This window comes from Lolium rigidum, chromosome 6, assembly GCF_022539505.1.
Source record: "Lolium rigidum isolate FL_2022 chromosome 6, APGP_CSIRO_Lrig_0.1, whole genome shotgun sequence".
Classification (NCBI taxonomy): domain Eukaryota; kingdom Viridiplantae; phylum Streptophyta; class Magnoliopsida; order Poales; family Poaceae; genus Lolium; species Lolium rigidum.
In genome coordinates this window covers 161,634,499-161,706,587 of record NC_061513.1, presented here as the reverse complement: position 1 = coordinate 161,706,587, position 72,089 = coordinate 161,634,499, and the positions used below count along the sequence as shown (strand labels likewise).

The 72,089-nt window shown below is 45.5% G+C and overlaps 1 protein-coding gene across 1 annotated transcript; it reads left to right on the top strand.

Moving 5' to 3' along the window:
• Positions 1-61,682: 61,682 nt before the first annotated feature.
• Positions 61,683-66,570, top strand: LOC124663482. Its single transcript, XM_047201179.1, has 15 exons — positions 61,683-61,894; positions 62,207-62,328; positions 62,408-62,496; positions 62,591-62,626; positions 63,136-63,229; positions 63,421-63,463; positions 63,556-63,647; positions 63,901-63,965; positions 64,047-64,546; positions 64,664-64,742; positions 64,846-65,411; positions 65,512-65,647; positions 65,730-65,798; positions 65,972-66,178; positions 66,275-66,570. Exons 1-15 carry the CDS (start codon positions 61,683-61,685, stop codon positions 66,386-66,388), a joined length of 2,424 nt encoding a protein of 807 aa, XP_047057135.1. The 3' UTR covers positions 66,389-66,570.
• Positions 66,571-72,089: the final 5,519 nt, after the last annotated feature.

Sequence of the window (72,089 nt, the reverse complement as noted above, 5' to 3'; positions counted from 1 at the left end):
TGGCGATGATCTCCTCCAATTCCCCGTCCCAGCAGGGTGCCAGAACGGAGTTTCTGGTCCCGAGATTGAGTTTCGCGACGGCGGTGGAGTTCTGGATGTCTTCTGGCAAAATACGTCAAACCCCCGTGCGTTTTTAGGTCAAGGGCTTTAAGTAGTCCAGAGGGAAGCGTTGGGGGCTGGCCGACGCGGCGTCACCATAGGGCGGCGCGGCCCAGGGGCCCACCGCGCCGCCATATGGTGGGCGCCCCTCGTGGTCCCCCCTCCGTCTCATCTTCTGGCTCCGTAAGTCTTCTGTGAAAATAGGCCCATTGCAATTATTTCCGGGGATTTTCCTGAAAGTTGATTTTCTGCACAAAAACAAGACACCAGGGCAATTCTGTTGAAAACAGCGTTAGTCCATGTTAGTTGTATCCAAAATACACAAATTAGAGGCAAAACAATAGCAAAAGTGTTCGGGAAAGTAGATACGTTTTGGACGTATCACTTAACTTCCGAGTTCCATTCCGTCTCGCATCTAAGTGCTTCGCGCGCATGTATGTGATACTAGTATCATATCAATCCTATTAACATGTTGGTCGATATCACATTTATTTTTTGTTTGAATTTCAAATAATTCTTTTAATAAACAAAAGTAATGATGTAATAATAATCTTGAATAAATAAATAAACATTAACTTTTTAATTTGTATTATTTTTAATTTTTTAATTTTTTTGCCAAAATTTGAAAATCAAAAAATTAGGTAAAAGTAATAGTAATCTTTATGCAGGATGCAATTATTAATTTTAATTTTTAAAAATAAAAAATAAAAAATCCGTAATTTATAGCAAAAACTAAAATCTTCCTGCTTTCGTATTTTTATTTGGAATTTTGAGAATCTAAAATTTGGCTAACCGGGTAAATCCCGGTGAAATCAAATGTAACTTTTTCCCACGATAATTTTGATATATTATACGTTTTTTTCCAATGGCGTATGCAAAAGTTAATGCGATTTTACATTTTCAAACCCTTTTTTGCAAAAAAAAAAAGTGAAAATTCGAATTTCTTAATTTTCCCTAATAGTAGGTTGCGTATCATACAAGAATCTTAAAAGATTTTATTTTTTGAATTTTATATTATTTTCTTTTGTATTTTACGAAGCAAAAAAAGGCGATCCACGGGGGGGGGGGGGGGGGGGGGGGGAAGGGGGCGTGGGGAGTAAAAACCAGAAAAAACCTTTAGTCTCGGTTGGGGAAACCAACCGGGACTAAAGGATACCCTTTAGTCTCGGTTCGTAACACCAACCGGGACTAAAGAGGCATGCGCCGGCCGCAGCCCACCATAACCCTTTAGTCTACCAACCGAGACTAAAGGGTACCCTTTAGTCCCGGGCCGGAGCATTAGTCTCGGTTCACCAGAAGAACCGGGACTAAAGACCCCATTAGTCTCGGGTCAAAATATTTGGGGACTAATGGGTTGGGATGGAAGACCTTTTTTCTACTAGTGACTAAGCCATTCCTCATCCAAGTCGCGCCCCTCCCCTCGCGCCACAACCCTACTGATCCCCCTCACCACTGGAGGCGCCACCTTTTGGGCCGCAACACAACATGATAGTTGAGGATGAGCATGATGAAGACCTCCATGATGACGGGTATAATTTCAGGGCAAGTTGGTTAAGACAGAGCCTGGGGCATCATTGTTTGAGGAGTTCCTCCATATGCATCATGAACTCCATCATCGCTACATTTACAAATGATTTCATACGGACTTGATTGAGCATCAGTGAGCATTGTGAGAGCATTGTGAGACCAAGAGTAGTTATCCATCTCCTTTTATTTATTTTTACTGTGAACTATGTTTTTTATTTGGTGGACTACATTGTATGTAAACCTTGTTGTTTATTTAGACTTACACTATTTAAATAAGTTTGGTTGCAACAATAACATTCATATGTTTGTCAATTATGTTATAACAGAAAAAAGAAAAGAATATGGCTAGGACGGACTACATGCTTAGGGCCGCTAGGGCTGCCCTGACCCATACGGGTAAATGTAGCCAGACGGCCATCTTAATATCCTAGCACAATCTAAATAGACTAAAACGAAGATACTTGGTGTCTGAAATGAATTAGGCTGCTTATAGTGGAGAGTAACTTAGTCTAGTAACATCATATATGTTACTAGACTAAGTTACTATCTCCATAGTGGGTAGTAACTTAGATGTGGTTTCATGCAATATGTCATTAATTATGTTGTAGACTCATATTGTTTTGAGATGTGTGATGTTATGATAACATAGCTAGTTACCATCTCACTCTTTTTTTCTCTTTTATTATCATGACATATTATCAAAATACTTTGAGATATGTGATGTTGCCACCTATGTTGCCCCACTATGAGCAGTCTTAATTCACGGGACTTAACCATCTCTTGGAGGTTTGTGTGTCATGCCCAATCGAGGAACTCGTAATGCGGCTGTTCGTTCCTACAACTGGGTGACGCAGACGCACGCAAATGCCGGTCGGTTTGCGGTCTGCCCATCCGATACCGTATCTGATCGCCGGCGCTTTGGAGCAGTGTTGAGGATTTGGGAAGTGGATAAGCGTGTGATCTGCCTGCCATGCGTGCATGACGTTGGACAGGGTGCGATATATAGGCGCGAGAACGTATTACGTTGGACACGCATGTGCATGTCATTTGTTTGTGTGTTTATAGTGGAAAAGCCAAACACATGTGACCGCACGAAGTTATAAGTAGTAGGATAATAATATATGCTGGTGTTTTATATTACGCAAGATAATGTGTGGTGGTGATGGACTGCCTAGCAAGCTAGCACTATATATATGTGGCGCCAGTAATATACTACTACTCTTAGCGCAGGCGCATGTACATCACGCAAACGTTTTTCATGTACGGGATACCAATAATCCAAGATCAGTTGCGGAATTAACAAATATACTACCTCTCCATTCTTTTTTAATCGACACTCGGTTTGGCTTGTGCATGCATGTATGGAACGTGGTGGCCGCGTTAACTAAATCCGAACGGATGTAGTACATATATACGCATGAGTACTACATATGTGATTTGCTAAGAACTAACTTCATGCTAATCATGAAATGCAATATGATTTGCAACATAGATTTGATTATATCATCTTCTCGATCGATCGAGAAATAGTCACACCCAGTACACGAAAAATGAAGTTGAGCATGTGCGGCTGCCGTAAGGAGACATGATAATTCTAATTACTGTTGGATATGGAAATCGATTGGTCCGCATAATGTGATCTGAGAGGAGTTGAACACAGCTGCGGCCTGCGGCTATGGTGCGCGGCGGCGGTAGCTAGTCATCATCAGGAGATAAACCAAGTTACGGCAGCCAGGCGATGGTCACGTCGCACTATGCCAATGGGACGCACGCACGTTGCTCCCTCATGTGTCGTCTTCCTCGCTCTCGCTCGCGGCTCGCAGTCGCAGAGAGAAGCCCGCAGAGAAGGGATGTGCAATTCTGGCTTAGCTCACAGCACCGTCGGTTTCTTACCATGCATGTTGATCCAGTTATCTGGGCTCTGTGCATGTCCGGCCTTGCCTGACAACCGTGCCGTACGTGTCGAATCAGGGCCGTCGAGTGCAGCTATCACGTCCTTGTGCAGCTACTCCCCGCAAATGTGCATTGATCGATGCAACGTCCGGCCGACCGCCGTGGATGTTCAACCCAAGAGCTGGATAACGAGCTACAGAGACCAAAATTGTTGGCAGCCAGGTTACACTTGTTGGAACAGCTGCCGGGGTCTCTGTCCAATACCAAGCCCGAGTGCGCTAGAGAGGTCCAAATTGGCCACTACGCTCAACCGCCGCGCCGGCGCCGCGATTCGGTGAAGATGGGTTGGGGAAGGTCGCGGCCGTGTCCGGGGATGAGCCTTTTAGCTCAAAGCATGTCGGCTGAGGTGCATGGTGGTCGCTGGGGCAGCTAGTCGCCTAGTCCACTTCATTCCTTTCTTTTCCTCTTTCTTTTGTTGCTTTTGACCTTTTTCGCACGTCTCTAAGATTAAGCAACGGAGAGAGGATCTTTTTGTTGAGGCTGAACGGTGGGAGTATCTGTACAGCTGGTGCTAGAGAAAAGCACCTAAACAAACTAGCTATCTAAACAGAATTCTGAAACCAGGTTTTTAAATTAGAATAAGATTTTCGCATTGCTTTATGAATCAGCAGCGCCACTTTATCCTTGGTGATCCTTCTGCATCTGAAAAGACTGGGAACGTACTAAACCCTTGAAAATGGAGAGCGAATGTAGCACCAGCAAGTTTGAGTGGTCGAACGTTTCTCCGATCAGGGATGTCCAGTCTCGAGATTTCGCCGGGACTTCTACTGCATGTGCTTTTGAGTGCTGCTATACACACGACAATCCATGTACGATACTCGTACGATCAGCCTAACAGAAAGCCAACTTCACGCGTGAAACATGACTATGTGCATTTGCTATTTGACTTCTTCTACTCAGAATTACAGCCAACCAATCTACACCGCCAAGTCCAAGATCAAATGGTATTAGAGAATCTCTAGCTGAGCCCATAAAGGCGCGTACTGAAAAACTCGACTTCAACCTACCGAAAACTTAGTTTTGATCGATTGAGCTGGCGCAGATTAGAACCTGTAAATACGAATTGAAAACTTAAAATCGAAATTTCACGGAAGAATTGAACATACTAGTTCATCGGCATTACGAGTTCAGCGATGCAATTGAGCTACATACATCTATACTTTACAAAATACACAAAATAAACTTAGGAGGAGGCGGATACCTCACCGGTCTTGCAACAACGCAACACCCTAATGACAATGGCAGTACGGATGCACACAGCCAAAAAAGATAAAAGAAAACTAAGAAAGAAAAATCCTCCTATAGTATCCCAGTCCTACCAACAGTAGTACATCCACCCCCTAGACAACACTTGAAATACAGACTCTCCAAAAGCGACGCCTCCAAGAAGGGAACAGTGCACCAGCCCCGTCGTCGCCCAATCAGAGATCTTAGGTTTTCACCCTGAAGATAGTCTCCGCTCTCAAACAATGCCTTCAACAAGATCATTGCCAGACACAACCATAGCTAGGATCCGCGGTCCATCTTCCTCCTCCAACCCGGCCAGTGGAGGTCAACAGCGATCCCGCTGCCGCCCTTTCCCCGCCAAGCTCCGCCACACCACCGCGTCTCCCGCCATGATCTAGGTGAAGTAGCCGAAGGCCACCGCCACTAGACCTGCCGTCCACTGTCACCGCCCCTGGAGGACCCCGCCTCCGCGCGAAGGGGAGTCCATGGGCGCGCCACCACCGCCCCTGCCTTTGGCAGTCGGACGCAGCCGCCACCGCTGACCCCGACGGCGGCAGCGGCTAGGAGGAGAAAGATGGGCCGCCTCTTCTTGGCGCGCGAGACGACCCGAGGCGAAGGTGGGAAGGTAGGAGAGGGGATGGGAGGGGGCGATGGTGAAGGGTGGAGGGGCGGCGGCTAGGTCAGGGAGGGTGGAGGGTGACCTTTACCTTTCGATGCCCGTGCATACAACATGTGTCAGATGAACTCATTGTTTCTGTTTGTGACAGATTTTCTCAACATTGCCACGGAAGTATATATGTATCACTAGTAGAAACAAGCCCTTTTGCACCGGTTTTTAAAGGCCATATGCACCGGATGGCCAACCGGTGCAAGCCATCCGGTGCAAAAGAGCCCCCCCCCCCCCCTTTTGCACCGGTTGTCTTACGAACCGGTGCTAAAGGGATCTCCACGTGGCCGGCTGTGGGGCGCTCGGCGGGGAGCTTTGCACCGGTTCGTAATACGAACCGGTGCAAAGGGTTGTGCCGCGGCAGCATTTTAGTGCCCTTCCCTGCCGCGCAGAGTCTGCCGCGGCAGGGAATTGCACTAAAACGCTGCCGCGGCAGAGACTCTGCCCCATTCGAAACACGGTATAATATTAATGCAGACAATTCAAATATATATATATATATATATATAGCAAACCATTATATTACATATATATATCGATCAAAGTGACACACGAGTTCATGCATATATATATATATGTCTACATCAACGGTGATTTTGCATGTCGGCCACATAGTGTTCTCCGTCTGGAGCTATGACTTGCTCAAGTAAGAGTCCCGCCAGCTCTTCTTGAATTGCTCGTACACGCTCGGTTGCTAGAAGACCGTTCCGCAACCGTTGGATCTAATAATTTAAAGAAGGTACGGTGGTCAATATATATGTGTGTGTGTATGTGAATGAAACAGAAGGTGATAATATAAAGCCATGAATGTTGTTTACTTACATCAAGTTGTTCCAAAATGTCCCTCTTATGGTGGGTATTCGGCGGATGAACTCGCAAACGTAGAACCCGCATAAATTATTCCCGTCCTCCTGCCTCAAGCACTTTACGAGAACAAAGTTCAATCAAAATAATATATATATAATCAAGGATGATAATAATGGTATATTGAAACTAGAATCAAAGAGATGCGCGGCCTAGCCAGTAGTACTTACCGGTACATGTTTTATTCGAAGTTCTTTATTCTTTAAACCCGGAGACTTGTTGGTGAACCGTTTCCAAGCCTTGAGGAGGATATCAGCCATGTCCCCCCACGCCTCAAGGGGTTTACTCTTCGAGTCCATGACTTCTACTATCCCGGTGTCGGGTTCAATGATTAGCAGGATATAGTGAAACCTCGCGGACACACATATATATGCATAACTCATCAATTACACTTAACACATGGAGTAAGTGAAAAAGATTTAATGTGTGAAGACAGGTAACACTCACGCGAAGTTGTAAGGAAATAGTATTGCCCTTTTGTATGAGTTTTTCCTTAAGACATATACCAAGTTATTCTCCGTGTCCTTGGGAGAGTGGTCGACGAGTATACCCATTCACGGTATATGGGTCAACGAACCCAAGATCATAGATTTGCCCCTTGCGGCATTCGCGGATCTTCATTCCGCATAGTACAGGTGAGAGTATGGTTATATGCATGCAATGGACGAGCCGCGGTAGAGACTTAATTACATAAATAATACTTACAGACAGTAGGCACTCAGCAGAGATTTGTCGAGGGCGTCTTGGTTGAATAACTGAAATAATTCATCACGTCATTTCGCCCGTAGTGCTCATCTGTGATTGCCACCATGATCCAGTTCTTACCATCCTTACATGCATCCATGTACCAATTATGCAGTCTTCGCAGTTGTGTTGATAGATTAGGCAACTCCTCAGCTCTGACAAGAGGTTGCCCGTACTTGTACTGGTATGCTATTTGGACATCCTCACCCTTGAACAAGAAATCTCGCCTGATCTTATACCGTAGTGCATTGCATACCGGGCATTTTTCCAAATTTTCGTACTCAGCGCGGTAGAGGATGCAGTCATTAATGCATGCATGTATCTTCAGCACCTCTAATCCTAGAGGGCAGAGAACCTTCTTTGCTTCGTACGTCATTGTCGGGCAATTCGTTATCCTTTGGAAACCTCCTCTTCATTATTTTCGGTAACTTCTCAAATGGCTTGTCACATATACCAGCCTCTGCCTTCCATTGCAGCAACTCCAGTGTGGCACCGAGCTTTGTGTTGCCATCTTCGCAATTTGGGTATAACTTCTTTTTGTGATCATCTAACATGCCCTTTAACTTTCTCTTCTCGTTTTCAGTTGCTGCATCTCTGTGTGCATCAGCGATGGCCCGACGAAGATCATCATCAACGGGCTCATCTGATGCCTCTTCATCTTGATCACCTCCACCTGCCTCCTCATCTTCATCATGCCCTGTTGCAGTATCACCGTAGTTAGGGTACATATCATCATCCTCTTCTTCTTCGTCGTCGTCTTCCATCATAACCCCTCTTTCTCCATGCTTGGTCCAACAATTATAGCTGGGCATGAAACCTTTCCAAAGCAGGTGGGAGTGAATGACTTGCCATTCAGGGTATTGCTTTAAGTTCCGGCAATCAACACATGGACAACACATATAACCATCCGCCTGTGGGTTTTCCTCAGCCACACGGAAAAATTCTTTCAGGCCCGAAGTGAACTCGGGCAGACGTCGGTCAACGTACATCCATTGTCGCCGGTTCATCTACATCAAATATTAAGTTTATCAAAAAACCATTACAAAACATCATAATATATATAGTGGATATTAGCACCGTACAAATGAAAGGGTAAAGTTGTTTAACCTTGATCGAGGAGGGAAAGAAAGAGAAGAAAGCTTAAGTGTCGCTCCGGCACCTCATCTCATTTTTATTTTGTGTAAAATCAAGTGAAATCATTCTCTCAGACATTTCATCGAGCACCTTGTGTGCATGCCAAAGAAATACAAGGTAGCACTCAACACACACACCTTCTCCTAGCAAAAATGAAGTGAGTGGGCTGTTTGGCCGGGTAGCTGAGCTGAAATAGGGCTGGGAACCTTTAGCACCGGTTCGTGTTACGAACCGGTGCAAATAGTCAATCTTTTGCACCGGTTCGTAACACGAACCGGTGCTAAAGGTTCCTCGGCTGACACGTGCCTGGCGATGAACCTTTTGCACCGGTTTGTGTTACGAACCGGTGCAAAAGATACCTCATTTGCACCGGTTCGTAACACGAACCGGTGCAAAAGGTCTCTCGGCCGGCTGCGCACCACAAACCGGTGCTAATGTCCCCTTTTAGCACCGGTTCGTGCCAAATCCGGTGCAAAAGCCATTTGGGCAAAAAACCAAAGCCCTTATTTCTACTAGTGTATGCAAAGCTTGTTCATTTGTTCCATGGGAATTACGGTAGCTCGTTAATCTGTAATCCATCATACCAAGGTATTCAGCTCTATTAGACTTGTCAGGCTGAATACAACGACGCTGAAGAAGCCAAGACATATAGAACTGCGGGTGTTGTTTTGTTTTGGACTCGGGCTTGGCATAGGGCGCTGGTGCTGACGTTGATTAGCGTGGTGTGCTCAGAGAAAAATTAGCATCGTACATGGATCGTACGTGATTCGTCGTGTGTGTAGCAATTCCGTGTGCTTTTTTCTCTCTATTTAATAGGGCAACACAAAGAAAACAAAACAAGTAGCGAAGTGTTTTCCGTCCTTAGGAACTATTTTCCAAAGTGTTCAACCGAACAAAAAAAAAACAAAGTTTGTACACATCAGCCGGGGAAGTACCTGTCCTACAGCCTTGGTTTCTATAGACTTTCATCGTATAGCTATTTGGTTTTATAAATATGGTTACTCCCCAATCTTTTTTAATTAATTTAAATTTAGTATAAAGTTATACTAAATCTGGATCAATTAAAGGGGATCGGTGGGAGTACTATAAACCTGATCAAAATTTGATATTTGGTTCTTCAAAAAAGTTGGAAGTACACTATCTTAAGAGCTCCATTGTCCCAATCCGTCGAGCCAACATTGACCTTGATGTCGTTCTCCCTAGCTTAGTTCTCGTGATCAGATCCGTCGTCCTAATACCACTATTTGAGGTTGCCTCTTTGTCTTTGGGTCCAACACCTTAAGCGAGAAGACTTGTAGTTATTAGAGGACAAAATGGCTGCAAAAATGCCCAGTCGAACCGGTAAGCATCTCACAATGGCCACCGGTGCACCATTGTGCGTACTCCCTCCGTCTACGAAAACTTTGTTTCCAACTTTCCTGAAGATTCAATCTTTTCTAAATTTAATGGTGTTTAAACAAAAGAGTACCAACATTTATGCCACCAGTTTGATAGCAGTAGATTCTTTATGAAGTATCTACATCCATTTGAGATATACCTAGTCATAGGCAGCCGAACTTGGTTCGGCCCAAAAATCCCGAGTCTAGGTTAGCCAGAGCATGCCCCCAGACAGGGGATTTTTTGTCAAAAAGGACCACCTGCCCCAATGAAATGGCAAAAAGGACCACCTGTGAGTGAAAATGGCAAAAGTGCCATGGCAGCACGCTCGCCAGCCGACACGTGGCAGGTGCCGCCGCCGGCTGTGGCGGCAGGCCCTGCCGCCGTGGGCTGTGGCGGCACGTCCGCTCGCTCATGGTCGCCGTCCATCCGCCGTTACAGCCGTCGACCGTGGTGGGCCCTGCCGCCACGGACAAGGGCGGCACGCTGACGTGGCCTCCTGCCTCCACCGGCTGTGGCGGCAAGTCACCTGCCGGCCCGACAAACGCAGCAGGCCTGCTGCACTGATACCCACGCACTCATTTACACGCTACGCTTTTGATGATTGCTTCGCTTTTTTGCTGATTGCAGTAATTTTCCGCCTAATTCTCCCGCTCGATCTGTTCAGTTCTCTATAAAAGCAGCGATCGATGTTATTTGGTACACAGGTCACAAGTCATTATACCTTAGCCAGCATGAGTGTGCCTTGCTCGGACCAGGATTTCAGGCCGATGAAGGGGAAGAATGCAAGCTTGCCACCGGGGGTTACAGCAGAGAGGTGTTGGTGCGGCCACCTTGCGAAGGTGAAGGAGGTGGTGGATTTTTCTGATAAGTTCGGCATGAAATATTTCATGTGCGCTTATTACGATCATGATCCACCCGCACATACAAGTTCATCGCCCTCGAGGCCTGCGTTAATGTTCTAAAAGTATGATTAAAAATCCTCGAGGCATGCGGTATGTTTCATTAATTTTTGTTTATTAACCGTATTATTTTTGTTGCAGTCTCCCCCGCCCCTTTGCAACTGGTTTCACTGGATCGACCAGGAGCAGCCGGATTGGGCGCGCCGTGAGGTGGAGGAAAAATAGAGGCGTGCATGGGCAAGGTTCCATGAGGAGGAGAGTTTCGAAAAGGCTATTGCTAATGATAAAGCACAAAGAGAGAGACAAATACAAAAATTAAGGGCAGAGCAAGCTCGAAATCGCGAGGTAAATCAGAAGCGCATGGATGATGAGGCTGCACGTAGGTATGCAGAGGAAGAGGTGCGCAGGGAGGCCAATGAAGCGGAAAGAAAGAGACTAAGAGAAAGGGCTGCTGAGGCGCAGGCAGCAGAAGAACGCGGCGACAAGACTGGAAAATGGCCACGCTGGACGCAGGGCAAATAGAGTGATATGTTGTAGTAACTACGTATTTTAAATTTTGTTTTACTTTCACGTTGTATCTTAAATTCCGTTGTAGTGATTAGCCGTATTTTAATTTAAGTTTTATTTCCAACTTTATTTCGGCAGATGTATTAATAATAAATGTTGATTTCCCGGAAAAAGTTCGCGCGTAAATTTTCCCGCCTAAAGTTCCCGCCTTATTTTTTCCCGCCAAAATTTCGCGCCAAGATTTCCCGCCTTTTCTCTGAGCCGCGTGCTATAAAACCCCTCCCCAGGCATTCATTTGTTGTACACAATCGAAGTCGCCAGAAGATGGCTCCTCGGGGAGATCGTAGTTTTACTGCACGTATGGTTGCTCCTCTTATCTCCTCTGCTACTTCAGTTATGAGTGCCAATAACATAGACAATGTCGAAGATCTGGTCACGAATGTGACCCTCCTCGTTGAGGTAGGCAAGCTTTTTTCTAAGCACGCAGGTATGCCTGGCCGAACTCCGGTGGAATTACGACAAGAGCTTCTTAGGTTGCAAGCAAGGTTTGAGAAGAAGAAACCGAAGGATGAGAAGGAACAAGAAGAATTTCTAAGGTATCCATATACATGGGCTTCCTCGACGGAGGATGACGAAGAAGTCTTCACGCCGAGGAGCCTGGCTAAGAGCAATGAATATTTCAAGGGAAAAAACGTTGCATCCGCTTGCGTTGACTCGGACGATGATTTTATGCCACCGAGTAAGAAGGGAAAGGCTAGTTCATCATCCAAGAGCAAGAAAAAGGGAAAAAAGTTAAGCTTATAATGTTACTCGTAGCGTTTATTTTAAGTTGTGGTGTTGGCATTGCCGATGTATGTTCATTTTGGTAGTAACTTAATTTTATGTTGAATTTTTGGCATGTTGATGTATCTTATTTTGAAGTACCTGTTGAATTATTATGCGAAATCATTGAAATATGTCTCATACTTAGGTCATACATAGATAGAAATAATAATAGTATGTAACAGTTCTGAACATATCAAGCTTGTCGACGACGGCGTGGTGGTCTCTGCTTAGCACCAGAAAGCGACAAACGACGTGGTGAACGATGTTGGCGCAAACCTCGGCCGTACTCTTCATCCTCATCATCGGTGCTGGCATCATTGTTCTGTGGTGGAGTTTGTAGTACGTGCTGAGTTTGTGTCGCTGGAGGAATTAAACTTTCTTGTCCGCTCATAATGTCAGCAGCAAAGAATTGATTAAATATCCCTTGATTGTCATGTTGACTATAAGATCCAACATAATAATCTTGTTGCATATGCTCACGACCCTGTGGTGGGGCCATATTGTGGCCAAAACCAGCTATCATGTTGGGCCAAGCAGGATCAAAAGATTGCTGCGTAAAAATATGAGTTGTCAATAATAGGCATCAATATTTTTTTGTGGGAGAAATATATATATTAAAATTGAAGGAACCTGTGGAGGAGGTATATTATAGCCGAGTCCAGCTTCCATCTCTGACCAGTTAGGTGCAACATGTTGCTGCGTACGAAAAGGTTCGTAAATAATAGCCGTATTTTTATGTTGTGTAAGTGAATATTTGTAAAATATGAACATACGCGAGTGGTGTTGTCGATGTTTGAAGTCTCCCCTTGGGTGTATGAAAATCTTTCCCCGAACGGATTAGTAGAGAAAATATTCTCCTCCTATTTGTAGTGCATAGAAGATGATATATTTGTAAATCTTGTACAAGAACATATGACCATTCATAATTTTAGATGTATCTGATAATACCTGTGTGCCACCATGTGGTGGAGAAATGTGAGCTGATTGTGAGCGATCAAGTAGAGATGAGTCGACGCGTGCATATGATGGATTCCGCGTACGCGCCATGCTGCTCGTACGCGTCATGCTGCTCGTACGCGTCATACTGCTCGTACGCGCCATACTGGGTCTGGACGACGGTGCCTCCGGCATGTCATAAGCTCGTGTAACAACATCATCATCTCGAGCGCAACCAAATCTTTTAAGCCCGCTCATGGCTGTATCAAATATACGCCTAATCAGGGATTTTCCTTCAGGGTCATTCACGTTTCGCAGCCGCAAAGCATCCGATGCAGACCGGGCGATCTCCCTATATTCGCGTATCTGAAAATAATAACAAAAAGTTGTGAATATTTATTTTAATTGCAATAAACTAATATTGGTAAACAAATGTAAGTACCGAGGTTTTGCGATGGTATGCTGCTGTCCGTTCAGGCTCAAGAACCAGTTGCTCGTTCTGTGTGTAATCTGTCATCCTCTCAGGTGGACGGCCGGTGAGCAAAGTCCTTGTGCTACTACGATACCACTGATTGTAGTGGTCATATGAGGCATCATTATATGGTCTACAAATGTAAGAAATAATTATTGTTGGCACATCTATGAAAATAATCGAAGCAATTTAATACACAACGTACCTATATTCCTGCACAATATCGGATGCCGCATTATTAATCCACAACTGTATCCACTGTCTATTACGACTGCTCCAGTCGACACAATTCAAGCCTTTACTATCTTGCCTGAAATGAAATAAAATAGTTAATAGCAAATATGTGAGTCAAAAAAAATGCAATACATTTTATATCAGGTTGAGCGCACCTACGTATGAACTACATCATCAAGTCGCCTCGGTACTGGTGGTGGAACTTGCTGATAGAGACCAAATTGTCGCATAGCACGCTCTGGGTTATATGTCTCAACCATCCAAAGAAATAGGAGGTTGCAGCGTGTTAACCATAGGTTGGAGCCTGTATACATATCATGTGTAGGTGGCTGAGCACCCCATACGGCGACATTATCCGTCCATGGGTTCCATCTGATCATGTGATCCTCTAGCCCCTCAAATTCCTGGTGGTATTGCGGGTAACAACCGTGTACCACATTTGTTGACCACCTTTTTTTAGCATGTACCCAACGAGCTCCAAATGTCAGAGGGGCATGTATAGCCTGGCCAAAATCGTATGGGTGTATTATGTTGGAAAGGTGGGGACGTCCAACAGGAAGGTATTCCCATGACCATAGCTGAAGAAACTCATAGCTGACGGCAAGTATGTGGCCCTTAGATTTTTTCTGGGTGGCGTGACATAACCCCCTGTATGTATGAGCAAGCATGGCTGAACCAAAGCTGTATACGGGCCCGGGAGGTAATGGGTCTTCTACTATCTCTTGGGCAATTTTAATTAAACTAGGAAGAACAACGTCATCATGTGACGAAGGGAACATTATACCTAAGAGATACAACACATATGCAAATAGATGCCGTGACAACGTGACATTATCTGCATGGGCAGGTAAGTTTGCAAAATGGCTGACTAGCCAGCTCAGAGGCACACCCCTAGGACGTTGTCCACTGCGGGTGTTAGCAGGAAATGGAACACCAAGCCGTGCTTCAACCTGGTCCGGCCAATTACTAGAATATGCTTGGGGGATCACTGGATTACCAATGATAGGAAGAGCAGTAATCATGGACACATCTTTTAGGGTAGGTGTCAATTCCCCACAACGTAACTGAAAAGTGTGGGTCTCAGGTCTCCATCGATCAACAAGGGCTGACATAAGAGACGGGTCCAACATAAACTTCTCTGTGCTTGATGTAAGCTTGGAATATGAAAGAAGTCCGTGAGCACGCAAGTGATCCATATAACGATCATGAACATTCAACCTATGTTTGATGCCGCGTAACCTGAAGGTGTGAGGGGGGTTGAAGTGGGCGTTCGGGTCCAACCATTGGTGACAACGGTGATCGGCATCATACGACACCTCTAAAAGGTCTGGTAATTGCGACGTCATCACCTGCGATAGATATGGTTAGCAAGTACTACAACATATCATAAGCACAAAAATTATAAATTTATTACAACAACTCATGAGTACAAATAATTATAAATATGTTACTCCCTCCGTCCCAGTTCACAGGACTTGCGTGTATCCCTAGGTTGCATATTTGACCAACATAATATCAATTGTATAGTACAAAAATTATATCATTAGAAAGTAGATCATATAAGCTTTGTAATGGTATATATTTTATAATATATATTTTGTATTATGTTGATAAAATTTACGATCTAGAAATACGTGCAAGCCCTATGAACCGGGACGGAGGTAGTACAACAAATCATGAGTACAAATTATTATAAATTTATTACAACACATTAACAAATTACATCAAGCCGGGTTGTTGTTGCTACGGTAAGTGCATTCCCTTCACGCATGACCGGGACATCTGCAAACGCGACAACGGCGCGGTTCTCCCGTCTTACTATGGTCCATGTCATTTCTATGACGGCGAGATTGGCGTCGACCCTTCGCGGTCCTCTTCAACATCGGGTCCGGAACCCATATGGTGGATTTATCCGGCCATACATCCCTATAGTGCTGCCCAATGCCCCATGTCCAGAACTCACCGTTCCATGTGTGCAGTAGGTTGTATGTGTTGAAGTACGGAGATATGTAGGTCTCCACGCTGATGTTCTGTGCTGAAGCAGCCTTGAGGACATGACTACAGGGGTATCCCAAAAGTTTTGGCTCGTTACAACTGCACTCACATGAGCTAGATCCGAGGGTGACAGCATGCTTTCTTGAGCCTCTGTGGTGACCTCTGACAAACTTGGCGCGTACATGTATTTCCCACTTATTCCTAAGTGCATCAATTTGACGGAAACCATGGCTTTGTGCTTTTTTTGCTTTCTCGTCGAGATGTCACTGCATCTTTTCAGACCATGGCTTGTTCATTGCGTCCCGAGCGTTGGCAACCTGGACTCTGTCTGCAAAGTACGACAAAGTCCGGTTCCAAGTTTCATTAATCAGCGCCGTGATAGGGAGGGTGCGCACACCTTTCAGCACGCCATTGTACACCTCTGACATGTTGGTGGTCATTATGCCGTACCGAGCCCCAGAGTCGTAAGCAAGCGCCCACTTGCTAAAATCGGGGCAACTCTCGGCAATCCACGTAGACAAATTAATTGTCCTGGTACGACCCCTCCGATCTGTTCTCTGTGGCAACGCAGCTTTCTCAATTTCTGCATTGATTCCACTCCAAATTGCATTCATCTTCTGCGTTGTCTTCTGCATGCACATTCTCTTGAACAGCTTGAACCAATCCTTGTTCTTGAATTTTGAGTAAAAATTGGCTGCCAAATGCCGCTTGTCTCTAGATCGGGCCACCCCCATTCAGGATCTTGTGCCACCTTCAAAAATTCTAGCACGCTCAATAGCCCCGTGTTGCGATCAGAGATGATGCAAACATCGGGGCGATTTCCGACAACTGAAATCTTCAAGCAGCACAGGAACCAGAACCAGCTATCTTTATTCTCGCTCTCCACCAATGCATATGCAATAGGAAGGAGCTGATTGTTTGCATCTGGTGCGATCGCCAACAGGAGTGTGCCCTTGTACTTTCCAGTGAGGAAGGTACCATCTATAGATATCACCGAACGACAGTGTTGGAATGCCTGTATAGCCTGGGGTAATGCCCATAATAAACGGTCAAGTATTTCTTCATTTGGCTCCCTAGGGTGTTGACGTTGTCTCCTGAATACTTGAGTCCCGGGGTTACTTGACGATATATGATGGAGCATTCTGGGGGCTAGGTCATATGCTTGCTCATATGTGCCATACAGCCTCTGGAAGATCTCCTCCTTCGCACGCCTTGCCTTTCCGGAGCTGACATGGAAGCCAAATCTTCTGCAGTCTCTTGCAGCGTCTTCACACTGACATTGATGTCTTTTTCCACCAACACTTGCATGATATGTGACACATATTTTGCGGTGACGTTCCGGTGGTTATCCAGAGCCCCAACCTGCTCGCGGGTATGTGGTTCTATTTTTGAGATATGCCAGGGCTGATATACCCCAGAGCTCTTTCGAGCGATCACTCTCCCCCTACACCCCTCATTCAATTTGACACATATCACTTTTAGCTGACTTCGATCAGACTGCTTCACTCTGTGCTGTCGAGATATGCCCAATGCATACCTCTTTATTGCCTGGTCAGCGGAGTCCTTGTCAGGGAAACTTTGCCCAACTAGCAGACTGTCTTCTCCTAGTTTTGGAACAGAGTGAAATTCATTGCTTATGGTCATGGTCTGTAAGAAGTCTGTAAGAAGTCAGGGTCCATTGGACCTGCAACCGCCCTCTGGGAAGGACCGGCGCCTTCTTCGTCCGATGAGGATTCGGACGAAGATGAACGAGCATCATCATCTAGCGCCTCAGGCAATCCCTCCACGTGTTCGCTGATGTCGACGATCGCGGACCAATATCCTGGGCCAGCATTATGGTGGCTAGGCATCTGCTCCGATGGGCCCATGCTAGGAGCAGCGGTGATGGCAAGCTGCTCCGACGGGCCGGTACTAGGGCCTGCGGTGATGGACAATTGCTCCTCTGCAGCGCACCTACTACTTCCGACATCATCACTAGCTGAAATAAATTTCACATACACCATCGGTGATCCGTACATAGCAGCACCAGGTGTGCTTGCAAACCTCATGTACTACGCCAATTTGTATCATTTTTTACCTCCCGCAAACCCCAACGGGGAGGTCCTGTCTTATCATTCCATTCTACCCAGATAAGAGCCTCAACTGTCATCCTCATGCCACGCATCCCCTGACCAAATGGGACTCGAATGCATTTTCTTACATCCGCAAATGCTGTGTTAACCATATCTATCACTGTAACTTCCATCGAGTCACAGTTCGAGAAATCCACCCCTCCAAATTCATCACGTACGACATCCCCAAAGAACGCTACCAAATTTTCCATCGTACCTACCGCACAACCAGATTTTTAAAATAATATTAGTAACATCCTACCTTAAATCATATTCATGTTTTAATAATTTCGTTACATCAGGTATTTTAACATGACATTATGACTTTTTCAAAATTACTACTCATTTATTGTTAAAAAGGATTATTTTACCTATAAGAATTCGTCAAACAATAAATTACGCCTCACGATATTTTCAACTAATATCATCCAGCTAACGTGCGTACTCACTTCTTCAATAAATTAGTTCTTTTCCTCATATGTTATAATTTCACTCATACATACAATAATACTACACTAGCAGATATATGCTCCAATCCACCTAAATTTATCCATTTGTTCATATGTTAAAATTTCACTCATACATACAATAATACTTCACTAGACTACGCAAATTCAATGTTACATGTCTAATTACTAAAGTAAGATACACTGCAGTAAACAACAAATGGTAACAAAATTTGTGCATGTACGAATATAATCAAATATCTCACATAACTCACCTTGATGTATTAGTCCTTCTACTGCCCCTTCATGCACTTAATCACTCACCTTGATGTATTAGTCCTTCTACTGCCCCTTCCTGCACTTAATCACTAGCTATGCTAATTTTCTGTCTGTTCGTACGAGAGAAGCGAGAGAAGCAAGAGAAGGAGTAGTTGCGCGTGAGTGAGAACTTGCTCTGTGAGGAGTGAGCAGCTGCTGCTTTTAAAGCATGCGGAGTCAGACTGCTGAAGCACTTTCGGTGGTCTATTTCCTGTATCAGTCGAGTCATGTCTGCACCAAATGCATGCGAATCAGGCGAGTTACACCCATACAGCATCGAAATCAGCTACAGTCCCTCCATTCACGCGCCACAGCCAAAACCATGGCAAAAAAGCAAAGCAATCAACTGAAAAGCAATGCGTGGGAATCAGTGCTAGTGGGAATCAGTGCGCACGCCTGCTGCCGGTGTCTCCCAGGCAGGTGACTTGCTGCCACAGCCGGTGGAGGCAGGGGGCCACGTCAGCGTGCCGCCCTTGTCCGTGGTGGTAGGGCCCACCACGGTCGACGGCTGTAACAGCGGATGGACGGCGACCATGAGCGAGCGGACGTGCCGCCACAGCCCACGGCGGCAGGGTCTGCCGCCACAGCCGGCGGCGACACCTGCCACGTGTCGGCTGGGCAAGCGTGCCGCCATGGCAGTTTTGCCATTTTCACTCACAGGTGGTCCTTTTTGCCATTTCATTGGGGCAGGTGGTCCTTTTTGCCAAAAATTCTGCGTTTTAGGCCCAAACGTCGGGCCGGGCTAGGCCAAGGCATCAAATATGTGTGATGTACTGATGTACTGGAGAGGAATGGCCCGATGACTGGCGGCTTTCCCACTGACTGACTCGGCTTGGGCCCGAAATCTAGGCCCAGCGATCTGGTTGCGGCTAAGCTTAAGTTTTCTTCTATGGGCTTTGTTGTATTGTGATCTAAATTCATTCTATAGGAATGCTAACTTCAGACTCCGCTACGCTTCGGCCCAAGCCGGTACGGATCGTTGCCACCGCCTATATATACCTCTTGTAAGCTGCCATCTAGGGTTTATCCGGTGTTTGTAAAACACTCTCTGATATAGTGAAGTTTTTCTGGCTGGCGCCCGTGATTTTTTTCTCATCTGTGTTGCAAGGGTTTTCCACGTTAAATCTTGTGTCTCCGTTGCGTTTTCCTTTATCGTCGTTATTTATTTGTCGGTTTTATAACAGGCTTTTCCTTGGCCCGGCATAGTTCTGCCAGGTACATTTTTGGGCGACACAGCACGATGTTCATCAATTCACACAAAAAAAAGCTCGATGTTCAGCAATTCACAAATAAGAATGCAGCTAAGCAGAGCTTTCGAGTTTCCAGTGTCCTCCACTTTGTAGATAGAAATCACCTCACACCGCTCGTGTTTTTTACCGTCACCACACGGACAATCTGATACGGCCGGGGCATAATAAAAAAAAATGAAACCGTGTTTAGGAGGAACTAGACACTTTTTGATATAGTAGAAACGGAACTTGACGTGACAATTCCAAAATTCGTCCCTGACAGGAATCAAACTCCGGTCGTTAGGATGCGCCACTGCGATCCCAACCACTGGGCTAAGCCCATATCGTCGGCCGGGGCGGGGGCGTAATAATACGAACCACTTTCGCTTCACGGAACGACAACACGTAATGTAGTTTCGACACGAGCTTCCATAGCGCGCATCGTTCTCGTGACCAAACATGGCAGTAACTTTTGCTCCAGGGAAGAGGCAAAGACGCCCTAGTTTAATCCAAGGTATGAACAGGTCAATTACTTAGCACTAGCAGCCTTGTTTACATATCACTAGACGTGCTTCGCTCCTCTCTTTTGAGATGTTTTCTATCCACTTTCTTCTACTTGTCTGTATGGTAATGGGACGCGTCGGCGAGCAAGTAGCCTCCTTCCGTCAGTGGAGAACGTGGGGCCGGCAACTTGACCTAGAACAATCTAAATCAGATAGCCGGTACGGAATACAGGATGTTGTTGCAGTCCACATCATCCCGGCCGGCGAGCAAATGTTCTTCTCTTCTGTCGTTGTCGTTACTTTTGTTTCCGGATCCTGAAGATTCTAGAGGGGCAGGCGGCCAGAGGCTTCGATTTCTCTGTGTTGACGGATAGGATCGTGCAAATATGTCATTCGGGATTTGGGGTTTAGGGCATCTCCAACCCTACGACTCAAACGGACACGTTGGATCATCCGTTTTGGGTCGGTTGGGTGGCCGCGCGGATACTCGGATCGGTCCGCGTCCGTGTATCCGTTAGGGTCGCACGCTGCGTCCAACGCGCGGACGCAGCGCAAATGTGAAAAAAAAAATTAAAAACTCAAATTTAAACGAAATTTCATTAAGCATATGCCTTATTTTGAGCAAATTTGTACATCAATAAACTAACAAAAGAAGCCCTCTATATGGGCTTTAAAATTTAAAACAAACTAAAAACCCTCTACTAGGGTTTGGTCGAGGACGCGGCGGCCGCCGGTGCGCCGCCTAGTCCCTGTGGGCGTCGTCGGTGTCGATGACGTCCCCGGGCGGCGAGGCACTGTTGTGGCTCGACCGCGCCGGGGACTCCGGCCACGGAGACCACATCGCCTCCTCCCAGACGGAGTGCGGATCCGGAGCCGCCCGCCGCTGCTCCGCCGCAGCAGCCCGGAGCTGCGCCTCCTCACTGAGGCGCTGCTCCCTCTCCTGCCAGGCAAGGCGCCTGGCCTGCTTCCGCCTGGCCTCCTCCGCGCGGTGACTGGCCTCTTGGCGCTGCTGCTCCTCGCGGCGGAGCCTGGCCTCCTCCTGCCGCCGCGCCGTGCAGGCCTGGTCGTACAAGGCCCAGGCCTCGGCGCCCTCGACCGCCTGCCGGGCCTCCTCCTCCATTGCGGAGGTGCGAATGTGTGACGCCCCGGAACCGGTATCCTGAGGATTCCAGCGATCCCGCCAAAATCCGCACGATATCGATTCTGAGACGCCCTCCGACACGACGTGCGCGAAGAATCACACACGTGATGCCAGAGGAATTAACACGAGCGGTAACATTACAACAGGATTACAATAGAGCCCACAAGATACATATATACAACAACGACTCCAACGAGTCAAGATACAAATATACAATACAAAGATCCAAATCATACAGAAGATTGAATATGTCCGAGTACGGACAAGATACAAATTGGACTAAGAGTCCTGAAGATAAAAGGGTAACCTTGCTAACGTCGTCATCTCGTACCTGTCAAAGCCGGGCCATCAGTTGCCGATAAAAGGGAGGAAGCAAAAGAGAAAGAGGAAAGGCGAGAGTAAGTACCAAGGAACGAACTCCGGCACGAACTTAGCGAGACTAGAAATGGCTATGCTCGCCGAGCGAGTATATATATATATCGCCTGGGGCTATATGGTAGTTTAGCGGCAGCAAAACTATAACCAATAGAGACACGCTACAACATCCATCTACTCAGAGAAGATAAGAGAGCGCATAAGGTAACAGATAAATACTACACAAACATAACCCAGCCGATTACACATATCCCCTTCAACAATTGCGAAGAGGCAATGTAAAAGGCACTCAACGGTGGACAAGTTTTATTAGATATCGGTTGTAGTAATGCTATATTACTACGCAAGTTATTAGCAGATTATTAGCAACAAGATAACGGTGTAAGTTGTTCTATGATCAAGCTATACAATTCCAAGTCGTCCATAACCGCGGACACGGCTTATCGATAAGATGTACACCCTGCAGGGGTTGCCCAAATGTAACCATACGCATGCTCGACCCACTTACGACAGGTGGATGTCTCACAACAAGACCGTTCCCAGTTCAACAAGAAAGTCTAGGGGGGCCACCCGACTAAGCTACCCGTGACGAAGTCCGGCCGTACTCCGAGACGGACTCAGGGTTTGCATCGGCGGCTAGGCGTGCGAACCACACGCTTCGCTAAACGTCCCGCGGGGTACAGTACAGAATATAAACACCCGAAGGCAACAGGAGTAAACACCCGAAGGCAACAAGTAAGTAAAGCATGGCATACATGGCATCGGCAAATAAAACCAAGGTTGTGGCCCCCTTTTCAACCGACTTGAGAAAAGGTAATGGGTGAGGGGGGTCCCAATAATCGTCCCCACGCATGGGTAGAGCGCTCAATCTCGGAACAGATAACAAGAACTCGGGTCCTAGGGGACATTAGCGAGTCAAAGTTCCGATGCTTTCGCAAAGGGGCTCACAGATGCCTCTGCTTACAATTTTAGTTGTTAACAATTAAGTAAAGCATGAATATCTCCAACAACTGATATAGCATGTGATAACCTCCCAACAACCCAACATATCCCGATAACAGATCGAGATAAACAACAGAGCCTAAACACGCCTACGACTCGCAAGGCTCAAACATCAAACAACGGCTATGGGTAAGGAATGATACATATAGGATTATTAGGGTAAACAAGTGGAATAGGACACGTGACTCGATAAAGAATCGCAACATAAGGATAGCAATGCGAGGGAGAGAGTAAAATAGGTGAAGAGAGAGGGCTCGCCTGTGAAAAGATGCAGAAGAACTTGTCGGAGAACTCGTCGTATCTCACAACACCACTTCGTGATCCTATCCGGGAAGAAGCAAATGCTGGACAAACAACGGATGCAAATCTTACAACTACGGAGAAGAATTCGGCATGCTCAAGATGATATGCATGGCATGGCAAATATGGTGCAATGCAATTATCCAAATTAATCGGAGTCGAAACCCCGGACAAGCAAATTAGAGTTGGAGTTGAATTTTCTACCGACAAATTTAAGGGTGGATTAGCATAGCAAACATTGCAGGGGTGAGCTACATCATAGTTAAATGGAACCGGGACAACATTTATATAATATCCCACATATTCCATATGTTCCATATTAGGTGTTAATGCAAACTAGCACGAAATTATATGATGCATGATGCAACAGCAAGTATGGATGGCATATTCATGTTCAACACATTTTTCTGATAAATTTTCATATATAACACTTTTTATTTCGAGTTACAGATTAAAAGATATTGATTTTCCAAGTTTTAGCAAATTCCTGCAATTTTCAGAAAATAGAAAAAGGCCTGGGACGTTTCTCACCGAAGGGGATGACAGCTGTGTCACCGACGTGCGGGCCGAGAGACCGATCGGGTCGTCGACGAGGCAGGAGGGACTCCGGTGTTTTTGGAGGACTGCAGGGGGTTTTCCATAAAACGGTCGAAGCAGGGACGGCGGGGTGATAGAGAAAATGTTACAGGGGGTTGGTTGCAAAACGGGTCAGATCCGGATCCGGGGAGGGATTACTCACCGCGGGGGTCTAGCCCGTGGAGGCTGGCAGGTGGGGCCCGGGGCCACGCGGCTGCCAGCGTGGCAAAGCTTGCACAACGCGAGGTGCCGCTCGCGTTCCGAGGCGCGGCGGTGACCACGCACGGCGAGGGCAAGCGCGGCGGTCTCGGGCTTCCCGAGAAGCGCGCGTGGATGCGAGGAGGGGCGCCGTCGTCGGGGGTCACCAGAGAGGTCGCCGGCGGCGGGAACCTGCGGCGACGGCTACGGCATGAGCGGCGGCAGAGCGATACAGAGAGAAAGGAGGAGCGGGAAGAGGCCAGATAGGTGTGCGCACTCACCAGCAGGCTCGAGGAGCGGTCGAGGGCGCCGGAGGATGGCCGGAGCCGCCGAATTTCGGCGGATTTTGCCGCCGGTGTTGGTGAGGAAACGGCGAACGTGGCGGCGATTGGAGGCGAGCGAGGTCGATTGCTTGCAGGGGGTGGTAGAGGTCGACGAGGCGCTTCGTTTGGCGGCGGTGGCGCAGCGAGGGGGTGACGGAGATGGCGGCGCCATGAGGAAGAGGACGGCGGCAGGGGGGTTTGTGCTCCTTCTCATTTTTTTTGCTTGCAGGTGAAGAAAGAAAAGGGCGAGAGAGACGTGAGAGAGGAGGGTGGGTGGTTGCGGTGGTCCAGGCGATCATCATCGAGAAGATAAGGGAGGAGGGCAGGTGAGGGGAAGGACCACGGCAGCGCCATGTGCGTGCTCGCTCGGGTTCCTTTCCAGCGAGGACGAACGGAAAAAGAAGAGAGGGGCCGAAGGGGTACGACAGAGGTGGGCTGGACTTGGGCTGAAAGGGAGTGGCCGTCTCGGGCCGAAGGAGGAAGAGGCCTAAGAGAGAAGAGAGGAAGAGAGGGAGAGAGGTGGGCTGCGGCAGCGGGATGGGCTGCCGGTTGGGCCTTGCCGAGCCCGGCCGGTTGGGAGGCTTCTCTTTTTTTTAAAAAAAAATGTTTTCTTTTCTCTCTTATTTTCAAAACTGATTTGGTATTTGAAAACAAAACCAAACACAGCCAAACCATTTTTAAATCTGTAAAACATTTGAAATAGTTTTGTTTATTTATATAGTTTTGATTGTTAGGGATTTGTGTATAGAAAGGATAAAGGGAGGGTTTAATATAAACCCATATGAGAGGGAAACCGAAATAGTTTTTATTTAGAAATAAAATTTATTTGATAAAATCTTGTGCATGATATGATGCATATGCCATGATGATGCATAAAAGGAAAGCACAAACAAATCTAATATGGGATACTACCCGGGGCCGTTACAATCGACACCACTAACAAGGAACCTCGCCCCGAGGTTCCACGCCATGGTACGGGGGAGAGAGGTGAACTATCGGCTGGCAATGTGTCGAACTCCTCGACACCACTAACAAGAATCTTGCTCCAGCTTGGGCGGGCGACACCACCAACAAGAAGTCGTTGTTGCTCACGTCAACGATGACAACTCCGGAGAAAGAGAGGAAGGAGTAACAGTCACATGGATCCTCCAATTTCAATGTAGCAAAGCAATGATAAGAGTAGTCGGTATGGTAGCTACTCCATCCCGCACCCAGAGCATTACTCGGTACACTAATAGGAGAATCATGCAATCCACTCCCGAAATTCAGATTGGCGATCTTGATAAGCGTTGTCAGCGAAGAGTCCACGGGACCAAGGCACAGAGAATTGTAGGGATATCACAGAAGCAAAGAGGATGTCTACGGAGAAGAAAAGGGTTAGCCGTCGTTGATGTTCTTCTGGGGGAAGGTATTCAAAGATCGGTCCTATTAGGTTAAGGCAGAGATCGTCCAACCCGCGTTGAAACCTAAGACTCAGAGAAGCAGATAAGAGAAGATTCAAAACTCGCAAGGATAAGAGGAGAAAGAATAGAGATAAGGAGAAAATCAGAGCTAATCAGATCTATCCAACGAATTTTAGAAAATAGTTTTGACACTAGACACAACAACGTCCGTTGGCAAGGTTATCCTAAAGGCTGGACTAGTGGGGTACCGTCAACCTGAGGCTCTGATACCAACTTGTGACGCCCCGGAACCGGTATCCTGAGGATTCCAGCGATCCCGCCAAAATCCGCACGATATCGATTCTGAGACGCCCTCCGACACGACGTGCGCGAAGAATCACACACGTGATGCCAGAGGAATTAACACGAGCGGTAACATTACAACAGGATTACAATAGAGCCCACAAGATACATATATACAACAACGACTCCAACGAGTCAAGATACAAATATACAATACAAAGATCCAAATCATACAGAAGATCGAATATGTCCAAGTACGGACAAGATACAAATTGGACTAAGAGTCCTGAAGATAACCAAGTGGCGTCCATAACCCTGCCCGGGCCAAGCCGGAAGGGTAACCTTGCTAACGTCGTCATCTCGTACTGTCAAAGTCGGGCCATCGGTTGCCGACAAAAGGGAGGAAGCAAAAGAGAAAGAGGAAAGGCGAGAGTAAGTACCAAGGAACGAACTCCGGCACGTACTTAGCGAGACTAGAAATGACTATGCTCGCCGAGCGAGTATATATATATATCGCCTGGGGCTATATGGTAGTTTAGCGGCAGCAAAACTATAACCAATAGAGACACGCTACAACATCCGTCTACTCAGAGAAGATAAGAGAGCGCATAAGGTAACAGATAAATACTACACAAACATAACCCAACCGATTACACATATCCCCTTCAACAATTGCGAAGAGGCAATGTAAAAGGCACTCAACGGTGGACAAGTTTTATTAGGTATCGGTTGTAGTAATGCTATATTACTACGCAAGTTATTAGCAGATTATTAGCAAAAAGATAACGGTGTAAGTTGTTCTATGATCAAGCTATACAATTCCAAGTCGTCCATAACCGCGGACACGGCTTATCGATAAGATGTACACCCTGCAGGGGTTGCCCAAATGTAACCATACGCATGCTCGACCCACTTACGACAGGTGGATGTCTCACAACAAGACCGTTCCCGGTGCAACAAGAAAGTCTAGGGGGCCACCCGACTAAGCTACCCGTGACGAAGTCCGGCCGTACTCCGAGACGGACTCGTGGTTTGCGTCGGCGGCTAGGCGTGCGAACCACACGCTTCGCTAAACGTCCCGCGGGGTACAAGCATGAATATAAACACCCGAAGGCAACAGGAAGTAAACACCCGAAGGCAACAAGTAAGTAAAGCATGGCATACATGGCATCGGCAAATAAAACCAAGGTTGTGGCCCCCTTTTCAACTGACTTGAGAAAAGGTAATGGGTGAGGGGGGTCCCAATAATCGTCCCCACGCATGGGTAGAGCGCCCAATCTCGGAACAGATAACAAGAACTCGGGTCCTAGGGGACATTAGCGAGTCAAAGTTCCGATGCTTTCGCAAAGGGGCTCACAGTATGCCTCTGCTTACAATTTTAGTTGTTAACAATTAAGTAAAGCATGAATATCTCCAACAACTGATATAGCATGTGATAACCTCCCAACAACCCAACATATCCCAATAACAGATCGAGATAAACAACAGAGCCTAAACACGCCTACGACTCGCAAGGCTCAAACATCAAACAACGGCTATGGGTAAGGAATGATACATATAGGATTATTAGGGTAAACAAGTGGAATAGGACATGTGACTCGATAAAGAATCGCAACATAAGGATAGCAATGCGAGGGAGAGAGTAAAATAGGTGAAGAGAGAGGGCTCGCCTGTGAAAAGATGCAGAAGAACTTGTCGGAGAACTCGTCGTATCTCACAACACCACTTCGTGATCCTATCCGGGAAGAAGCAAATGCTGGGCAAACAACGGATGCAAATCTTACAACTACGGAGAAGAATTCGGCATGCTCAAGATGATATGAATGGCATGGCAAATATGGTGCAATGCAATTATCCAAATTAATCGGAGTCGAAACCCCGGACAAGCAAATTAGAGTTGGACTTGAATTTTCTACCGACAAATTTAAGGGTGGATTTGCATAGCAAACATTGCAGGGGTGAGCTACATCATAGTTAAATGGAACCGGGACAACATTTATATAATATCCCACATATTCCATATATTCCATATTAGGTGTTAATGCAAACTAGCACGGAATTATATGATGCATGATGCAACAGCAAGTATGGATGGCATATTCATGTTCAACACATTTTTCTGATAAATTTTCATATATAACACTTTTTATTTCGAGTTACAGATTAAAAGATATTGATTTTCCAAGTTTTAGCAAATTCCTGCAATTTTCAGAAAATAGAAAAAGGCCTGGGACGTTTCTCACCGAAGGGGATGACAGCCTGTGTCACTGACGTGCGGGCCAGAGAGACTGACTGGGTCGCTGACGAGGCAGGAGGGACTCCGAGTGTTTTTGGAGGACTGCAGGGGGTTTTCCATAAAACGGTCAGAAGCAAGGACGGCGGGGTGATAGAGAAAATGTTACAGGGGGTTGGTTGCAAAACGGGTCAGATCTGGATCCAGGAGGGATTACTCACCGCGCGGGGGTCTAGCCCGTGAGGCTGGCAGGTGGGCCCGGGGCCACGCGGTTGCCAGCGTGGCAAAGCTTGCACAACGCGGGGTGCCGCTCGCGTTCCAGGGTGCGGCGGTGACCACGCACGGCGAGGGCAAGCGCGGGCGGTCTCGGGCTTCCCAGGAAGCGCGCGTGGATGCAGGAGGGGCGCCGTCGTCGGGGGTCACCAGAGCGGTCGCCGGCGGCGGGAACCTGTGGCGACGGCTACGGCATGAGCGGCGGCAGAGCGATACAGAGAGAAAGGAGGAGCGGGAAGAGGCCAGATAGGTGTGCGCGCTCACCAGCAGGCTCGAGGAGCGGTCGAGGGCGCCGGAGGATGGCCGGAGCCGCCGAATTTCGGCGGATTTTGTCGCCGGTGTTGGTGAGGAAACGGCGAACGTGGCGGCGATTGGAGGCGAGCGAGGTCGATTGCTTGCAGGGGTGGTAGAGGTCGACGAGGCGCTTCGTTTGGCGGCGGTGGCGCAGCGAGGGGGTGACGGAGATGGCGGTGCCATGAGGAAGAGGACGGCGGCAGGGGGGTTTGTGCTCCTTCTCATTTTTTTTTTGCTTGCAGGTGAAGAAAGAAAAGGGCGAGAGAGACGTGAGAGAGGAGGGTGGGTGGTTGCGGTGGTCCAGGCGATCATCATCGAGAAGATAAGGGAGGAGGGCAGGTGAGGGGAAGGACCACGGCAGCGCCATGTGCGTGCTCGCTCGGGTTCCTTTCCAGCGAGGACGAACGGAAAAAGAAGAGAGGGGCCAAAGGGGTACGACAGAGGTGGGCTGGACTTGGGCTGAAAGGGAGTGGCCGTCTCGGGCCAGAGGAGGAAGAGGCCTAAGAGAGAAGAGAGGAAGAGAGGGAGAGAGGTGGGCTGCGGCTGCGGGATGGGCTGCCGGCTGGGCCTTGCCAGGCCTGGCCGGTTGGGAGGCTTCTCCCTTTTTTTTAAAAAAAAATGTTTTCTTTTCTCTCTTATTTTCAAAACTGATTTGGTATTTGAAAACAAAACCAAACAAAGCCAAACCATTTTTAAATCTGTAAAAGATTTGAAATAGTTTTGTTTATTTATATAGTTTTGATTGTTAGGGATTTGTGTATAGAAAGGATAAAGGGAGGGTTTAATATAAACCCATATGAGAGGGAAACCGAAATAGTTTTTATTTAGAAATAAATTTTATTTGATAAAATCTTGTGCATGATATGATGCATATGCCATGATGATGCATAAAAGGAAAGCACAAACAAATCTAATATGGGATACTACCCGGGGCCATTACAATGACCGCTTAGAGTTGCGGCCACTTCGCTTCCTCCTCCGCCGCCGATATTATCAGCGCGGCGCGAAGGTCGGGGTCATCTTCCGAGGACTCCGGCTTGGGTTGCAGCAACGGTGGCGCCGGTTGCGGCAATGCCGCGCCGCCGCGGGTGGCCTCTTTGATGTGGAGACCGTCGCGGTTCCCTCCGGCCCGCAGCGCCTGCGGAGGGCGGCGGCTGCTGCTGGCCTCCGCGTCGTTGGCTCCGGGAGCGAACCGTCGCTTGGGGGCCATGGCGGCGGTTCGCGTCTCGGAGAGTGGGGAGTGGAGTGGGGTCCCTCCAGTCCACATTTAATAACCTGCCGCGGTCACCGACTGTTGGGCCCAAGGGGGACGAGCAGGCGAGGATCCGGACGCGGCCGGACGCCGCGTGCCATCCGCAGCGACGCAAACCTGGCCCAGATTTGGGCTGGGTTTGCGTCGTTCCGGATGCCGCGGCCATCCACATTTGTGGTGCGTGGCCGCGTTGGGCCGCGTTTTTGTCCGGTTCGACCCATCCGGACGCGCGGGCGCGGGATGGGTCGCCGCGTTGGAGATGCCCTTAGAGCAGATCCCCATTTGATCCCCATCCGCAGATTTTCAGTTCGGAGGCGAAAAAAGGGACGGTTCAGATCCCGCATCGGACCCTCATTTCCAACAAAATTTTTTAGGCCGTCTCCATTCGCGTCGCGCAAACTCCAAATACCTAGTTCCCTGAGGCCTTTCGAGAGCGAACCCTATCCCGATTTTCACGTTGGCGCGAAGGAAACTTCAGCCCGTACAACCTCCGAAGACTACCAAAATTGGCCGGAGTCGGGCTAAAATTCGCCAGAATTTGGAGTGGGCGGGCGCGGGCGGCCGCGGGGCGTGGCGACGAATAGCCGGCGGGCGCGGGCGGCCGAACAGCCGGCGGGCACGGGCGGGCGAGGCCGAAGCGGGGCGCGGGCGGTCGTGGCCGGGGGCGGGCGGGGCCGAAGCAAAGGTGAGGAAGAAGGAGAAAAAAACTGACAGTGGGGACATGACGGAATACGCTGGTTTAGGGGCTTATTTTACGGTGTCTGGACTGCGCGGTTGTTCTTCTACCCCAAAACGCGTTTGGAGTACCTGGGTACACTGATTTGAGGTTTGGGGTTATGCTAGAGATGCTCTTATTGCAGGAAGCTGAGGATGCGCATGCTTCATTATGCTATCATGTTTTTCATGGTTTTGGACAAAGATCATATATTGATATAACGAAAAACAAATTACATCTAGCCTCTACAACAACATATTGTTCTAGTGCAAGCTGAAATCAAGCAACTGCTGCGCTATGACACTGAGAGTTTCGAGGAGAAATATCTTGGACTTCCTGTTCCAGAGGGCCAGATGCGGAAAGGGAAATTCAAATCTCTGAAAGAGCGTTTCCAAAAAAGGTTGAGTGATTGGGTGGAGAAGTATTTATCAAGCGGCGGCAAGGAAGTACTCATCAAAGCAATTCTGCAAGCTCTGCCAGTCTATGCGATGAGCGTTTTCGGTTCCCCGCCGGTCTAATTGAGGAGTTGAACCAGATGATCCGGGATTTTCATTGGGGAGATGAACATGAAAGGAGGCGTATGCACTGGCTATCGTGGGATAAACTAACGCAGCCCAAGCTAAATGGTGGCATGGGTTTTCGAGATTTTCGAGTTTATAACCAGTGCTCTCCTAGCCCGGCAGCCTTGGCGGTTGCTACAATTCCCCGACAGATCCTTGCGCTCGACTTCTAAAGGCGAAATACTATCCTTCGGTGCCACCTTCTTGACACTCGCTTTCATCCAGGATGTGTCAGCTACTTGGAAGGGCGTGGTGCATGGGCTGGAACTCTTGAAGCGGGGTGCTATCCGGCGTATTGGCTCAGGTACTATGGTGAAAATCTGGAGAGACAATTGGTTGCCCCGGGCAGATAACATGAAGCTGTCAGGAATGAGACGAAGGTGCCGACTGAAATGGGTCTCCCAGCTGATCGATCCGGTGACGCAGACATGGGATGAAGATGTTATTCGGCGATACTGCTTCCAAGGCGATGCTGATGCTATTCTGCAGATCAAGTTACCACGACGGAGGACGGAGGATTTTGTGGCCTGGCTCCCTGAACCCACTGGTGTGTTCTCTGTCCGCAGCGCGTACCGCTTAGGCATGCACCCAAAATCGCTTGCGTTGAGCAGGGGTCGAGCAGCTCGGAACCAAATGGGGAGCGTGGGATTTGGAACCTGGTTTGGAAGACGCCCGTGCCACGTGAAAATTCGCATCTTTGCGTGGCGACTGGCGACTGACTCCCTGGCAGTAACCTCGAGTCTGCATCGGCGCATACCCCGTGTCCTACCAATGTGTGCTGTATGTGGTGTTGAAGACGAAGACGCGCATCATTGCATGGTCCGCTGCACGCTTGCCCGCGCGCTTCGTGACGGCATGCGGACGGTTTGGTCACTACCGCCCGAGACTGAATTCAGATATACGGGCAGCAATTGGTTCCTTCTTATGCTGGATGGTGCCTCGAAGGATATGCGGGTTAAAATCCTCTTCCTGTTCTGGCGAATTTGGCACCATCGGAACAATGTCATCCACGGTGATGGTAAGGCCTCTATAGCTGCCTCAATCCCGTATCTCCAGAGCTACGTTTCATCTTTGCATGCAGATGCTTCAGAGCCGGATAGGAAAGGGAAGGCCGCGATGTTTCCTTCACACATCCCAGGCCCCACAATGGCGACTGAAGAACCTTCTTATTGGGCAGCACCCGAGACGGGCTGGATTAAAGTTAACACGGACGCCGGGTGGTCGGCCTCCGATGCTACCGGAGGTATGGGGATCGTGGTGCGTGATGAGAAGGGCGATGTTCTATACTCGGCATGGAAGACCTTGGCATGCTGCGCTAGTGCGGAGGAGGCTGAAGTGCTGGCCTGCCTCGAGGGTATCCGCTACTTGGCAGCTCATCCACAGCAGCGGGGAGTTCTCGAAACCGACTGTGCTAGGGTCGTGGCCGTCCTCTCCTCGACGGATGAAGATCGATCGGCGCATTGGAGCCTCTTCCAGGAGGCCAGGGGTTTGCTGAATATGCTTCTAGAGTTCCGAGTGGACAAGGTAGCTAGGGTGAGTAATAGAGTGGCTCATGAGTTAGCACAATTAGGCAAGCGTGAGTGTGGTGTGTTGCATGGGGCTGTCCCTCCCTGCGTGTTGGGTACGCTCCTGCGTGATTGTAATAACAATGTTGCCTAATTAATAAAGCTCACCCAGTTTCAAAAAAAAAAAAATATTGTTCTAGTGGCATTAGGGATGCACACATGCCAAAGAGAGAAGAAGAATTCTAATAAAAAAGCCAATGATCTATTACTTTAAGAGATGTACTAACACCACTAAGACAACACCAAAAATCTAGCTTCTCCAAAAGCAATGTCTCCAAGAAAGGAACAGTGCATAAGCGTTATCGTCGTCTGACATAGATCTTAGGTTTTCACCCTAGAGAACATCCTCCTCACAAAACAATGTTTTTAACAAGGTTATTGTCGGGCACAACCAATTAAGGTCAGACCTTAGATTTTCACCCTGAATGGTAAGACTTTGAACTTCTCCTGTGTTGTCATCTCTCTTATGATACTGCTACTACAAGTCACTAATCACCAAACCAATTCCTCATCGAACAAAGACTCGAATTACCATTGCTAGTCCTCAGATCTCAACTTCCATGATATTCTCCGCTAGATGACGTCGCCATGGAACGAGAAAGCGTGTCCCATGATGGTAACAACCAGCAGAGCTTCGCAACGCTCTCTCTGAAACCAACCGGTTAGAAAAAAACATAGATACGCATGACCAAATCTCACCCGGTCCGACAATCTCCAACATGAATCGCTCAGTAGAGTTCATTGGCGGTGCCTTCCGGAACACGACACTCCATCTAGGTCGTGGGGACAGGCATCCGATAGATCATCATCTTGGCGCAAGTTAGAACCCTACGACCGATACCTTTATTAAAGCCGAGCTAGTAGCCTCCGTGCCACCCGCGGGCACCCTGTTGGATCTGCCGCTCCGAACCTCACCGGCCTTGCCAGTCGAGGAAGAAGACAACGGAACAAGGGCGATCTTTCGCCAGATCCGGCCAAACTGCGCAGCGAGGAGGAGCCCCCTGCCGCCGGTCAACGTGTCGCCATGAAAGACCTCCGCCGCCACATGTGTTGCACATGTGCCGCCCCGTTGACGGCCCTCCTTGCACGTAGGAGACCGTTGGAGCTCGCCTGCCCTCATCCCCATCTTTGACAGGCTAGGCATTGCCTCCACCGCCGACGAAGATGGCGGCAACGGTCATGGGAGTAGATCAAGGGGAGGCTCGCTAAGGCGGGGGAGGGGCCTCCAGAGTCGCCCCGCCTGAGGCGACCCGGGAGGGAGAGGAAGGGAGCGAAGGAGGAAGACGACCAACAATGGCTGGAGACGGCGGCGCTAGGTCACATGGGGTCATGCGTGGGAGAAGTGTGTTCATGTCATCATGTGTCGCGTGTAACCGTGTGCAATCTCAATACTCCCTCCGGCACCCAATAATTGTAGTACTCTCGTCATCCTATAAAATTTGTCTGAAATTTATTTAAATTTAAATGTATCTCGACACTAAATAGTTTCTAGGTACATCTAAATTTTATTAAAACTCGGATATGGTTAATGGGACGGAGAAAATAGTAGGTTCTGGCAATTTAACCTATAATCTGTCTGTGTTCTGCGACAAATATTCAAGGCTGGTGGGAGTATTATAAATCCATTGACTTATATTGTTTTCACCGATTTGTCTCTCGGTATTATGACTTTGCAGCTGCAAAACATGACCCTATGAGAGGAACTCGCACATACATGTACTAGACCGAGACTAATATTCATTGACTAGGCAAACTAAGCTTGGTGGTTACGTTCATTGTGGTGGAACCAACCCATTCAGTTTTAAGTTTTAGATTTGCCATAGGTGTTTGCATTTTCCTGGATTAACTTTAGGATTTAACCGACGCTAGGGTAGGCGACGTGCCTGTCAACAGCGAGACGCTAAGATATACCGGTTCGGTTCCTCGAAGTTAGTCATAGAAATAGGGTGTGCGTGTGTGTTTATAGAGGTGAGTATAGATGCATATTTGTGAGGGTCTGCGTTGTACTGGTTCTACAAAATAAAATTTCTTGACTAGTTTCAAAACGGAAAAGGTTCATACGCCTTGTGGCGTATTTTTTTTTTCTGCAATTTCGGGCGTTTCTGCGCTGCATCAAAGCCCAGTCAGGTTGCATATCGGAAAGGAGAAACATAGAAAGCCCAGTCGTGCTACACAGACTGGGCTGGAGCTTTGCTGCACAGCCTCTTGTGGATCTTACCCCAGCGGCCCAGCCTGAGTGCAAGCTAAAAAAGAAATAGAGCCCAGCAGGAGTACACTGCGCCTGGGCCATCTTTGCGCAACACCTGCTCCGCCAAGCACCAGCCCGACGAAACCAGATTTCCTATACACCGACCAGGTCGGCGCGTACCGCGCGCCGCACACCACCCACGCGGTACGGGCCGGCCCAGTTCGGGTGTTGGGCCAGTTGGCCGCTTTTTTTTCTGAGTCATTTTTCTGTTCTATTTTTTTATTTCTGTTTCTTTTTCATTTCTGTTTTTTTCGTTTTTAAGATTTAATTTTTTTAAAATTTACATATATTTTTGAATGAAAAATGTTTTAACTAAAAAAATTCGAGAAAATTTCAAATTCGAAAATTGTTCAAGTATAAAATTGTTCAAATGCGAAAATTGTTCAAGTATAAAAAATTGTTCAAATTCGAAAATTGTTCAAGTATAAAAATTGTTCAATTTCGAAAATTGTTCATATATAAAAAATAATATTTTTTTTGAAAAATATTTGTTCCAATTTAAATTTTGTTCTAATTTAAAATTTGTTCCAATTTAAATTTGTTCCAATTTGAAAATTGTTCCAATCTGAAAAATGTTCAAATTTTGAAAATATTTAAATTTCTGAAAAAAAATAAAATAACTTAAAAAAATCGAGTCTAAAAAGTATCAGCTTTTAAAAAACGTAAAAAGAAAAATTAAACAGAAAAAACAAAAAAGAAAAAAAAAGAAAAAAACAAGAGTGGGAATGTGTTGGGCCAGCAACCCGCCTGGAGGGTGTGCGGCGCCTGGTCCGCATCGACCAGGTCGGCATACAGCACCCTCCGACGAAACTAGTTCCTACGACGGGATGGACGGACCACGGGTGGCACTAAATGAAGACCGACCTCCACGAAGGTCTCTGTCCACGCACGCAAGAGCCCAGCAAGCTGACGCGTGTCAGCGTCTCGCACTTACCGACTTCCGCGTGTGGTCCCATCAAGCGAGCTAGCTTTTGCTCACGAAAACTAGAGTACGCTAGAATCTTGATTTAAACGTACCACGCTTCATTGCTTTACTAGGTACGAGTACAAAATAGATACGTGCATAGCATAATACAGTGAATGACGAGTAGAGTTGTGTAGAAAGCATGAAAGTCACATACACCAGTGAACACAGTTACGTATTACACATGAGTACAGTTGCGTACAATAGAGGATTACAGCTGCGCATAACACACGAATACAGTTCAACACACAGACGAGTACAAGTACAGTCACGCACACGAGCAGGTACAGTCGTGCACATGAGCAGGTACAGTCACGCACAACACACGAGTATAGTTGAACACACAGGCGAGTACAAGTACAGTCACACACACGAGCAGCTACAGTCGTGCACACGAGCAAGTACAGTCACGCACAACACACGAGTACAGTTGAACACACATGTGAGTACAAGTACAGTCACACACACGAGCAGGTACAGTCGTGCACACGAGCAGGTAAGGTCACGCACAACACACGAGTACAGTTGAACACACGAGCGAGTACAAGCACGCATCACGCAGACGAGCAGGTACAGTCGTGAACACGAGCAGGTACAGTCGTGAACACGAGCAAGTACATGTACAGAAGTACAGTGGCGCACACGAGCAGGTACAGTCGCGCGTAAAAAAGTACGAAAAAAAAGTGAAAACGGTTCGCAACATGGGATCTAGTTTTGAAGATCTCGACGCGCGGATCTCAAAAGTGAAAACGGTTCGCAATTTGGACTTACGGTTCTCAAGATAATTCATTTTGAAAAAACGAATCTAGAAAAAAAGGGAAAAACTGACACAACTCAGTCTTCTCTCTCCTCCCCCATCCCCACTTTGCTTCCCCTTGCGACACGTGGCGAGCAGGGAAACCACTTCCCAGGGATTTTCTGGCACCACAGCGCGCCACTTGTCGCGTGCGGAGCGAGTTGCCATCCCTTCACGAAGGTCGGCCTTTTTTAAGGATTTCGACGGACCACCGCACACCCAACACGGAAATGTTGAGCCGGCCCAATTGGTTTTTTCTTTTTTCCTTTTTTCTTTCTTCTTTTTTATTTTCATTTTTCTTTGTTATTTTTAAAATTCAAATAATTTTGAATTTAAACAATTTATGAATCTGAACGATTTTTTAATTTGAATATTTCCAAATTTAAACAATTTTTTGTTTTGCATAATTTCTAAATTTAACATGGGATGGAAAGGCCGCAACTATTTTTATAATAAATAGTGCATTGCCTAGGTCTTAAACTTTAGACCTCAAGGCTTTGATACCATATTAAATCGATGCACTAACCAACTTTTCAAGAGTCTGGACTAATGAAAAAGGTTAGGCTATATATTCTAACAATGAGTAATTGGAAGAATCAAGTTTTATCATGCTAGATGTGTCCATGCCTTCTTCTAAAGCCATTGCGATCAGTAACCTCTAAGTAATCTTGAGCTCCGATGCAAATCTATTGGGAAAACGAATAGGGAACAACTAACCCTCAAGTGGAGATTAATACATCAATGTATTAATCTGAAAATACGCATCAAATCAATGTATTACTTTAGCACCACTGTCTACTAACTCGTGCATCATTGCTCGTTGCTCGTGTGAGAAGAAAATATATTCATCAAACATATTTGAGGAAACATGACACTTCATTGCTCTTCCTAACCATAGACCTTGTCTGCCCTTAGGAGAGAAGCTATATGCTAACCCTAGACATTGTCTATGGTAGATAGACAGCTTCTCAAAACAGCAGTAGCACTAGCAAATTAACACACGGTGACACAAATCTTTTTTTACGTGGAAACCCTCTCAACTTGAGAGGAAAATCCACTGGCCAAAGCCAACTAAATCTTCTTCCACTATTATGAGATGGGGATACAACGTATTCGTATCTAGAGAGAACTGGGGGATCTCTTACATCAAGATACACACAAATCTTGGATGTGAATAACAGGATTTAGGGCACATGAGCTAGGGATTGAAGCAATATCACCAAGATGGTGGAACCACGGCTTGAAGAAGACAAGATAGTGGATATGGACTTCATAACCTAGCTTGTGGGGTTGTGCCCGGTGTTTAATTTTAGCTTCTTCCGTCAACTTCCCCTCTTTCCCTTATGTCCTGGTTTTCTTCTCCTTTCTTCAATACATGATAACCTGGGATTTTTATTACTCAACCTATTGGTTGATGGAGAGGAGATTAACATCCCACTTCCTCATTTCTGAAGTTCAAAATGTTGATCCGTGATACGTCTCAAACGTATCTATAATTTCTTATGTTCCATGCTAGTTTTATGACAATACTCACATGTTTTACATACACTTTATATCATTTTGATGCATTTTTCGGCACTAACCTATTAACAAGATGCCGAAGCACCAGTTCCTGTTTTCTGCTGTTTTTGGTTTCAGAAATCTTACACAGGAAATATTCTCGGAATTGGACGAAACAAAAGCCCACGGTCTTATTTTGCACGGAGCCTTCTAGAAGTCCGAAGAGGAGACGAAGAGGGGCCGCGAGGCGGCCACACCATAGGGCGGCGCGGTGGGCCCCTGGCCGCGCCGTCCTATGGAGTGGGCCCCTCGGCCGCCTCCCGACTCTGCCCCTTCGCCTATTTATTCACTCCGTCGCGAAAACCCTAGTACCGAGAGCCACGATACGAGAAAAGTTCTAGAGTCGCCGCCAATCCCATCTCGGGGATTCGAGAGATCACCTCCGGCACCTCGCCGGAGAGGGGAATCATCACCGGAGGACTCTACATCATCATGCCCGCCTCCGGATTGATGTGTGAGTAGTTCATCCTTGGACTATGGGTCCATAGCAGTAGCTAGATGGTTGTCTTCTCCTCTTGTGCTATCATGTTTAGATCTTGTGAGCTGCCTATCATGATCAAGATCATCTATTTGTAATGCTATATGTTGTGTTTGTTGGGATCCGATGAATATGGAATACTATGTCAAGTTGATTATTGATCTATCATATATGTGTTGTTTATGATATTGCATGCTCTCCGTTGCTAGTAGAGGCTCTGGCCAAGTTGATACTTGTGACTCCAAGAGGGAGTATTTATGCTCGATAGTGGGTTCATGCCTCCATTGAATCTGGGACGATGATGTAAAAGTTCTAAGGTTGTGGATGTGTCGTTGCCACTAGGGATAAAACATCGATGCTTTGTCTAAGGATATTTGTGTTGATTACATTACGCACCATACTTAATGCAATTGTCTCGTTGTTTGCAACTTAATACCTGGAGGGGTGCGGATGCTAACCCAAAGGTGGACTTTTTAGGCATAGATGCATGTTGGATAGCGGTCTATGTACTTTGTCGTAATGCCCTAAGTAAATCTCATAGTAGTCATCATGATATGTATGTGCATTGTTATGCCCTCTCTACTTGTCAATTGCCCAACTGTAATTTGTTCACCCAACATGCTATTTATCTTATTGGAGAGACACCACTAGTGAACTGTGGACCCCGGTCCATTCTTTTACATCCGAAATACAATCAACTGCAATCTCTGTTCTCTGTTTTTCTTTACAAGCAAACATCATTCTCCACACCATACGTTTAATCTTTTGTTTACAGCAAGCCGGTGAGATTGACAACCTCATTGTTAAGTTGGGGCAAAGAATTTTGGTTGTGTTGTGCAGGTTCCACGTTGGCGCCGGAATCCCTGGTGTTGCGCCGCACTACACTCCTTTACCAACAACCTTCACGTGGCCTTCATCTCCTACTGGTTCGATAACCTTGGTTTCTTATCGAGGGAAAACTTGTCGCTGTACGCATCACACCTTCCTCTTGGGGTTCCCAACGGACGTGTGCTTCACGCATTATCAAGCTCTTTTTCTCGGCGCCGTTGCCGGGGAGATCAAGACACGCCTGCAAGGGGAGTCTCTCACATCCAATCTCTTTACTTTGTTTATTATCTTGCTTTACTTTATTTTATTTTCTGTCTTGTTTGCTTTCTTTATATCAAAAACACAAAAAAATTAGTTACTTGCTTTACTTTATTTTGTTTGTCTCGTTTGCTTTCTTTATATCAAAAACACAAAAAAAATTAGTTACTAGTTTTACTTTATTTAATTCTGCTCGCTTAGTTTATTTTTTTATTATTGCTAAAATGAGTAATCCTGAAGTTGAAGTTCGTTCGTTTAAGCAACAAGGGGGAGAGAGTTTTAAAGATGCTTGGTATAGAATTAGCGATGCTCATCATAGGTGCACTAAGAAACACTCCACTATTATTCCCCTTACGAACTTTTATGGTTGTATCTCTAGCTGGAATAGATATGTTCTTGATACTCTTGCGGGAGGTAATTTCCTAGGCACTCCTGCTTTAGAAGCTAGTTGCATTATTGAGAGTCTAGTTGGAATACCACCTGTTAATGAAGTTAAAACTGAAATCTCTCTTGAGGATGTTATGAAAAAGCTGGAGGCCATAGAGAAAAATCTTCCAAGTGTTGAAACTAAATTGGGAATATTACTGGATAATACTGATAAACTTGATAAATCTATAGGAGGAATTGATGAAAGAATTACTGTCTTAGAAACTTGTGCTATCCATGATAATCAAACCCATAGGATTGCTGAACTTGAAAAATCCATGGGAACCTTGGGTTCAACTTTTTCTTCTCTTAAGTTTAAGGAGAAAGCTTATGTGGGTAAGGAGCAAAAATTCATGTATGTCTCTAAGGTGCCTAAGCCAAAGAATTATTATAAGCCTAAAATTGATAAAGCTCTTAGCACCACTATAGGAAATATAGATAATGGAGCATCTAAGATACCTATTGATGTTGATGCTTCGTCTCTTCATAATACTTGAGTTACACTTTCTGCGCCTAGCTGAAAGGCGTTAAAGAAAAGCGTTTATGGGAGACAATCCATCATTTTATTTCTGCAATTTTTTTTATATTTGTGTCTTGAAAGTTGTTACTAGTGTAGCAACCTCTCCTTATCTTTACTTTATTGCATTGTTGTGCCAAGTAAAGTCTTTGATAGTAAGGTTGATACTAGATTTGGATTTCTGCGCAGAAACAGATTTCTTGCTGTCACGAATTTGAGTAGATCTCTCTGTAGGAAACTCAGAAAAATCTGCGAAAAATCATGAGTGATCCTCAGATATGTACGCAACTTTCATTAAATATGAGCTTCTTCATCTGAGCACGTTAAGTGCCTCTAAAAAATTCATCTTTACGGATTGTTCTGTTTTGACAGATTCTGCCTTTTATTTCACATTGCCTCTTTTGCTGTGTTGAATGGATTTCTTTGTTCCATTAACTTTCAGTAGCTTTGGGTGATGTCCAGAAGTGTTAGGAATGATTGTGTCCTCTCTGAACATGTGAATTTTTTATTATGCACTAACCCTCTAATGAGTTTGTTTTGAGTTTGGTGTGGAGGAAGTTTTCAAGGGTCAAGAGAGGAGGATGATACAATATGATCAAGAAGAGTGAAAAGTCTAAGCTTGGGGATGCCCTCGTGGTTCATCCCCGCATATTTCAAGAAGACTCAAGCATCTAAGCTTGGGGATGCCCAAGGCATCCCCTTCTTCATCGAAAACTTATCAGGTTACCTCTAGTGAAACTATATTTTTATTCCGTCACATCTTATGTGCTTTACTTGGAGCGTCTGTATGCTTTTGTTTTTGTTTTTGTTTGAATAAACTCGGATCCTAGCATTCTTTGTGTGGGAGAAAGACACGCTCCGCTGTTTCATATGAACACTGGTGTTCTTAGCTTTACTTTTAATGTTCATGGCGAAGGTTGAAAACTCGCTTCGTTCATTGCTATTTGGTTGGAAACGAGAAAATGCTCCATGTGGTAATTGGTATATTGTCTTGAATAATTTGATACTTGGCAATTGTTTTGAGCTCTCAAATAGATCATGTTTAAGCTCTTGCATCATGTAGTGTTGAACCTAGTAGTGGAGAACTACCATAGAGCTTGTTGAAATTTGGTTTGCATGATTGGTCTCTCTAAAAGTCTAGATATTTTCTCGGTTAAGGTGTTTGAACAACAAGGAGACAAGTGTGGAGTCTTATAATGCTTGCAATATGTTCTTATGTAAGTTTTGGCTGTACCGGTTCATACTTGAGTTTGCTTCAAACAACCTTGCTAGCCAAAAGCCTTGTACGGAGAGGGAATGCTTCTCGTGCATCCAAAACCTTGAGCCAAAACCTATGCCATTTGTGTCCACCATAACTACCTACTACATGGTATTTCTCTGCCATTCCAAGTAAATTTCTTGAGTGCTACCTTTAAAATTTCATTCCTTGTCTTTGCAATACATAGCTCATGGGAAAATAGCTTTAAAAACTATTGTGGTATTGAATATGTTGCTTATGTATCTTATTTCTTATAAGTTGCTTGTTGAGCGGTAACCATGTTTCTGGGGATGCCATCAACTATTTCACCTTTGTTGAATATCATGTGCGTTGCTATGCATGTTCGTCTTGTCTGAAGTAAGGGTGATTTGTCATGATTAAATGGTTGAGTATGCATATTGTTAGAGAAGAACATTGGGCCGCCAACTAAAGCCATGTATCATGGTGGAAGTTTCAGTTTGGACATTAATCCTTAAATCTCTTATGAGAATATTATCTGTTGTTGAATGCTTAAGCATTAAAGAGGAGTCCATTATTTGTTGTCTATGTTTTCCGGGTACGGATGTCCTTAAGTTGAGATCTATCAAAAACGAGAAATCAAATGCGATCTATCTCCTTGGACCTTTGTACAGGTGACATAGAGGTACCCCTTTGTGACACTTGGTTGAAACATATGTAATGCAATGATAATCCATGGAAATCCAAGCTAATTAGGACAAGGTGCGAGCACTATTGGTATTCGATGCATGAGGCTTGCAACTTATAGGATGTCTTATGCATAACACATATGAATTATTACTACCGTTGACAAAATTGTTTCTATGTTTCCAAAATAAAAAGCTCTAGCACAAGAGTAATCTCTGCTTTCCTCTGCGAAGGGGCCTTTCTTTTACTTTATGTTGAGTCAGTTTACCTACTTCTTTCTATCTTAGAAGCAAACACTTGAGACAATTGTGTGCATTGATTCTTACATACTTGCTTATTTGCATTCATAATATTACTTTGTGTTGACAATTATTCATGAGATATATCCATGAGATAAACATGTTGAAGTTGAAAGCAACTGCTGAAACTTATATCTTCCTTTGTGTTGCTTCAAAACTTTCTACTAAGAATTTATTGCTTTATGAGTTAACTCTTATGCAAGACTTATTGATGCTTGTCTTGAAAGTACTATTCATGAAAAGTCTTTGCTATATGATCAGTTGTTTAGTCATTATCTTTACCATTGCTTTGAATCACTTCATTCATCTCATATGCTTTACAATATTATTGATCAAGATTATGATAGCAGCATGTCACTTCAGAAAATTATCCTTGTTATTGTTTACCTACTCGAGGGCGAGTAGGAACTAAGCTTGGGGATGCTTGATACGTCTCAAACGTATCTATAATTTCTTATGTTCCATGCTAGTTTTATGACAATACTCACATGTTTTACATACACTTTATATCATTTTGATGCATTTTCCGGCACTAACCTATTAACAAGATGCCGAAGCGCCAGTTCCTGTTTTCTGCTGTTTTTGGTTTCAGAAATCTTACACAGGAAGTATTCTCGGAATTGGACGAAACAAAAGCCCACGGTCTTATTTTGCACGGAGCCTTCCAGAAGTCCGAAGAGGAGACAAAGAGGGGCCGCGAGGCGGCCACAACATAGGGCGGCGCGGTGGGGCCCCTGGCCGCGCCGGCCTGTGGGGTGGGCCCCTCGGCCGCCTCCCGACTCTGCCCCTTCGCCTATTTATTCACTCCGTCGCGAAAACCCTAGTACCGAGATCCACGATACGAGAAAAGTTCCAGAGACACCGTCGCCGCCAATCCCATCTTGGGGGATTCAGGAGATCACCTCCGGCACCCTGCCGGAGAGGGGAATCATCACCGGAGGACTCTACATCATCATGCCCGCCTCCGGATTGATGCGTGAGTAGTTCATCCTTGGACTATGGGTCCATAGCAGTAGCTAGATGGTTGTCTTCTCCTCTTGTGCTATCATGTTTAGATCTTGTGAGCTGCCTATCATGATCAAGATCGTCTATTTGTAATGCTACATGTTGTGTTTGTTGGGATCCGATGAATATGGAATACTATGTCAAGTTGATTATTGATCTATCATATATGTGTTGTTTATGATCTTGCATGCTCTCCGTTGCTAGTAGAGGCTCTGGCCAAGTTGATACTTGTGACTCCAAGAGGGAGTATTTATGCTCGATAGTGGGTTCATGCCTCCATTGAATCCGGGACAAGTGACGTAAAGTTCTAAGGTTGTGGATGTACTGTTGCCACTAGGGATAAAACATCGATGCTTTGTCTAAGGATATTTGTGTTGATTACATTACGCACCATACTTAATGCAATTGTCTGTTGTTTGCAACTTAATACTGGAGGGGGTGCGGATGCTAACCCAAAGGTGGACTTTTTAGGCATAGATGCATGCTGGATTGCGGTCTATGTACTTTGTCGTAATGCCCAAAGTAAATCTCATAGTAGTCATCATGATATGTATGTGCATTGTTATGCCCTCTCTATTTGTCAATTGCCCAACTGTAATTTGTTCACCCAACATGCTATTTATCTTATTGGAGAGACACCACTAGTGAACTGTGGACCCCGGTCCATTCTTTTACATCCGAAATACAATCAACTGCAATCTCTGTTCTCTGTTGTTCTTTACAAGCAAACATCACTCTCCACACCATACGTTTAATCCTTTGTTTACAGCAAGCCGGTGAGATTGACAACCTCACTGTTAAGTTGGGGCAAAGTATTTTGGTTGTGTTGTGCAGGTTCCATGTTGGCGCCGGAATTCCTGGTGTTGCGCCGCACTACACTCCTTCACCAACAACCTTCACGTGGCCTTCATCTCCTACTGGTTCGATAACCTTGGTTTCTTACTGAGGGAAAACTTGCTGTTGTACGCATCACACCTTCCTCTTGGGGTTCCCAACGGACGTGTGCTTCACGCGTTATCAATGAGTCATGACATAATGGGTAGTGGGCTTGACGAGGGTGCTCCTCGGCAATGCCCACCTTTTGGGGCTTAGGGTTGACGAAATCATGCAGACTGACATGAGACATCGGATACCAAACCTTGTCTGATCTTGATTATTGAAATTATCGGGTTTACAATGGGGTATCCGAAGGCTATGACTAAGATCTCATCGAGAGGCTAAGATTTCTAATGACCTAGCTCTAGACTTGCGGTGAATCTGGCTGTGGTGATTGTATGTCCCTCGGCAGACCCTCTCCTGGCCCTTATATTACAGGAAAGGTCTCGAGAGTCTTGTCCGGGTTCGACTAGTTTACAAACAGTCCTCTGTCTAAACTTCCCTTTTCCTTCGTCTTCTTACCTTGTTCATCAAGAATCCTTCTTCGAAACCGACGTATCGGCCCACCTTGGTTGGTAGATGATCTTCATGGGCCCCTGGTTGGGCTGTAGGAGGTAGCATAACTTTGGTTATCCTAAGGGTAATGCCCACATCAGTAGCCCCCGAGTGACTGGCCGAAGTAAAGCTTCGGGCAGGGACTAAAATTGTCGGAAGGTCTTGATATCTTACCACCATTTCGAAACCAAGAGCTCATTTTTATCGGATGCGCGTCCAGCACCCCCGATGGGATTAGCCCCCAAGGCTTGGCATGGATGCTTGCAACCGTGTGTAGACTCAAGTTGTAGTACTCGAATGTTTTTGGATGTCGATGTTTTCGCAAGCTGTCGTAATCATCCGATATCTTTTTTATATCGGGTCCTCCATAACTTCGAGTAAAGTCATGCCAATTGATAGTACGTAAGGGATTGGAGTAACTTGCCCAGTTTTACTCGTTAAATCGATGTTGGTTAACTGCCGACGGTAAAACAACATTACTCTACTCAGAATCAAGTCCCAGGGCATGATCCTGGGCCTCCTGGAATCTTCGGTTCCATATTCCTTCGTCTTCAATAATTTGTATCGGATGCACTTCCAACGCTCCCGATGGGAGTAGCCCCCGAGTCTAGGGACGGATGCTTGCAACCGTGCGTAGACTCAAGTTGAGCAACCTAATGTTACAGTTTTCTTCGAATGCTTCATGAGGAGTCGATACTTTTGTTGACGTCATCAATGATGTGGCCTCTACGGCGATTCGACTGACAAGACGTGACCTGACGGGCCCACCCTACTCCTGCACGGTCAGTTAGGAAATGACTAGTCTTTGCGCGTTGACCGAGGTACCTTCTCGATTTCCGCATGTAGTGGGTGTAATGGGCCGCCGGTTTCTCTCCCTTCTTGACACGTGTATGACTGGATCTTTTCCCATCTCCCCACGATGCAAAAATAACGGCCACGGTCCTCAACCAATTATTGTTATAAATAGAGGGACTCTTACGTTTTAACTTCTTCCTCTACCTCCTCCTCACCATTTCCTCTGCCTCTGCGAGCTCTCTAGCAACCATGGGCAAGAAGAAGGGTACTGCCAGCTCCGGTGCTACCACAGGCGCACCCAAAGCTAGCCTCGATTGGACCGCGTCCACCATTTCCAAGCGTGAGGAGAACAAGATGAGGTCGCTAGGGCTTATTTCTTTTGCCGAATCTGACTTCGCTCATCCAGGTTCTGTTTCTCGCCCAAAGCCTCCAAAGGGCTTTACTATCATGTTTGTTACCTTTCTGTAGCTTGGGCTTTCCCTTCAATCCCACGAATTTCTTCGTTGCCTCCTTTTTTCCTACGGGATCCAGCTCTGGCAGCTGACCCCGAATTCCATTCTCCACCTCTCCATATTATCTATGTGTGCGAAGCCTACCTCGGCATTGATCCCCACTGGGGTCTGTGGAGGAAGATTTTTTATGTCAGACGCCACAGTGGAAATGATGGCCCTCACGTGGTCGGCGGTGTCGGCTTCATCGTCAGGAAGCAAGTCAACTACTTCAACTTTCCGATGAGAGAGTCTGTCCAAGGCTGGCGGTAGAAGCGGTTTTATCTTAGAGACATCCCGACATTAGGCCATCGATCTAATCTGCCATCATTCGAAGATGTTCTTGCTGCTGTGCCGAAGAAGTCCTGACAAAACACCTTGACTGCTGAGGAAAGTGAGGTAGCCGACCAATTGTACGAAAAGATCTTAGATCTAAAGAGTGCAGGAGGTCAGATGATGTGCGACACTGAAGTAGTCGTAGTGTTCCTAAAGCGTCGAGTGCAGCCAGTAATGTCGAGAGTCCACCAACTCTGGTTGTACACTAGTGCCAATGATAAATTGAGGGTCAGCCCGAATGATTTTTTTGAAGAAGATCTTCGAGACGAGATGAGGCGTCTGACTTGCTTCAGCCAGAAGGATACCATAGCTATGAGTTCGGCTCGCCCTCCTTTTAATTTTAAGCACCTTCCTTCTGAGGTAATTATTTTAATTGCCTTTGTATCCGATGTAATTTTTTCTCTTGAACCTAAGATTTGTTCTTTTGCTTTCGATAGGCTTCTACCATCGCTCAATGCTATCCACTGACGCCCGAAAGTGGAGAAGCTCCAGAAGATGACGACGCTTCCGAAGAAACTGAAGATGACCGGAATGTTCTCGAGGATAGTGATTCTTCGGGTGATGAAGCTCTTGAAAGTGATGCACTTATCAAGTCCAAGCGTCGCAGGAAAATTAATGAAAATCTGATGACAACAGCGGAGTCGAGTCCTAGCGGACGGGATGACGATGATGCTGATGCAATCCCTTCTCCTGCACCTTCCCGAGAGACTTCGGCTCCTCAGGTCACAAAAAGACCATCAAAAATCTTCGCACAAGAGGATGACTTGGAGTCAATTTCGTAAGTTCCCTTTTTTCCTTTTGTTTCTTTTTTTACTTCCACTTGGCTTCTTTCAGCTTACTAGAATTCATTTCTGTTTTGACTAGTTCCGAGGAGGATGACGACGTTCCTCTTTCAAAGAGGGCAAAAATAATTTCTCATAACGCAGAGTCTGCAAAGGAATCGATGCCTTTAACTGCCAAAAGTGATCATACCGCCACTCCTCCGCCAAGAACGGCTGTGGCAAAGATTAAAGCTTCTACAGTTAATCCTTCGGCAAGCGCCTCCGCTCCTCCGTATTCGAGTGATCATGTAATTATTCCTTTTTTAGTAAGTAGTATCCATCGTAGTAGCCATCAACCCCTGAGTCGATGATTGTTCTTCGAGTAAAGCCAAGAATCGGTTAAGATATTCCTATTGTATAACTTGCGCAATCCCTTGATTCTCTTGTTGCAGCCAATTCATGCCGCAGTTGATATTGTGGTAGATTTTGCTGGTCAGTTCGTTCGAGTAGAAGCAGAAAACGTCCAACTTCGCAAGGCTGCTAAAACTTCGGCTGATCAAGTGCTAGAGACTAACAGGCTAGCAGCCGAGGCACAGAGCGAAAACGCAGGCCTAAAGGACGAACTGAAGAAGCTGAAAAAGAAGATGAAGGAGGAGCAGGAGGCGAGGCACAAGGCTTTTGTTGAAGCAGACAAGAAAGAAGGCGCTCTCCGTGAGTCCATTGAAAGTTTGCTAAGTAAGATTTCTTCATGCTTGTATGCTTCTTATTTTCCTCAAAATATTATATTATTGTAATAAACTGTTTCTCCATGATATTCTAGATACTGTCGACATGCCTTTTTACCATACAAGCAAGCTTCGAGTGGACTCTATGTCGGATGCCCTTTCATTTGCAGCTGAATCCAGCAACCAGATCCAAGATCTCTTGAAGAAGACCAAAGGAACTATGTCGAGGTTATTCTCGATGATGTTCTCAAAGCTGGATCAGAACAAGACTCTTGGAGAGATGACAGATACTTTTTTTGTCAACTCCTCTGATGCTATTGAGGTATTGAAGCGACGTTCTCGTCTTTACGGAGTAGTCCTCACTTTTCAACTTTTAATGGGGCATGGATTTCGTTCTGACCTGGAGAAACTATCCAAAGCACTACCAGTGGATGCAAATGGTTGCCTTGTCGACCTTGATCCTTTCAAGCAACCATCACTATCGTGCGCCAATCGGCTCCTTAAATTAGTTGTTGAAGACAAGAAGAAAACTGCATCCGAAGGTGCACCAAGTTCATCGGCACAGACTTGATCAAGCTGGGCCTACTAACTTGTTTAGTGGTAACTTGAATACATTCGACCCTTGCTCTGTAATGAATTAAGCTGACTCTCTTATCGGCACTTAACTTTTATCATAACCTTTTGAATGAAATGCTTTGCTGGCTCCCGATGGGAGTTTTCTGTATTCGATAATTTCCTTTTGATGTTTTTCTAAGGATGTATATAAAATATTTTGTTGTGGACTCTGTCAACACCCGGAATTTTAAGTCCAGATGCCTATTATGCCATTCCTCGCAATCCCAGGAATATTGTTTTTGCGAGACATAATAGATTGATATCACAACACATCATTCATTACAACCCATAATCGTCTTACAAATAAAGGATCACATGATCCAGTCTCATTACAATAATAGAAGTTCTATTTATTCATTACATAACACATAGCGGAAGCGAAATGGCGTAGTAGTAGTCCATCTATTCCACAGGCAACTGTTGACGTCAGGAATGATCCTAGTTGTCGTAGACGTCCTGTTGTCCTTCTTCCGGGTTCTGGTACTCTTCTTCATAGTCTGGCCATTTGAATAGCCAGGGACACAGCCGTGAGTACTTCAAAGTACTCGCAAACTAATACTCAGGTAAATACTATCAACTATAATAAGGGGGTTCTAAGCTCTAGTTTCATTTGCATAAAGCCAGTTTTATTTCATAAACACTTTAATAATCAAAGCCTCTTCATTTGCTTAAATAATTCAAGTGGGAACATTAGTGTCATTTCCACAACTCAGTTGTGATTCAAAGTCAAAGTCACCTTTCAATTCAAATCACAAGTCACCATTCATATTTTTGGAAAAATCCTCATGACGGAACAGTATGGCCTTTCCAACTGTCCATAACCGCGGACGCGGCTATTCGAATAGGTTTAACTCTGCAGAGGTTGTACACTTGTGCCACAACAATTGCAATAGTTCGTCAGGGTAATCGGCCCTGATTTATCGTACGCAGTACGCGAACTACCAATCTTAACCTTTCATTTACATATTCTAGTATAGGCACCTCTCCCCATGAGCTTGGCCTCCCAGTGAAGACAGCCAGTCAGCCTGGGAACTGCACAGGGCTTGGGCCGGACATTCACCTCATTTCACGTCATTTCACATCATTCCTTTTGTAGAGGCAGCCTCCAGCATAACCCCGATGACGCTTGTTCAGAGGGAACCCATACTAAAATACATAAGTTTCCAGCTAAGCCTTACCCAGATTCAGGTATTGTGGGGGTACTTATAAAATTGGAATGGTATCGCATCCGAACCCAACCATCAGATTTTGGTAAAATTCACCAAGTCATTCACAAGTCATATTCACCTTCAAAATCTTTCAATAGAATGACTCATCATTCCAAGGTTTTCAAAGTTATTTTATTTCACAAGTTCCCAACTAGAGTAGTCACTTTTAATATTGAGCACTAGCCACTAGTTATGAGGGGTGCTAAGTATCTTGGAGCTTTATAGGCTAAGTGTGATGCTCTTGTACTAATCCAATACTAACCAAGTGAATCATGAATCAAAAAGTACTTTGATAAAACAAAAGTAAATGAAGCTTGTAAAGTAAAACTGGGAAATAGGATCATAAGCATAAAGTAAATGGGGTAATGCCTTGCTCATGGTGAGCTTTGCACTTTGCAAGAGTATTATCTTGCCTTGGTTGAGGTGGTGGTCAAAGTTCTCTTCTCCTTCCTCTTGGTAGAAGACCTCCTCCTCCCGATAGTCTCCGGTACTAGCGTCTAAAATACGAATACGGGGTACACAATCATCATACCAAACTTATTTACTAAACTAAGCACAAACATGATTCACACAACTTAAACTAGCATCACACATTACTATTAAGTTGGTGGGTGTGTTTTTCTTATTTAAGAAAAATAATTTCCTCTCATACTAACTTAGGTGTTACTTTTAATTACTTAGAGAAATAATTTCCTCTCATTATCTTATTAAGATTTAATTTCTCTTATGAATAATATATGACCTAGGTTGACCAAAGTCAACCTCTTCATACTTATCATTTGAGAAAATGATTTAAGTGAGGTTCCATACCTCATGCAATTTAATACTAACATGGTAGTGATTTAATGTTACCAAATAACTCAATATGAGATTATATAGACCATGGTCACTACCTCATGTTGAATTACTTGAGAACAAGATTTAAATGAGAGGAAAAACCTCTCATATGATTTAACACATAGTTGTAACTAATTTAAAATCTACTATTGAGGTGATTTAATATTCTCAAATAACCAGGGATGATCCCATGTTGACCAAGGTCAACAGTTCACACTTAGTATTTGAGAAAAGTGATTTAAATGAGATTCATCATTTCATGTGATGTATTTAACCCTTGCAATTTAAATACTATGTTGATTTAAAATCTACAAGTGAGCAAGTATGAGCCTAAGCATTTAAAGTTTAACACATTACTTCATATCACTTGTGAGAATGATTTAAATGAGGTGCTACACCTCATAGATTTAAATTCCTAAAATTTGATATGGTTTAAATGGACTAGTATTGACTACATAGCCAATATTTTGATTCTAGCCCATGATCATATACAGAACCCATATCATATTTTTACATAGTAAATTAGAGTTTGTTAAATGTGAATTATTGCAATTGGATTCACTTCAAAATTCAAAGTGGTTGATTTTTAAGATTTATTTGAATACTGAAAAGTCTCTGTTTTGTTAATTTTGCTATTCCAACTCTACACAAGATATGAGGTTGAATCCAGTGAGGTTAGTTAGAGAATTTCGTGGGCTTTCCAAAACATTTTGAATCATAAATTTTGGATGGGTATATTTGAAACTACTCACATTATAGCAAAGGTCCAGTATTGAATTTCAACAGAATCGAATTAATTTGACAAAGGCTAGATGGGCTTAGGCGGGAAAAGAATTGGGCCCAATTGGTTTGAAACAGGGAAACCACAGCCCAGTAACGGTTCGGGCCAGCTGACAAGCGGTCCCACGCGTCAACGACTTAAACTAGCCGAAGCGGTATCAACTAACCTGAGCCGCGCGATTAGAAGTGGATCCGACGGTCGAGGGTCGTCGTCACCGTCGGGGGAGGAGGCTTGCTGCGCCGGCGAGGTAGGGGGTCGGCGGCGCGACGGAGGTTCCCGCGGGGCTCTGCTGGGTGCTGGGCGTCGTTGTCGAGGGCGAGGAAACTCCTGGTACCGTCGGCGAGGCGTGGGGTGGCGCGGATCGATGGCGATGATCTGCGGACTCCGGCGGCTCCGAGCTTCAAATTGGGGCGGCTCCGGCGAGGTGGGGTTCAATTGCGTGGTCGAGGAGAGGCAGTGCTGAGAGGGGAAGAGATTGGTGTGAAGGGAGTGTGCTCGGTGCCTCTATTTATAGAAGGGTGAGGAGGCCGGCGGGTGCTGAGAAGGGGCAGGCATGGCGCGGCGTCTCCAGCGATCGAAGGGGCATGCTAGGGGGCGCGCGAGGTAGGCGATGACTAGGAGGTGCTAGAGCGCTTGATGGTTTATCTAGGGAAGGACAGGAGCGTGCTGGCGACGATCAAGTGCTCGCAGTACCGTGGCGGCAGAGTTGCGATCATGGCGACGGCGACGTAGCTTCCGCGGGCTAGCGAGGTTGTCTAGCGGGTAGCGGGCGCAGAGGGCCGTGCGCGTGCGAGAGGAGAGAGCTAGGGAAGGACGGGGCTAAACGGGCGACGAGGTGTACTGGCGGGTCCAGGGCGGTGTCTGGGCGCGCTCACCGCGTGCGCTGGCACGCCATGGCGAGGTACTGGGCGCGCGCGTTCTGGCCACTAGCGTGCGACGGTGAGCTCGGGCCGGGTACTGGCAGGGTCCTGGTGCTCCGGGGAGGCTCGTAGACATGGTGTAGGGAGGAGGAAGGGCTCAGCTCGATCGAGTGCATGTGTGGCCGGCATGGTGCACGGTATGGTGCTTTGGCAGCCATCTCTCCACTTTAATCGCCCAAAGCAGGTACTAGGCTTGATGCAGGGGTTGCAGAGGGTGGTGATCATCACGAGTTGAAAGGGGTTTAGGCCAAAATCCTCTGGATAATAGCATGTAACATGAACCAAAGATGCTGCCTGCCAGGTGTTTGATTAAATGGCCGCAAGAACATTTTTGTTGAATTTTGGAATTATTTTTGGTGAGTCTTAATCATATAATTAATGTGAAAGATTGGTGGTGGTGGTGTCCATTTTGGTGAAAGTTTGCAACATTTCCAAAATGGGGTTATCTACACTTTGTTTCAAAGTCCTATTTTGTCAAATCTATACTGGTCAACCTGGTCAATATTAGCACTAATGGTCAACATGAAAGTTGTTCACCATCACTTGGTCTTGGATGACATGGCTTTGGTTGACTAAGTTTAGTTGGAGAAAAGTCAAAGCCAGAGGGGTAAAGAGGGGATCATGTTAAAAATCACCCAAATGACCATCATCACATGTGAGATGGTTTTGAGATTTCATTTGATTTGATTCTTGTTTCTTTGATGCAATTGGGTTTGTTTATCATATATAAGTATTCTACAAGCAATAGATCAAGCATTGGTGGCCTTGGTTGAAGATTTGCAATTTTGGCTAAGTGTATGTGAGTGAATTTTGGGGATTTTCTCCCTATTTGATTTCTCCCCATTTGAGTTGACTTTTGTTGACTCTAATGTGGTTCTTATTAGTTTAGAAACATTTTCCAACCATTGAAACCAATTCAAATGGTCTTGTTCAAAGATTTGCAAATTTGGCCTTAATACATAAGAGATGAGGTGTCAAATTTTACTAAACTTGTAAATGGTTGATCTTGCTTTACTTGGACATGGGTTAGGGTCAATTTAGGGTTATATTAGGTTGAGAGATGGTTTCACATCATTTGGTCAAGGTTTGGAGTCATAGGGTAAAATTTGGTGAAAAGGGCTATGTGTCACCTATGCCTCTATGCATATGTTGTATTTGAATTTTAATTTGACTTGGCTTGACCCAAATGAGGTTGTGGAGTGTTGAAATGGTATATAGGGGTGATCCAACCATTCACAACAAGTCCTAGGGTCAATCTTCTCAAATTCACAAATTTGCATTTTACTCACATATGCCTCTATGACATTTTTAGTTTCTTTTTATTTCCTTTGGAGACAACTTGGATTTGGTTTGATAAGTACTAGGTAAGGTGTGTGAAGGTTTTCCAAACCTCTAAACAAAGTGGTAAGTTCTAGGGTAAAGATTTATAATTATAGCCATAGGCACATATACCTTTTTCTTATTTAACTTCCTTTTATTTTATTTTAACTAGGATGATGAAAAGAGGGGTGGGGTTTAGGGTTTAAGGTTATTTCAAATACTAATAACAAGCAATCATAGCAATAGCACAAGAATTAAGCAGGATCACTATGTATCCCACTCTATTTAATAAAAGTTTTTGTTGGTTCCAAAATTTGGAACTAGGGAAATTCATTTGTTTTGTTTTGAATTTTTGGGATGTTACAGACTCCTTCGAATTCTTCCCGAGTCGAGAGTTCTTTGAATTCTTCTGTTATTGATGAATCGGAACTTGTGCGTCCTCTGCGCGATCAAATTTCTCGACTGAACAAAGATATAGAGCTGGCCTTCATACTATGGCAGCATTGGTGAAGAAGAAGAAGAAGAGCGAAATTGCTGCTGCTGTCGAACAACATGCTTTAGATCGCCTTCATGTGGCTAATGAGAGCCTAAGTTGTAAGCAGTCAATCACCCTTTTATTTTGTTGATACTTCTATCGTGTACACGATTTTCCGCTGACTTGCTCTTAGTCTTCAAAAGTCGTTGCTTCCAATGAGTCAGAAGAAAATAAGCGGATCCATGAGAAGATTGCAGCGATGTCCGATATATCTCACCCGAAGTGTGAATTATGGTCAAATAGGTCAAAGGCCATAATCGTGGCGAAGTTCGGAGTATCGAGCTGAGAAAGTTCATTATTACTTTGATAAGTACCATGCTCATCTAACCATGGTATGGAAAACTCTGTTTCCTTTGGATCCAGCACCCGAGACTCTGTCGGCTTTGTTCAATCGATTCAAGACTCCTGTCAGAAATCGATCTTTGGTGCGCAAAGAACTTCTTGCTGGAGCCGAGTTAGCACTTGCTTCTGTTTTGGCTTACCATCCGACCATTGATTTAGAATCCATAGTCAATGCTCATGTAAGACTTGATCAGTACTACCCCATAGCTAGGCATCCTGCTCATATTAATATTTCTAGGATGGAGGTAGGTACTGAAAGAGATTTGAAGAACCAAGAAGATCAAGGGACCTCATCATGATAGAATTCTTAAATGTCCTTGCACATAGTGTGCTTTTGTAATTGGAAGAAATCACTCTCTCTTCTTTTTTAAGAGGATCTTCCGTTGCAAGAATTCGATGCTTTTAAAACATTATGTGTAATTGATATTCTTTTTTAACACCATTACAAATCAATGGACCGTAAACCCAGCCGAAGTATTTTTCTATGTTGTCGAAGGCAACTGAGTGATCAGGTCAGTTTGCTCACTCGACGACCCTGTAGTAATCGCAATTTTTGCAGAGTCGCATGTATTTTTGTAAGAACGACACCCTTCGAGTAAACGAGGGAATTATGCGCTTTTTATTCGGCTTCGTAACATGGTGCACCGGTATGAACCTTTCGTATGTTGTATTTGTTTTCCACCAATTTCAGCGCTCGCATGTTTGTTTGAGGGTTTAATGAAAATATTTTTTGATAAGAGCCACTGCTTCCGAGTATTGCCGAAAAAGTCGTGGTACGTCGATAACCAGAGCTCCCGGTAGGAGTAGTAGTCAATGACGACATTGTAATAAGCCGTGCAGCCCCCGAGTATTGCCGGGTAAACCATGACACGTTATTAACCGGAGCTCCCGATGGGAGTAGTAGTAGCCGATAAAAATGATCTCAAACATTTGTTTGGGTCAGAAGATAATCATATAAGCTAAACTAGAAGTTTTATTCATAGTACGCAACTGGCTAAGAAGCCTTATTGTAAAAATAGAAATAAAAGATGCAGTAAAAAGGGGTCGAGTCCTACACATAAAATCATCGCAATTGTGCAACGTTCCATGGGTTCTTGACATTTTTTCCTGTTGTAGTATTCTTCATTCGATAAGCCCCTCCTGGGCTTACTTCAGTGACACTTTATGGTCCTTCCCATGGAGATTCAAGCTTCAGGTGTCCTTTCTGCTTTAATCAATACTAGATCACCGACATCGAAACTTCGAGTGTGTACCCTTCGACTGTGGTAATTCCGTATGGCATGCTGATATACTGCTGTCCTTATCAAAGCAATATCTCGAGCCTCATCAAAAAGATCCACAACGTCCTGCAATGCCTGGAGAGAGGTTTTTTCTTTGTATGCAGCCACCCGAGGTGCTTCAAAGCGAACATCAGCAGGTAGAACAGCTTCGGCTCCATATACAAGGAAGAAGGGAGTATATTGCGTTGACCTATTTGGTGTAGTCCGCAAACTCTAAAGTACTGATGGTAACTCCTCGACCCAAGCTCCGGCTGCACCTGTGAGGCGCTTTTTAATGCCACCACATATTATGCCATTGAGCCTTTCCACTTGTCCATTGGTCTGAGGATGTGCAACCGAGGCGAATTTGAGCTTGATGCCATGGCTGTTGCAGAATTCATGGAATTCCTGCGAATCAAAGTTGGTTCCGTTGTCTATAATGATGCTGTGAGGTACACCAAAGCGACAAGTTATTCCTTTGAAGAACTTGACAACGGTTTTGGCTGTCTGATTGGTGACTGGTATGGCCTCAATCCATTTGGTGAATTTATCGACTGCTACCAATAGGTGAGTATGACCGCCAGGAGATGACTTCGGCAGTGGACCAACTTGGTCAAGTCCCCATTGCGCAAAGGGCCAAGCCAAAGGTATTGTCATTAGATCTGTGGCAGGTGCGTGTGGTTTTGGTGCAAAACGTTGGCAAGGGTCGCACTTCCGAACTAAGTCTCTTGCATCGGCTGCTGCTGTTGGCCAATAAAACCCAGCTGAAAGCTTTGGCGACAAGTGCTCTGCTGCTTGCATGATGGTCACATGTCCCTTCATGTATTTCTCGCAACAGGGCCTTTCCATCGTTGATGGCGATGCACCGTTGGAAGATGCCAGAGATACTTCGTTTATAAAGGTCACCATCTACTATGATAAATGCTTTAGATCGTCGTACAATGCGCTAGCTTCCGTTGGATCGTCTGGCAACCGTTGCTTCATTAAATATGCCAGAAAAGGTTCAGTCCATAAAGGCTCGAGAAGAAGAAATTGCTGCTTAGATCCACCAGTAATATTTTCGATAGCTTCCTGAGGTGAATCCCCCGAGTCAGCAGCCGATTTTTCGAGAGGTGCCGAAGTTTTTACTTTAATATATAGACCTTCGAGTAATTACTTCATAGAAGACTCCATCTGGAATAGGAGAGCATGTAGAACCGATATTAGCCAAAGCATCGGCTTCCTCATTGCTAGCTCTGCCGATATGTTTTAACTCGCAGCCTTCGAACTTGGCTTCCATTGATTGATAATCTGGCGATAAGCAATCTTATTATCGCTAATAGCGTCGCATAAATTCATCGATTGCTGGACCATAAGTTTGAATCTCCATAAATATCCAAACGAGTAGCTCCACATGCCTTAGCCATACGCATACCATGTAATAATGCTTTGTATTCTGCTTCATTATTTGTCGGTAATGAGAAATTCATCCTTAGCACATATCTCATTGTGTCTCATTGTGGTGAAATTAACACTACTCCAGCTCATCATGCGCTTGTGCTTCGCTTAGATCCGTCGAAGTACATTGTCCATGAACCCGACATATCAGGTGCCGCCGGGATTTGCGATAGAATCCAATCGACCAAGAAAGCAGAAAGGACCTGAGACTTGATAGTTGTTTGATTAACATAAGAAATTTCATGTGGTGCTAACTCAATAGCCCATTGAAATACTCTGTCTGTGGCATCTGGATTTGTGAGTATATTTTTCAATGGAGCTTCAGTGACAACGATAATCAGATGTCCGTGAAGTAATGCCGTAGCTTTCGTGTTGTCCTCCACACGGCATATGACAACTTCTGGTGGTGAGGGTACCATTGTTTTGCTGGTGTGAGTTAACTGAGGTAGTAGACGGAGCGTTGTATGCCATGGACTTTTCCTTCTTTTGCGCGTTCGACAACGAGCACAGTGCTGACGACTTGAATAGTTGCGGCGATGTAGAGCAACATTGGCTCCCTGTCTTGTGGAGTCACGAGGACTGGAGAAGTCGACAGAACCTTCTTTAAGTTGTCGAAAGCATCTTGTGCCTCTGTTGTCCACTCAAACTTTTCGGATTTTTTCATCAGTTGATAGAATGGCAAGGCCTTTTCATCACTTGAACTTTTCGGATTTTTTCATCAGTTGATAGAATGGCAGATGCCATGGAAGCGAGTGTCAGATTCTTTTAACATATCGACTGACAAACCCATTGCTTTCATTGTACTTGCAAACAGAAGGTTTAAACCACTTCCTCCATCCATGAACACTTTGCTCATATTCTATCCTCCGATCTGCGCTTCAAGGACTAGGGCAGCGTGATCGGGTCTTGGGATGGCTATCGGATGATCCGCTCTGCTGAATAGAATGTTTTGATCCGACTAATCGATATAATCGGGTACTGCCACCATAGCCACTTCTGCAAACTTTATCTCCCATGAAAACTTCTTGGCCTCCCTCTTTGGAAAGCTAGTCTTGTGAATCATGTTCACTTGCCCTCGAGATGCAGGGTAAACTTCAGTAGGTATGTAGATATCTTCGTTTGGCACATACTGTTGTTGCTGGAAATAATTGTAAGCCGATGCTCTTCCTTCCGCCGAATGAGCCTTTGCTTCTGAATCAGACCTTAGCTCTTCACATAGCTTCTGAATATCGAGGAACTGCCGACAATCTTTGAGTAGATGTGTAGCCTTTTCGATGTTGTCTTTTGGGTCAATGTAATAGTGCAAGTAACATGGGGCGACAAGCTACTCCGCGGCTGGCAAATAAGGTGCACGGTTGCGATTCTTGCTGAATTGTGCGCTATAACATCCTTTACCACATTGGCGGAGGCGACTCGTAGCTTGTTCTTCTGCTTCTCAACGAAGATTCCTTCGCCTCTTCCGTTGCTCCTCTCCGCTACCAAAATTTCTTCGGCTGCTCCCGTTGTTGTTCCCAGGCAAGCCCACTGAGGCTATCGGTGGGACAATGATTTCTGGAGCCAAAGTCCTTAAGCTTGACGCAGCCGAATTTGGAAGTCGAAGGAAACCTCCGAAATCAACAATGAAGTGGACACCACCGAAGGTCGCGTCCATACTGGTACGCAACCCCGAAGGAATCGGATACGGTGCTTCAGTGCGTGGAGTGATCTCGAAGGACCCACAACGAACCGAATTCTTTGGGCTTGAAGGCGTTGGTGAAGTCAGCACGAACGTTGCTGATATGACCGGAGCTGCCGATGACATGCCTTGTATCCCACAGACGACGCCAATTGACGAGGGTGCTCCTCGGCAATGCCCACCTTTTGGGGCTTAGGGTTGACAGAATCCTGCAGGCTGACACGAGACATCGAATACGAAACAGACAGGGAGAGAGATTTACCCAGGTTCGGGGCCCTCGATGAGGTAAAACCCTTACTTCCTGCTTGTCTGATCTTGATTATCAAAATTATCGGGTTTACAATGGGATAGCCGAAGGCTATGACTAAGATCTCGTCGAGAGGCTAAGATTTCTAATGACCTAGCTCTAGACTTGCGGTGAATCTGGATGTGGTGATTGTGTGTCCCTCGATAGACCCTCTCCTGGCCCTTATATTGCAGGCCAGGTCTCGAGAGTCTTGTCCGGGTTCGACTAGTTTACAAAGAGTTCTATGTCTAAACTTTCCTTGTCCTTCGTCTTCTTGCCTTGTTCATCAAGAATCCTTCTTCGGAACCGACGTATCAGGCCACCTTGGTCGGTAGATGATCTTCATGGGCCCCTGGTTAGGATGTAGGAGGTAGCATAATTTTGGTTACCCGAAGGGTAATGCCCACATCAGGACACTTGCACTTGTTTGGGCCGGCTGAAAGATTTCAGTAGGCCCATCTCCTCACAACCCACATGAGGAGGATACCCAATAATAGGCTAGTTGTGTGGGGAGTGGAAACTGGTGCTGGAAGCGTTTACGTGACCTTTTGGCGGATTCCATCTTTTCCGTTACTACAAATACTATAATCCAACCGTTACAATTTTGCAGTCTGTACTCATCTGGCGTCGAGGGAATGCACTGGCGGCAATGCGTGCCAGGATGTAAAGAAGAAAAGGCAACTCATAAATGCCGCATGTTTCAATAGATTTCCATACCCTCTACCTAAGAAAAAAATAGAGACGAGCAAGACCAAATATGCTAGCTGGGGGAGGGAAAACAGGCGCCGAAAGTGCCTACATAACTTGTTGGTGGCTCCGCTCTTTTGTATTCTACAAATACTATAATCCAAGCATTACAATTTGCAGGTTGTACTCATATGGTGTTGAGGGGATGCATCGGCGACAATATGTGCCAAGATGTAAAGAAGGAAAAGCCACTCATCACTATCGACTGTTTTAGTATATGTCAATTAGAATTTTTTTCACTAAGAAATAAGGTAAATAAAAGATATTGACCCATTCATATATTTGTTGCACATGCAATCATCATTGTCCATCTTAGTATACGACGTGTCTACATGTAACAATAGGCTAGTGAGGGGAGGGCGAACCCTCAGGCCCTCTAACGAATCAAGCATATGGTAATCTCTGGACCCTCTAACCCAACCCAACCTAGAGACTACCAACAAACACAACCAAATAGGATATAGCTATGGTGAGGGAGTACCGAAAGTCTGTGGGCAAAAATGTGTGGTACATTCTCTCTTCTTTGTTACTATAAATACTCTAACGCAATTGTTACATGTTTACAGGCTGTACTCATACAGCGGCGAGGGGATGCATCAAACAGTACGTGTCAGGATATAAATAAGGAAGATACACTTATCAATATCGTCCGTTTCAATATCTCTCTGCAAGAAAGTTTTGGTAAGAAATAACGTAAATAAAAGATAGTGGTCCTTTCATAGGTTTGTTGCGCATGCACACATCTTTTGCCATCGTCGCCTAGCGTCCAGGTGTTATTGCACCTGTAGGTGGCGTGCATGTTACTTACTGTTTATTTTCTCAATATATTGGTATTTAAGTCTACCGTTAACGTTCCGTTAACTCCGTGTTAGATTTTTCTCAATAGAAACAACCTTCTGTTAGATTCTCAACAGAAACCATTTAGTCATTATAAGTAAATTTGTAAAACCACGATAAAAAATATTGAATATGGGATTTTTCACATAAACAAATCGTTTGTAATACGGAAACCGAGTTAGTGACCAGCAACCTTGTAATTTCAAGCAAATTTGTATACTAATTCGTGTCGCAAAAGAAGGTAAATTTGTAATCAAGCCGAATCACCTGGTAATTTCGCCTCCTTTCCGAATCAGGTGACGGCGACCTGCCGTGGACTTGTTGACTCGACGTGACAGAGACGGAACCCGTCACCGTCTGCCTATATAAACATCAGCCGCGCCACCCACCCTCCGTATCGATCTGCTCTGTCGCCCAACCCAAACTTGCATGCCAGTTTCCAAGTCGAGCGAACGCGCGTGAGGCGGCGGCGGCGGCGGCGGTATCGCGGCGGCTGTGGGCACATGGAGCACGGGAGCCTCTTCGCGTCCGCCATCGGGGTGGGCGTCGGCGTCGGTATCGGCCTCGTGTCGGCGCGGCTGACGGCGGACCCGATTTCTGGCGCAGGCGGCGACGGCCGGGCTGCGGGGGCGGAGGTGGAGGCGGAGCTGCGCCGGCTGGTGGTCGAAGGGCGCGAGAGCGGCGTCACCTTCGACGACTTCCCGTACTACCTCAGGTCCGTGTGGCTCTCTCTCTCTCTCCTCTCGGCGCAGCTTCGAAGTTGAATCAAAAAAGCGATCTTTCCCCTTCGGTTTGATTGAAAAAAACGAGGAGCGATTAGTATATGACTTGCCTGGAAAAAAGCGAGTAGCAGGTAGGAATCAGAAGATTTCTTTACTATTTGCGTCAATACAACTCATGTTTCCGTCAACGGGAATTCGAATGCGTTTGGTGAAAGGCGGCTAATCATGTACTATTCGCAAAAAAAAAAGCGGCTAATCATCAAGTATGTGCTCCATGATTTATTTATTTACGGTTTCAATTGCAGCGAGGAGACGAAGCTAGCACTCACGAGCGCGGCGTTTGCCTACCTGAGCAAGACCAACTTGCCGAAGCACATCCGAGTCCTCTCCGCCGCCAGCCGCACCATACTGCTCTGCGGCCCCTCAGGTTCGCATCCTCGCCACAATGTTGGTTCCTTGGACCACAAAGATTTGTCTCTTTTGACATGCACGGCCTATTGTTGCAGAACCGTTTCTGCAGTCGCTCGTCAAGGCTCTGGCGCACCACTTTGAAGCTCGCCTGCTGCTGCTCGATATCGCAGAGTTCTCACTCCGGGTCAGTAATCAAGAACTATATTCGGGCGATTGGTAGTTTTTGCTGATGCCTTGTTGTTTGATTCTAAACTGTTTATCGCTGAATGCCAATGCAGATCCATCACAAATACGGCAGCGCAAGCAGTGCCCTGGTTAGTTTGCTAATTCCATCTTGCGATTGATAGGTTTCATGTTTGCATGGTACATTTGAATTGATTACTATTTTTAGGAACAGAGAGATTTCAGAGTTTTCGGTACTGTTCATTAGTTGGTTTGTGTGGGCCTGCAATTTTTAAGTTTTGTAGATTGAGGCCCCTGTACCACCCCCTTTCAGTTGTCAGATTTTTTGGTCATTGGTCAATCTATTTCTTCAGGAAACAACACGTGGATGTTAAAAAGTGTCGCCCTTAAATGTTACCATGGGGTCCTTGATAAGGACATCACTAGTTTACTTCTCCCTCTGTTCCATATTATTTGTTGCTGATTTAGTACAAAGCATGAAACGGAGGGAGTAGTTTCTCCCCACTGAACGATTCTATAAAGAAGTAGAGATCGTGACTGTACATTTTATTCAGCATTGGAGCATTTGTTGCATCTACTAAGGTTGTAGAACTCACATTGATATGGTAACTGATGATTTTTTTTTTTGTGTTTGATGAAGGTTCATAAAAAATCCTTAACCGAGTCTGCCTTGGATAAAGTCTCCGGTCTCGTTGGATCTTTCAACTTTTTCCGCAAGAAGGATGAACCAACAGGTAGGAAATCATTAGTTCGTTTCCGAGATGCCAAACTAGTAACATGATATTTACAGAAGCACCGCTGTTTGCTCTCGTTTATCCTTGTATGGTTTCTTCCTGTCAATCATGCATTTGAATATGTGATGCATTACTATTTTTACTACAATCTCTGTGATGTTCTGATTGTGTTTCATGAAACATCAATGCAGAATCATTGAATCATGAAAAGAACATTTTCGACATGAGGACGAGGTAACATTACCTAACTGAGGATATTAAACTTAAGATAAAGATTATTCTACTGAGGCTCTAATTACTTCTTTTTTCTATTATTACTTCTGCAGTAATTGCTGTGCTGGTAACACACCTTCAGTTCGGGTACATGTATCTTTATTGCCCAGTCCTCTTTACAATGAGTTAGAAGATCCGGAAGATGGTGAGTTTCCTGTATGTTCTGCATTTTCTTGCCACTTATGCCACAGTTTGCGTGTTCATCGATCAAACGGTTTGACTAGCTTAAGATAAAAAAACACCCTCATTAAGTTAATGTGCTCCATATTGGTTCAGCCAACTCTAATTGGGTAGCTTAAGGGCTCTATTTACATATGATCTGTGTGTCAACTATGTACCTTCTTGTGGACGTGATTACCATGATTTCGTATGCACAGTTACTTACAATTCTTTTTCAGATGAAATTTTGGTGAGACGAAGCTGGAATTTAGATGAGAAAATTCTCATACAGTCCCTTTACAAGGTAATTCAGCTAAATCATCGATGAAACTGCATTGCTTATGATATGACTTATGAGCTGATATTTTTTTTTTTTTTTTTGCAGATCATAACTTCCATTTCTGAAAGCAGTCCGGTTATTATTTACATAAGGGATGTCAACCTATTACTTGGTGTTTCAGATAAAGCACATTCAATGTTTAAGAAAATGTTGAGCAAACTGTCTGGAAAAGTTTTGATAGTTGGTTCACACTATCTAGAAGCTGATGAAGATAGTTATTACGTGGATGATGATGTCAGTGATCTATTCCCATTTATTCTGGAGACTAAGCCCCCTACGGAGAATACCCAGCTTGTGAAATGGAAAACCCAGATGGAAGAAGATATTAGGAAAACCCTGAGTCAAGTCCTTATAAATGTCGTTGCAGAGGGGCTCTCAGCCAACAGTCTCGAGTGTGATGATCTGGACTCACTCGATCCAGATGACGATTTCAAAGCCATTGCAAACTACCTAGAAGAAATTATGGCCCCAGCAGTATCTTATCATTTGATGAATAACAAGGACCCTGAGTATAGAAGCGGGAAGCTCATTATTTCTTCACAGAGGTAAGCTAGTTTATCAGGATAGTCCATTTTCTGTATCCAACTGTCTAGGCCTCGAGTATATCCTCTCTGCTTTATCTAAAAAAATCCTCAGCTTTTCTTAACATGATTCTTTTACAGCTTATCTCATGGATTAAGAGTTTTCCAAGAGAGCAGCCTTGGAAAAGATACAGTGGAACCAAAGGATGATGCAAAGAAGGTATCCTTATTTTTAACTCCGAACAAGTCATATCTAGTAGTTTGCAGGTACCTACTATTTACTGTTTTATTGCTTACAAGTTTTCCATCTTAAGTTATTACAGGATACTCCAGACAACGAGTTCGAAAAGCTGATCCGTCCAACGGTTATACCGGCCAGTAAAATAGGAGTGACATTCGATGACATCGGAGCACTAACTGATATCAAAGAGTCACTCCAGGAGCTTGTTATGCTTCCACTTAAGCGGCCTGACCTTTTCACTGGTGGCCTCCTGAAGCCTTGCAGGGGAATTCTACTGTTTGGACCACCTGGAACTGGGAAAACGATGCTTGCCAAGGCTATAGCAAATGAAGCCGGTGCTACCTTCTTGAACATCTCCATGTCTACCGTTCTGTCGAAATGGTACGGAGAAGCCGAGAAGATGATCCGGGCGCTGTTCAGTTTGGCTGCTAAACTTGCACCAGCCATCGTTTTCATTGATGAAGTAGATAGCATGTTAGGGCGACGTGATCAAGCGAATGAAAATGAGCTTCCACGGAGAGTCAAGAATGAGTTCATGACTCACTGGGATGGACTCTTGTCGAAGACCAATGAAAGGATTCTTGTCCTTGCTGCAACAAACAGACCATTTGACCTCGATGAAGCGATTGTCAGGAGGTTTGAGCACAGGTTTGTTTGTACGTTTCCGTTTTATATGAAAAAAACACCGTCTTGATGAAACTCAGCTGTCTCTAAATAAGTTATTGACGTGTCATATTTTTTCAAACAGAGTAATGGTCGGTCTCCCTACTTCGGAGAGTAGAGAGTTGATTCTGAAGAAGCTTCTGGCGAAAGAGAAGGTTGAAGGTATTGACTTTAAGGAGCTTGCAACAATTACTGAAGGATACAGTGGAAGTGATCTGAAGGTAATTTTTTTTGAAGATTTGGTGATGTAGGAATGATATATTCAGCGGCTACTCTCTGAATCTGTTATTTCTTCTTTTGCAGAATCTCTGTGTGACGGCTGCTTATCGCCCTGTCAGAGAGCTACTTCAGAAAGAAAAACAGAAGGAGAAGGTAAAACCAAGACAAAAAAAAAACTCTGCGAAAGCCGTAGATTTACCATTTTTCTTACAAATTTTGCCCATTAACTCCTGCAAACACAATCACTGGTTTTCTTTGGTTGGATGTCCTTGACCAATTATATCATCATATCACATCAGCTAAAATTGTATGATTTGATGCCCCAGGATAAGAAGGATAATGCAGTGGCAGTGAAGGAGGAGCCAGTAACTAACCATATAAGCCAAGAAAGTGAGAAGGAAAACTCCGAAACCAAGAAAGACATGCCAGAAACCAAGCAAGCCGAGAAAGATAAATCAGAGAAAAGCGTCGAAGGCGAAACTGTTGCCCTCAGGTCGTTAACCATGGATGACTTGAGGCAGGCAAAGGATCAAGTAAGTTGCAGTTGACAACATTTTGCTATTAATATAAACCTCATCACCCTGAGAACAGACTACTAAACAAACCATTGTGATCTTGACACTACACAGGTTGGCGCGAGCTTGGCTAGTGAAAGTGCCACCATGAATGCCATCAAGCAATGGAACGAGCTCTACGGCAAAGGCGGGTCGCGGCAGAAGGAGCAACTCACATACTTCTTGTAGCATGGTTCAGATTTGTATATACATGTATGTGCGGTTGAATGTCATGTTGATCTGCGCTTGTGATGAAGCTGATTGCAAGCGATGTACCCAGTGGAGGCTATCTAATTAGGACTGGTCTTTATACCAAATAATAGTTGGGAAATCCCAGGTACATTATAATGGAATAATGTTCAACCGTGTTCTGTGAACGGATTGATGGACCTGGAATTTGCTGAAGTTCGGCAAGTATCCTCTGATGGCTGTTAACGTTGCACTGAATGCTTTGCTCGGCCTGACCTCCACTTGTCAGTTGTGAGGCGTCGCTGAGATGTTCTATGAAACGCATGTTGATGGATCATGAATCAAGTCGAATATAATGAATGATCAATCAACGCAAGAATCCCAAGATACAACTTCATCAACGGTATAATAGCAAATTCAATTCATCGATATGCACAACATGTCGCTATGTCTGAACTCCGAAGACACTACAAAGTTAACTTACTTACAACAAATTTTTCGAACAAGTATGTAGAATACAACATGAACTAGGGCACTGATCAGATGAGCCAACAATGTGGACCTTGGAAGAGGTGGACACGACACATGGTGGACTGATATGTCCCAAATATTCTGCTCCACCCGTTGCAAAATATAATGCATATAAACTTTGCCAAAAGTGAAACATCTCAAAGTTTGACCGTGTTCATAGAGAAAATACCAACATCTATAATATTAATACCAAAATAGCATCGACAAAAACACAATAAATATTATAGAACTGCCAAAACATCTTATATTTAGGAACAAAGGAAGTATTTCTCATCCCGTGTGTCATATCCTATTTGTCGGGTTCGAAACTAAACAGGAATAAGAGCCTCTCTGATTCACATGATCTCTAAAATACATAATATGAAAATTTCATGATTGTCATGCAATCTTGAATTTAATAGAATTGGAAAACTATACGAATTAGCATGGAAGAAGTGTGACACGCCAAATGAAAGCAGAGATCCTGTAGCAAGTTGTTTGAGTGGATGCAAGTTTTCTCCAAACTAGATGATACCCCGCGCGTTGCTGCGGAAACTTAGTTGTGATTTCTCATATTGATACTCCTAGTAAATAAGATGAGATCCATTCAAGCAGGACATTAGCGTGGCAAACTGATTTTTTGTGGTAAGAACAAAAATAGCAAAAAAGATGTTAAGCATAATATCACTTAGAAATCAACCTCATTATCTGATAAACCCATTGTTTTTTGTCCAAATAAGCTAACTTTCTTGATCAAATATCACACAACAAATGTGAGGAGGTGAGGAAAAAAAGAATGACACAATCTATACATTGCGAAAACCAATTTATCGTTATATTAACTTTTGTACCGAGCTTACAAAAGACTTTCCTATTATATTTACTATGAATAGCTTACACAGGAGAAGATATATCGCTTGTGAGCTCCAACTACATCAGATATGAATCTCCCAACACTATGAATTTAGATATGGAAGTTTGAAAAACAATTGCTTTTGCTGCGAACACCATGAGGAAACTACAGACAACATATCAGCTCGAGAAACTGCACAAGAAGCAATATATCATGTTAAGACGGTAATCTCTTACAAAAGTGGTTCAGATCTGCAAAGTTGGTTATTAGAGGTACTTGTACATATGTGTAGAAGGAAAAAAATCAAAGAGATCAGTCAAAAGTTATTAGTAGTTTAAGTGGAATTCATCTCAAAGGGTTATGGACAAACATATTTTGCACCGCTTCATATAGAAACAAAAGGATATGCCAGACTTAAATAATACAATACATTCCAATATAAACTGGTGATGGAAAATTACACCAGGTTGCATTGTCCATTTGATCTGTTCGTTGGAACTGGATATTACTTATCCAATGTCACGTCTACACTCAAGATCAAGTTTGGAGTCAGAGGATCAACATATATATCTCTTGCCACATCATTGTCTGAATCTACAGAATTCCATAAAGAGACTACGTTCCTGACTTGATGTAATACTTTTTGGATGGAGATTTTGCGACTTTGAGAAATACACCTTCTGTATACTGTGCACAAACACCAACAAATCAAATTTATTTACACCAACTGAAAGTTTCATATTAATGAAAATTAAGAATATAATACTGTTATGAAGTTAAGTTAGAATTACCTAGCCTCGTACTTGAGAATCATCAATGTCAAGATTTTGGTGAAAATCCACACATAGAATAAACAGTCTAACATCAGATAAACTGACGCTGCTAGATGATTCAATGTCAGCTTATATATCATTCTTGTTGAATCTGAATGGGTCGACTTGCTGCAGAGAAAAACCACATACAGCACACAGAATGTGGTACCAATGTAAGCCTGTACGAATGTATACGATCTTATGATATACTAACATGTCTTTTGCATAACATGGAACATGACAACCTGCAACAAAGATGAACATCAATTTCTGAATGTGCCCAAAGATTTCTAGACATCACGGTTCAAATGTACAAAGACTGAAAATAGACCATGAACATCAATTACAGTGAAGACTGAAGTATGCCAAGCTCCATTGCAGAAAACAGAGTAAACAATTTCCTGCAACATACCCGAGTCTTAGATTCCTTTGATGGACGTATAGTTTGGCAGACAATTTTTTTGCATTTTTAACTTCGAGTTTCCATCAAAAGGAAGTGCAAAGGTACATGAAAATACTCCCAAGAGACATGGAAAAATAATAACAGGCGGAGAGACAACAGAGGAGGACTGGGATTGGAGGAGTTGTCAACTAACCTTATACCCCGCATCTGAAGGCGGCGACACCAGATCCGTCCCAGCTAGCACGGTGGAGCTGGAAAATCATCCAGCAAATTAGCATGGTGGAGAGAGATGTTTGGAGAAGTGAAGGGGCGGCTCACAGTGCTGTTGAGATCCCGATCGGAGGAGGGTCACGGCCACGCATAATCCAATAAATTCAGAGGGATTGAGCGAGTAGCAGCTAGAATTAAATCAAATCAAAGGGGGCATATGTGAACAAATTGTCGAGCATATTTCGAGATAGGCGAGAGCACAACCTTTCAAATTGAGAGACATGTGTTGAGGGAGAAGCAAATTGGGAGCGGCCAGCTCCTAGAGTGGAAACGGGTGCTACAGATTGCGACGTGAGCAGCGGCCGCGCTTGATGTTGAAGGCAGGGCATGTAGCCTTTTAACATGGAGACAGCGACGGTTGAGTTGAATCGAGGTGTTTCTACTCGATGAATGTCGGATACAGTACCTCGAGCGCTTGATGAGCATTTGTTGCGAGGGCATCTCCAGCGGCACGACGTAGACGTCCAAACGGACGCGTCGTGTCTGTTTGCGTCGGCCAAATGGTCGAAAATGTCCGGGTGTCCGTTTGCATCGGGGGTGGCTCCAGCGGCACGACGCATAATTTTTTTTTTCATTCATACGCCATAATTTACATGATAATAAAAAGGACATAAAAAGCCAGAAAGGGGTGCTAAAATAGGCGCTGTCTACTGGTCGTCGTCGCTGACGAGGTCAATCAGCTGCGGCGTCGGCCATGGAAGCTCGTACGCCGGCGGTGGAGGAGGTACCGCCGCACGGGCAGGAGGCTGTGGCCAGGGATCCCACGCTGGAGCAGCAGGCGGAGCGCGGACGTTGGAACGCGTCGGCGTGGCCGGAGGAGTCGCCGGCCTCCCTGCGCGAGCGCTGACTCGCGGAGCTGGATTGCGAGCCCGTCCCACAAAGCGAGCTCGTTGAGCTCGTCCTGCTCGCTGTTGGCCAGTGCCATGGCAATGGCCTCCTCCTCTGAAATGTCCGGCGGCTGGTTCTCCGGATCCCACGCCGGTCCGCCGTCGTCGTGGTCGTACTGCGGCATGGTCACGTCGCCGTCCTCGTCCTCGTCGACGTCCTCGTCCGCGTCCTCGTGGTCGTTCTCTTCTTCTTCGGCGGCGATCTCGCGCTCGAAGTAGTCTACGTCGGTGAGGTAGGCAGCTTGTAGGAGTTTAGCGCGTACGCCGGATCCTCCCGTAGATCCGGCGGCAAGACCGCGCGGCGGCGCCGCACCTCGTCCCGCCGCTCTCGGCCCGAGCGCGGCACGGGGGGGACCGGCACGCGCCGCGAGTTCAGGTACCAGCCCCCTCCCGGCAAGTTCGCGTCCGGCCATGGTACCGGCCGGTTTTCTTCCCATAGCTGCCGAGCGACGTCAACGCGGACGTACCGGCCGACCTGTGCTTTCTTGCCGGAACGCGAGCCGCTAGCCTCCTGGTCGTTCTTCGTCTTCCGGAACGGCAAGCATTTCTTCCCCATGGCGTCCGTGTGGTGGCTATTGTCGGATTTTGCCAATGGTTTTGGTGGGGGAAATGGGCGCCGGCAGCGTCCCTTTAAGGCTCCGACGCCATCTCGCATTCAATGGCCTGCCAGTGCGACGCCTACTAGCTGCGCACGCTTGCGGAAGCCGAGGCACGCCATTAACGCGGCCCCTGCAAAGGCTGCAGCGCACCTCCCAGAAGTAATACCGCGGAAGACGAAGCAGTTGTGTCGCTACCAGGCGGGCCCGCGCGAGGACCGAGCGGACACTCGTCCGCCGAGCGTCCGTGGAGACGCAAACCTGGTGCATATTTGGGCCAGGTTTGCGTCTCCGCGGACGGCCCGGTCACTTTGCGTCGCCCCGCTGGAACAGGCCCCAGACGCATTTCCGGTCACGGCGGACACAAACGGTCGCTCAGCGTCTGTTTGCGTCGCGCCGCTGGAGATGCCCTTAGGCATGTCCAGCGGCGCGACCGTTTTTGTCCGCCGTGACCGAAAATGCGTCTGGCCCTGTGATACGTCCAAAACGTATCTACTTTCCCGAACACTTTTGCTATTGTTTTGCCTCTAATTTGTGTATTTTGGATACAACTAACACGGACTAACGCTGTTTTCAGCAGAATTGCTCCGGTGTCTCGTTTTTGTGCAGAAATCCAACTTTCAGGAAAATCCCCGGAATTAATGCCCAAGGGCTTATTTTCCAGAAGATTCACGGAGCCAGAAGGACAAGCCAGGGGGGCCCACGGCCCCCACACCATGGGCCGGCGCGGCCTAGGGGGGGCGCGCCGCCCTATGGTGAGGCCCCTCGGCCAGCCTCCGACGCCCCCTTTTCGACTACTTAACGCCTTCGACCTAAAAACGCACGGGGGGTTAGACGAAATCGCCAGAAGACATCCAGAACACCGCCGCCATCGCGAAACTCCGTCTCGGGACCAGAAACTCCGTTCTGGCACTCCGCCGGGACGGAGAATTGGAGGAGATCATCGCCATCATCACCACCGACGCCTCTCCATCGACCAGCCATGTTTCTCCCATCCATGTGTGAGTAATTCCCCCGCTGTAGGCTGAAGGGGATGGTAGGGATTGGATGATATTGGTCATGTAATAGCATAAGATTGTTAGGGCATAGTGCCTAGTGTCCGTAATTGGTACTTTGATGATATTGTTGCAACTTGTTATGCTTAATGCTTGTCACTAGGGCCCGAGTGCCATGATCTCAGATCTGAACATGTTATCAATTCATGATGATATTCATTGCTTTATGATCTTACCCGCAAGTTGTATACACGTATTGTTGTCCGGAACCCGAGGCCCCAAAGTGACAGAAATTGGGACAACCGAAGGGGAAGGCGGTGATATGAGGATCACATGTGTTCACGGAGTGTTAATGCTTTGCTTCGGTGCTCTATT

What these genes read in the sequence shown, in the direction of transcription:
- LOC124663482 (XM_047201179.1), top strand. Translation starts at nt 61,683, where the DNA reads ATGGAGCACGGGAGCCTCTTCGCGTCCGCCATCGGGGTGGGCGTCGGC. An exon ending in CTCATTATTTCTTCACAGAG is followed by an intron (nt 64,547 to 64,663) that starts GTAAGCTAGTTT and finishes ATTCTTTTACAG; the next exon opens with CTTATCTCATGGATTAAGAG. An exon ending in TGAGGCAGGCAAAGGATCAA is followed by an intron (nt 66,179 to 66,274) that starts GTAAGTTGCAGT and finishes GACACTACACAG; the next exon opens with GTTGGCGCGAGCTTGGCTAG.